Below are 72,089 nucleotides of genomic sequence, written 5' to 3'. Positions count from 1 at the left end.
CTTTCTTCCTTTTGCTCTTTTTTTTGTACTTTGTAATTATGCCAAACTTTTCACCGAGTTTGGCACTTTTGATAAATAAAGAAGAATTTTGCTTAAGTGTTGTGCAAAATACATTATCTTTGCGTTGAATTAGTTAGAGCTTCGGGCATACTTTCATCCGATAGCTTCTGATTCTGGGCATAAATTCTTCCGAAATCAAATCTTTACTATGAGGGTTTCATAAGAGAGGACCCTCTTATTTTTACGATGTTCTTGAAGAGGACGTCTCCTGTTCATTCTGGCACAAGCATTTGAAGTTTTTTGTTAACTTTCAAATGATAAAATCAACTCATCGTTTGGACAAGAAACAACATAACTATAAAATGACTTTATTTTATTTCTTTTATCTTTAAAAGTACATAAGCATTCATTTTCTAAAGGATAAAAGAATCTATCAATACATGTGGCTAACTTGTACAACTTATTTTTACGGGACTGGTCATGCAGTCCCCGGTCCCGATGAGACAATATTGTTCCGGGTTCTCCCAGTTTTCGATTTTCATGGCATTTTGTTGCCCTATGTTATACTCTTCCCCATAGTGTTCAAATTCAAAGTATGCGGATTGGAACACTGGAAGTCTTGCTTCGTTGTTGGAAACACTTCGTGAACAGTTAAATAGTATTTGGTTCGATGGAGAGTTTAGTTTCCCATTAGGAACTTGCCATCGAACCAAAGATTATTTAACCATCCCATAGTTGTTTATCATTTCACTGCCTTATAATTTAAAGATATTAATCTTGCCGATGTCGCTCCTTTCATAGTATGCTTTTCATTGGTGCCTCGTTAAAAACCTTGCCAAAAAAACTCGATTGGGACAAAAACTGGTCGGAGGGAAAAAGAGTGTAGCACATACTTTCAGTATTGATAAGATCCATCAGCTGTAATACCTTTTGAGGCGAGTCACGTTCCAATTGTTGGGAAATTTGAGTCCATCTTGCGTTTCCTATATCTTTCCATTATTTGCTTTTGAGCCACCATCCTCACATATGCGAGGTCCTTGTGTTCATCGAGAAAATCCAGCTTCACCAGCAACACCTCATTCTTTGCTTCTTCGTTTGCTTGGAAAAACCAAAACGTTGGCTCCCCTACTTCCACTAGTATCAGAGCCTCTACGGCATATACGATTGAGGAATGCATCTTTCCCGTGCTCGATTTTGTCGTTGTCCGGTATGTCCATAACACACCCGGTAACTCTTCGGGCCATTTGACTTTAGCAGCCTCTAACCTCTTTTTGAGGTTTGGATAATTACCTTAGTTGACTCCGCCTGCCCATTAGCGCTCAGATGATACGGTGAGGATGTAATCCTCTTGATTTTCATATCTTCCATAAATTTTATGACTTTTGAACCTACGAATTGTGGTTTTTTGTAGCAAGCAATCTCCTTTCGGTATTCCGAATTGGTAGATTATGTGGTCCCATAGGAAGTCGACAACTTAGCACTCATCGATCTTTTGGTAAGGACCTACTTCAACCTATTTAGTGAAGTAATTTGTTAAAATTAAAAGAATCTTACCTTTGCGAGACCCGGTGGTAGTGGACCAACTATATCCATCCCACATTTCATGAATGGCCACGATGACAGTATCAAATGCAAGAGTTCCGTCAATTCGTGTACCAATTGTGCATAGCGCTAACATTTGTCGCATTTCTGAACAAACATCTTTGCGTCTTGTTAAATCCGGGGAAAATAGCATCCTGCCCTAACCAGCTTTAGTACCAATGAATCTGCTTTGGAATGGTTCATGCAAATTCCTTCATGTACTTCTCTCATCATGTAGTCCGCCTTCAAGGCTCCCAAACATCGGGCCAATGGACCATGGTACGATCTTCGGTATAATTTACCATCTATGAGGCAATAATGAGCCGCTTTGGTGCATAGTGCCCGGGACGCCTTCGGGTCTTCGGGCAATTTGCCATGCCGAAGATATTCGACGAACTCATTCCTCCAGTCCCAGACTAGGTTGGTTAAATTGACTTCAAAATAACCATCTACATCCAATACCGAATGTGGAAGTTGAACGACAGTACCAGAGTCAGATCCTTTCATCTTCGTAGACGACCCCAAATTAGCCAATGCATCCACTTCCACGTTCTCTTCTCTCGGAATGTGTATGATCGATCATTCCCTGAACCGTGCAAGCAATGCTTGAACCTTGTTCACATGCTGTTCCATTCGTTCTTCCTTTGTATCAAAAATCCCGTAAACTTGGTTTACTACAACCTGGGAATCACATTTGATCTCAATGACCTCGGAGCCAAGTCCCGGCTAGTTCAAGTCCTGCAACTAAAGCCTCATACTCTGCTTCATTGTTAATTAATGGGATAGTCTTAAGGGCCTGTCTTAGGGTTTCTCCTGAGGGCGTGACAAGAACTACCCCGAGACCGGACCCTTTTACATTGGAAGCTCCATTCGTAAATAAGGTCCAAACTCTTGATGTCGTTTCCGACACCAACACTGCCTCCTTAGCAGCCAGGGGCATTAACCCGGGCCTGAAATTGACCATAAAGTCGGCGAAAACATACGACTTGATCGCAGTCCTGGGTTTGTACTCAATGTCCAACTCACTTATTTCGACTGCCTATATAGCCAAATGATCTGACAATTCAGGCTTGTGAAGAACATTCCTCAAGGGAAAGGTTGTCACAATGGCTATCGGGTGGCACTGGCAATAAGGCCTAAGCTTTCGATAGGCGACTATGAGAGCTAAGGCCAAATTTTCGAGGTGCGGGTAGCGAGTCTCCGTCCCTGAAAATATTTTACTAGCATAATAGACAGGAAATTGCATATATTCTTCTTCTCGGACTAAAACTGCACTTAGCGCTACATTCAAGACTGCTAGATATATTAGCAACTGTTTGCCTTTCCCCAGTTTTGACAATAACGGGGGGATTGATAGGTATCTTTTCAGGTCTTTCAAGGCCTGTTGGCATTCCGGAGTCCATTCGAAATTGTTCTTCTTTTTGAGAAGTGAGAAGAAGTGATTGCATTTTTCTGAGGATCTTGAGATGAACATGCTTAATTCGGTCAACCTTTCAATTAACCTCTATACCTTCTTTATGCTTGTTAGCTGGTCCGGTATGTCTTCGATGGCTTTGATTTTATTAGGATTTACCTCGATCCCTCTTTGCGAGACCAAGAACTCCAATAATTTCCCGGAGCCAACCCTGAACGCATATTTTTCTGGATTGAGTTTTATGTTATGTTTCCTCAAGATGTTGAAGGTTTCTTAGAGGTGTTTCAAATGATCACCTGCACTCAAAAACTTTACTAACATGTCATCGATATATACTTCCATTATTTTACCTTTTTGTTTATCAAACACTTATTAACGAGCCTTTGTAAGTGGCTCCGGCGTTCTTAAGCCCAAATGACATTACATTAAAACAATATGTGCCAAAGTTTGTTATGAACGAAGTTTTTCCCTAAACTTCCGAGTTCATCTTGATTTGATTGTACCTGGAGTAAGCATCAAGGAAACTCATCAACTCGTGCCCGGCCTTAGCATCAATCATTTGATCAATATTTGGCAATGGGAACGAGTCTTTAGGGCGCGCCTTATTTAAGTTCTTATAGTCTACGCACATTCTAAACTTGCTATTCTTCTTTGAAACTACAACTACATTAGCTAACCATTCTGGATATTCTACCTTCCGTATTGGATTGATGTCAAGTAGCCAAGTTATCTCTTCTTTAACAAACCTGTTTCTAACCTCAGCTATTGGGCGTTTCTTTTGCCTTATCGTTGGGAATTTTGGATCCAAGCTCAAATTTTGCAAAGCCACCTCCAATGGGATACCTGTCATATCCGAGTGCGACCAAGCAAAGTAATAGACGTTAGATTTGAGGAAATTAATAAATCCTAACCTGAGTTGGGGATTGAGTCTTGTTCCAAAGTGAAACTTCCTTTCCAAGAATTCTTCGAATAAACCCACTTGCTCGAGCTCTTCTGCATGGGATTTGGTTGCATCTTTCTCCTCTGGTACCTGAAAGTATCTCGAAACCTGGTGGGATTCCGACAATTCCTCACCTTTATCATCTTCATTTAGAAAGGGATAAAGCGTTGGTTCCTGTAATTGCTATTTGCCGAGCTCCTTCCCTTTGCTGCTGTAAATCGACACTGCGTTCATCTGTCTTTCTGCCAATTGATCTCCTCTTATCTGCTTGATTCCTTCTAGGGTCGGGAATTTCAATAGTTAATGATATATTGAGGGCACAACCTTTATCTCATGTATATACAACCTTCTGAGGATTATGTTGTAACCCATGTCACCGTCTACTACTTCGAATAAGGTGGTCTTGGTTACCCTTTCGGCGTTTGTGGGCAACATGATCTCTCATCGGGTTGTCACACTTGCCAAGTTAATCCCAGTGAGGAGCTTTGTTGTCGGAATGATGCTTCCGCTTAACTTTGCTTGTTCCAGCACTCTCCATTGAATGATGTTGTTTGAGCTTCCCGTGTTAACAAAAACACGTTTAATCTTGAAATCTAAGACACTGAGAGAAATTACCAAGGCGTCATTATGTGGCAGAAGAATTCCGTTGGTGTCTTCCTCCGTGAAGGTGATGTCATCTTCTGCGACTTCCCGGAGTCTCTTGATGTGGGTCACTGATATCTTTATTTTCTTGGTCGCCGAGAAGGTTACACTATTAATTTTATTCCCCCCGAAAATCATGTTGATAGTCAACTGAGGTGAGTCTTCTTCTATCTTCAAAGGCTCCGTATTATCTCGGCTACGGCCGTAATTGTTCTTGGCTCAGCCGCTCAAGGACTCCCTGAGATGGCCGTTCTTTAATAACGTTGCCACCTCTTCACGCAGATATCGGCAGTCCCCAGTTCTGTGGCCGTGAGTCCTATGATATTCGCACTATAAGTTAGGATCCCTCTGGCCGGGGTCGGATCTGATTGGCTTCGGGAATCGTGCCTCCTTGATATTCCTCTTTGCTGGTACCAACTCCACTACACTAATGTTGAAGTTGTATTCCGATAACCTGGGATATGTGGAATCTCGGGCCCCTATACCTCTTTTTCTTGCAACGACCTATTATTCCGACCACAGTCAGGTCTTCTCTCAGAAGAAAACCTATCCAAGGACAGGAACCCTTTGCTGCCGCATCCTTCGGTTCTCTCGTATGGAAGGAAATGACCTTTAGAAGATCGTTGATCCGCATCAAAATCGCTTTTGGACTTATCATGGTTCTTCTCTCGGTCCTGTCCCTTGGTTGATGTCGGGAATCTTAGCTGATCGTCTTCTATCCTTATTTTTGACTCATAATGGTGATGGACATTTTCCCATGTGGTCGATTGGAATTCAAGTAAGCTTTCCTTCAGCTTTCGAGAGGCATTGGAACTCCTCGGATTTAAACCCTTTGTGAACGCCTCTGCTGCCCACTCGTCAGGTATAACCGGTAGCAACATCCTTTCTTTCTGGAATCTGATCACTAACTCCCGCAGCAATTCAGATTCACCTTGCACAATCCTAAATATGTCCGCCTTTCTGGCTTGGACCTTTTTGGTCCCGACATGGGCCTTAGTGAATGAATCTGCAAGCATCTTGAAAGCGTCAATTGAATGCTCGGGTAAGAGCAAATACCATGTAGGGCCCCTTTTGTGAGGGTTTCACCAAATTTCTTCAGTAGGACCGGTTCGATTTCATGTTGAACCAAATTGTTCCCTTTCACAGTCGTGGTATAAGTTGTGATGTGCTCCTGTAGATTCGAAGTCCCATCATATTTTGGTATGTCCGGCATCTTTAACCTCTTCAGAATTAACTCTGGCGTTGTGCTCATCTTCAATGGAAATTGAGTGTATTACTTCGAATCATTGCCTTTCATAATTGGTTGTGCGCCCGGAATCTGATCCATCGGGCATGAAACTCTTCCGCGTTTTGATCCATCCATTTGTTCATTTCTTTCATAAATCTCATCAGCTCGGTTTTAAAGGGGTCATTCCCTTTATCGTTACAGATCCTCTACCGGTCCCTTCGCCACCATCAAAGTAGACCTTACCCCTTTGGGTGTTGTTATCAACTCTTTGAGCCGTTTGATTTGTAGGAATATCGGGAGGAACCGGGCACCTTCCGTTTGCATTGTTGAAGCGCCTGACAATGCTTGTTTCAACTCTTTCATCACCCTATCTTGTGTTGAGAGATGGCTCATAATGGCTTTCTACTGCTCCCTCAAGATTTTCAATGTTTCCATGACATGTTCCTCCTCCGCGTCATCGGGAGTTGTCTCCCGCACATGCTTGGGATACTACCCTTCACGAACCAGGGTTGCTTCGTCCCCTTCGTTACGGGTGTCACTGACTGAATCTTCATGTTGAGGCAAATTTTTGTGTCCCTCAACGTCGCACGTGATGTTGATATCATTAGCTTCCATTTTCGATTTTTTGCTAAGGAAAAAATCAAACAAGTTAGTTACAAACGTAAGGATCGAAGCAATTACGCATCTGTATAAGCCCCACGGTGGGCACCAAATTGTTGACCCGTAAAACGGTACAGTTAAATTTGTTACGTAGTTTATAGACAAGTGAACTGATTTGATCCAAAAATGATAATGAAATAAGATTAAAAATAAGACTTAGCAATTGAAATTAAATAAGATGACAAGCCTGGCTCCTAGAGCAGTATATCCGGGGACAGAAATGAGAGCAATATAAAAGAGCAAATAAAGTTGTTTAATTGAGAGCGAAAATAAAATACAGCATATGTTTTGCCGAGAATTTCGTGTCATATAATGGGTGCTGAACCTGCTATCTATAACTTTATATAGGGAAACAAGATCCTAGGATCAAGCCCCACTTAAATGATTATAAATGAGTCATTGATGAATATGTAACAGTAGACCATGAATGCAAATATTCTCTACAACGGTTATCCATTCAATGTTGGAGAATATTCTTCACTGAATACTATCCAATGACAAATATTCTATCTGCTCCCTTTGAGGTTTATCTGATGTCAATTGCAATTGTTGTTCCCGGTACTGGTTGTTACTTGATTTGCCTTTTACCTCTCTTTGGTTCCACATGTCATGCTATCATTCGATCATTTATTGGAAACTAATTTTACGATATACAGTATTTGCTTTATCGATTGACTAAAATAGTGGGGGTTATATATAATATTATTTTTCTCTATCTTATTTTCTATTTTTTTTAATATTCCTTCTTTAATTAAAAAAAGAATTGGCTATACGACATCTCTTCAAGTGCGTCAAGCAAATCATGCATGTACTTGAAAATATGCACCACAACAACAAGGGGCGGAGACATCCTTATAAAATATGAGTTGGACAGAAACTAATATTTGGCTTAAAGTATACATGTGTTATAAAATTTATTAAATATATACAAAAATTAAATTTAGAATCTAATTTCTAACACTTGAGATCATTCTTCTAAAGTTAGACCTATAAAGTTCAAATTCTGCCTCTGACAACAACCTAAATTCACTACTTTTTATTTAAAAAATTCCCCTAAAATAATTCACTTTTATTAGAACCTAGTGTTATACAAAATTCCCTTTGAGATTAATTTAACTAGTTATTATCACAATCTGAAGTTTTCATGATCCATAATTGGAGGGTCATGACCAGCACCCATCAAATCCTAGTCTCTTGGATTTTATTCCTTTGAGTTATTGAATTCTAAATTAATAATTTACACATTAATAAATATATTTTTAAGATGAGGAACCCTTATTACTTTCTTTATTATATCGGGAATTTTTTTCTCTTGGTCCGCTAACTCCATAAAGGGCTGGTGGGTGGGGGTAGAGCCTCTAGCGCCAATGTCGATGAATCAAAGGTGTTTGTTTATGTTATGAAATAGGAAGAGCAAAAATAAAACCGCTATCGCTTGTCCTATCATCCGCGATGAGCTTCTTTCATTCGTCAGTATGGGGTAGGGAGAGTCCTTTGATCGTATGCTTGGCATTACTATAGTCGCACCAGTCTTCCTTCATTTTTAGTGCACATGAAACAGAATCCCTAATAGAGACTACCCACACGATGATCAAAACTCTTCCTTCTCTGCTTCACTGTCAATTGATTACAAGTCTTTGAGCAAAGTCATTGAATTCTGTCGAATCCGTACCTTTACTCTACCTTCGCCCCTATAAAAACATAATAAGGTTCTAGATGGCCCACTAATGTTAATCACCTGCAAATAGGACATTGGACAGCATCGTGCCATAATGATGTCAATATATATCTTATTTAGTCGTGCTTCTAAAATTAACTTATTTTGAAAAGGTTTAAAAGTACTTTTGGTCAAAAACAGTTTGTATTTGGCTAATCAATTTGAAAAATACTTTTGAGCAATAATTAGTGTTTGACCAAGCTTTTAAAAAGTGCTTCTAAGTGTATTTTTCTCTAAAGTACTTTTGGGAGAAGCTGTTTTTTCTGCTTCTCAAAATCTGCTTATGCTTTTACTCATAAGTATTTTTTTTAAAGTCAAACACCTTACCTTTGAAAAAATTTCTTTTCGTTAGAAAAAATACTTTGGGCCAAAAAGAAGCATGTCCAAGCAAGCTATAAGTAGCGTAATAACATATAAAGTAAGAAGAGAAAATGAAATCAATTTATCAACAGGATTCCCTTGATAATCCTCGAATGGTAATTATAATTTTTTTACTACTATGACACTTCTTGGTTTCAGGATAACAATTAAGGGTCCCCTTCTTTGAGCTTGACCTAACAACAAGAGTGTTTTCATGGGAAAGCATGAGTGTTGCCAAGCTAAGGTGCATGAGCTAGCACCAAGGCAAAAGGAAAAACGGGCAAGTGATGGCCAAGGCTTTGAGGGAGGCAAGACATCTTGGCAAAGGCTTAACAATGAGATCCGAGTTGAGGGTGACACGATGGCATGGCATAGACATCAAGGCATGTGGCAGTGCTTCCAAGGCAAGGAGAAAACGAAGCGGGCAAAGGTAGGCTAAGTTCAATGAAGGCATGTGCGCAAGGCACACTTGTCATGACATTGGGTCCCGGCAAAGGACCATGTGCGTAGGCATTAGCAAGGGCTAAATGCGGCTGAAATGCACCTGAGAACAAGGCATTGACGCCTGATTCAAGACAAGACATGCACATGGGCAGCAAGTTCCAGCATTGACAAAGTCAAAGGCGGTAATAAGGCACATGTTGTGCACATAACAACGGTTGGCTTTTGTTCAAATCTAGCGAGAAGTTGCTAGAACGTTTTTGTAGCCATGTTTACATTATATTAGCATGATCTAACATGATCCTAGTAGTTGGGGGATATCAACTACACTAGGCTAAAATAGTGGGCTGTGTGGAACAAGTGCTTGAGCCTAAGTGCAACAAATGTAAAGGCAAAGGGCTGTCACATACTCTATAAATGTGCAACACCCTTATGCTTGTAAAAATATGTGGGAGTACATGTTAGAGTTAGGAAAGAGTTCTTAAGTCTGTTTTCAAGAGTGAAAATGTCTAAGGTCCAGAGTGATCTTTTGTACACGGCTGTATTTTGAGTTTGAGTTTCTTTATATGCTCGAGTTAAATACAAAGTTGGGAAAAGAGTTTTCTGTATATTGTGCCTTGTTTTCTTGTTTATTTTCTGTTGCCTTCACTTAAATTCGTTGCCTAAATCATTCCTAAGCTTACTATGTTGAAAGCTGCCTAAAAATATTCTAAGTCCAAAGTTGCTGTAACTTGGCTATGTGTTGTGAGAAGGTTGAAGTTGGGCGTAAGGCCTGGCTGCCGCACATGCTGGTTTTGGGGGAGAAAATCCGGCTGGTGACAACAGGTATTAGAGCGGAGCAGGTTCGTGACAGAGACACGATAGGCAGTGGCAGATTTTGTTGTCTTGTTCGAAAACATGGCCGGTGGTAATAATGAACTGGGGGAAAGGCTAGCGAAACTAGAGGCATTGATTGGAAATGTCCTTGAAGGTGACGAATTTCAGACCCTCGTGACAAGGCTTCCCTACCTTGAGACGTAATTGGCAAGGCTAAGACAAGAGAATGCGGATTTTAAAAGTGAGGCAGTGGTGCTACGACGTGTTGTGGGCGAGGATGCTCCTTAATGTGGTACTGATCGTCTCAATGTAAAAGTTCCTGAACCTAAGGCATTTGGTGGTGGAAGGAGTGCACGTGAATTGGAGAATTTTCTTTGGGATATAGAGGAGTACTTTCATGCAATTCGTGTGCAAAATGAGAAGGAAAACGTAACCTTGAATAACATGTATTTGAGCGAAGATGCTAAGTTGTGGTGGCGCACTCGTGTGGCTGAAGATGAAAGGATGGGCAGACCAAAGATTGAGTCGTGGGAGTGGCTTAAAAAGGAGTTGAAGGATCGGTTCCTTCTTAGCAATACATCTTGGATTTCTAGGGACAAACTGAAAAGGTTGAGGAAAACCGGATCAGTGAGGGCATATGTCAAGGAATTTACTTTTTTTATGCTAAGCATAAAAAATATGTCGGAAGAAGACAAATTGCACAACTTCATGAGCGGGCTACAACAGTGGGCACAATTGGAGTTGCTTAGGAAGAATATTCAAAACCTCGCAAGTGTTGTGGCAGCGGCCGGTGCATTGGGTGATTTTTACTTGGGTGAAGAGACTTCTACTTCAAATTCCAACGACAGAAAGAAGGACAATGCAAAGGAGTGGAAGAAATGTGAGAATAACAATGCTAATAAAGACAAGAGGAAGGGAAAGCAAGAGGCTGGAACTTCAAAGAGGAAGGAGAAGGGCAGCAAATTCAGTGGCTGTTTCATATGTGATGGGCCACACTGAGCAAGGGACTGTACAAAGAAGGCAGTGTTCAATGCTATGACTGTCGCAGTTAAGAGGGCTGCATTGGAGGCAATGACCAGCGAAAGATAAATGGTTGGGGTCAATGCAATTGTGGCTGATGAGAAATGAGGCCAAAAGGCTTTGCTTGTCAACCTCTTAGGACTCATAAATTGAGTTAACCTCGACGAGGACGTCGAGTTTCAAAGGTTGCGGGTAGTTTGCTAGGGGTCCGCTTCTTTGAGCTTGACCTGACAACAAGAGTATTGTCATGGGTAAGCATGAATGTTGCCAAGCTAAGGTGCACGAGCTAGCACCAAGGCAAAAGGAAAAATAGCAAGTGATGGCCAAGGCTTTGAGTAAAGGTGACAAATGGGCCGGGTTGACCCGTTTCCGGACCGGCCCGGACCGATTTGGTAGTTAGGGGGCCGGGTGGGCTGAGTTAGGGAGGTTGGCCCGTATAAAAAAAAATTTTGATTAACCGGACCGGTCTAAACTAGTGTAATAAATTTTCTGTTGAACCGGTTAACCGGACCGGACCGGCCTGGTTCAACGGCTATTTTTGATTTTTTTTTTGTTTTTAAAATCGAATTTGACCGTTGGCAGCGGTTAGCTTCAAATTTGACCGTTGCCCAACGGAATGATTGCAAGAATGGCCCTTTTTTGGGCAATTTTTTAATAAAAATAACACTTTTAGTAATTACTAATTTAGCCCTTTAAAAAACTATAAATATACCCCTCTCTTCTTCATTTCTTCACTCATTTATCATTTCTCAAACTCAAATCTCAATTGTCATTCTCTCATTCTTCATCTAAATTGCAATCAAGTATTTGGCTCTCATTTTTTGGAATTTAATTTATCGTATTATTTGAAGTTTGATGTTTGAACTTTGAACAATTAACGTTTCTTCGCGGTAACATTGGAGTTGCGAAAATCATCAAGTGTTCAACTTATTTCAAAATTCGGTGCACTCCCTCCAACTCTTTCTCTTATTTACTATTTTATTTGCATATTTAATTTTTATTAGTAGTTAAATTTTCACAATATGTTTAATGCTGCAAAAAGAGTTTGTAATAAGGTTGCTAATCGGGATAATCGGAGAAATAGAAAAAGAGGTACTACTTCAACATCTAGTAGTAATTTAAATGACTCTACACATGTTTCTGAAACATCATCTAATAATAATATAGATTATGAATAATTAGAGGAATATTTCGATATAGAAGATAATAAATTAGAAATTAAAGATGAGACACCACTTACACCTAGTAGTGTTGGAGTTGGTAGCAGGGGTGGTGGTCGTGGCACTAGTAGTAGACCACCTGTGGCCCCGACTACTAATCGGAGGAAAAGAAGTAAAGTTTGAAAATATTTTGACGAAATAGAGAATTCCGATAGAGTTAGATGCAAGCTTTGTAAAGATGATTTTAAACATAATACTGGAGGAAGTTTAGGGGGGGACTGGAACACTTAGTAGATATTTAAAAATTACTCATCCTATAGAATGGGGCTATGATGTAGATGAAAATCAAGGAACTCTAAACCCTAGTACTGGAGGACTTATGAAATATGATAAAATGAAGGATCGTGAGGAGTTAGAAAAAATGATTGCTTTGGGTTGTCTACCTTTTTCTTTTGCTTCTTCATCATATCTAACTATGTATATTCAAAGGATTTATAATCCCTTATTTAAAAGTATACCTAGAAGTACTTGTAGATCTGATATCTTTAGACTTCATGGACAATATCATACATACATACGTTATTTGTTTGACCACCTTCCTTGTAGAGTTTCTCTAACTTCTGATATTGGCTATGCTATAAATGGAAATGGTTATTTGACAATTACATGTCATTGGATAGATAATAATTATTGTATGCAAAAACATGTTATCGCTTTTAAATATGATGAAGATCAAAGTCATACTGTTATTTATATAAGTACTACTATTTGCGAAATTGTTGAATTTTATAATCTTAATAAAAAAAATATTGTATATGTCTTTTGATAATGCTTCTAACAATATTGCCGCTATTTAAATATTAAGACTGCATTTGAAACTACCACTAGACAAAAATTTTCATGTTAGGTGTGCATGGCATGTTTATAATTTAATCGTTAAAAGTGGCCTTGATTTATTTTTGACTGAGATTACTCATGTTAGAAGAGCAGTGAGTGTTATTCAAGGAAATAATAGACAATCTAGAATTAGGGAATTTAAGACTAAGTGTACGGAACATAACCTTAAACCCAGATTCATGCCAGATGAAATTGTTACCAGATAGAATTATACATACTTATTTTTAAAATGTTGCTACAAATATAGATTGCCAATAACTGAAGTTGCTAATGCGCATTGTACTGATCCAAACCGTATGTTAACAACCAATACTTGGGAGGCCATTAATGATGTTGTTCAATTTTTACATAAATTTTATACAGCTACCGTTGTGAGCATATTACCCTACTGTAACTATGACTTTAGTTCATATAGCTGAAATTTTTTTTCTACTCTCTGAATTTAAGAAAAAAGAAAAATATAAGGATGTTGTTGAAAAAATGCAAGCCAAATTCAAAAAATATTTCTTTCCAATTCCTCCGATTTACTTAATTGGTGCTGTTTTAAATCCTTCTATAAAGATGTATAATTGTCACAAATTAATCAATGCTTTATATAGTTATATGGAGATTGGACCAACTGAAACCCCAGATATATATTGTTGTATGAACAAGCTAAATGATTATTTACAATAATTATATAATTATTATGCAAATATAATTGATGATGATGCTATTAATGTAGGCAATGTTAATCCCACTATGCATTGTACTACTTCTACTGCATCTCCTAATATGGATGAAGATGAAAGTCTTGATGGTTATATATTTGGGCTACGTTTCCTTCAACTCAAACCAGTAGCAGGAACATTGATGAACTTCAATTCTACTTGCAAAAGCAATGAGAGCCTCATAATAAGAAATTTTCACCTTTGGGATGGTGGCATGAGAATGCAAAGCAATTTCCTGTTCTTTACGCTATGGCTCGGGACGTGCTGAATGTGCCAATTTCAACTGTTGCATCAGAGAGTGCATTTAGTAAAGCAAGACAACAACTAGGAGACACCCGTCACTCATTGAGATGCAATGCTTTGGAAGTTTTAGTATATTTCAGAGATTGGATTAGATCGGAACGAAGAAATCAGAGACGTGAAGATGTTGATAAGCCAGAAGACGAGGAACTTGGAGATATATTAACACATGGTCACCCATCTGCATTTAACACTCCAGAAGATGGCCAAGAAGTTCATATTGATTATGAGAAACTTACTAAGGCAATGCAAAACCTTTGAAGTTCTAAATTTATATTTAATAATTAAACTTTAAATTTACTCTTTTTTCATTAATTTAGTTGTTGCTAAATGTAAACTTTAATTTGCAAGTTTGAAATAAAAAAAGAACTTGCAAATTATAAGTTCAATTGTTTTTCATCTTCACTGTATTTATATTATCTTAAATTCTTAATGAAATATTCAAATATAAGAATTTTAAAGTCCTTGCATCTTTTATTCAAACACTCTTTTTATAAGATTATTTTTTTATTTTATATTTTTACTTTAGTTATACAAAATATATAAAAAGAAAGAAAAAATTACACAAATCCAACCCGACCCGGACCGGTAGGCCCGGAACCATTCCGGTTCCATTTTTGACCGGATGGAGCCGGACCCGTTAATCCCAGTTTGTCGAACCCGTAACCCGGCTCGGATTGGTGACCGGTTGGTCACTTTTTTTCTCGACCCGGACCGGTCCGGCCCACTCGTTTGACACCTTTAGTTTTGAGCGAGACAAGACAGCTTGGCAAAGGCTTAACAATGAGATACGGGGTGAGGGTGACACTATGGAATGGCAAAGGCATCAAGACATGTGGCATTGATGCCAAAGCAAGGAGAAAACGAAGTGGGCAAAGGTAGGCTAAGTGCATGAAAGCATGCGCGCAAGGCAAACTTATCATGACATTGGGGCGCGGCAAATGGCCATGTGCGTAGGCATTGGCAAGGTCTAAATGCGGTTGCAATGCACATGAGAATAAGGCATTGGCACCTGATTCAATTCTAGGATTGACCAAGTCAAAGGCGGTAACAAGGTTAATGTTGTGCACATGACGGCGGTTGGCTTTTGTTCAAATCTAGCGGGCAACTGCTAGAAGATTTTTGTCTCCATATTTACATTATATTAGCATGATATAACATGATCCTAGTAGTGGGGGAATGTTAACTACACTAGGTTAAAATAGTGGGCTGCGTGGGATAAGTGTTTGAGCCTAAGTGCAACAAGTGTAAAGGCAAAGTGTTGTCACATGTCCTATAAATATGCAACACCCTTATACTTATAAAAATGTGTGGGAGTACATGTTAGAGTAAGAAAAGAGTTCCTAAGTCTATTTTTAAGAGTAAAAATGCTTAAGGTCAAGAGTGATCTTTTGTACACGGCTGTACTTTGAGTTTGAGTTTCTTTTTATTTTTGAGTTGAATACAAAGTTGGGAAAAGAGTTTCCTGTATATGATCCCTTGTGTTCTTGTTTATTTTCTGTTGCCTTCACTTAAATTCGTTGTCTAAATTATTCCTAAGCTTACTACGCTGAAAGCTGCCTAAAAATATTCTAAGTCCAAAGTTGTTGTAATCTGGCTAAGTGTTGTGAGAAGGCTGAAGTTAGGAGTCAGGTCTGGCTGCCGCACAGGCTGGTTTTGGCGGATAAAAATCAGGCCCGTGACAGTAATCATGATGTATTTTGTGCCTTTCTCTTTTTACTCATTAATAAATATTTATCATTAGTTTGTATTAAAGCGTGTGTATATATGGATAGTAAATATATTGTATGTTTAGGACTAAGAGAGTTTTTGTTTTTCATATTTGGTAGGACTAGTTTTCCTTATTTGTTAAAACTAGGGTTTATTACTTGACTTGTATATATTCTTTTGAATGAATAGAAGAAGGTAAGTCTTTATCTTCCACACTTGGCCAGCATTTGCTTGTGCGTTTCGAATGGTATAAGAGACAAGGTCGAGCCAAAGCATAAGGAACTCGGAGTGATGTACAAATGGCAGGAGACAATGGTAAATGCATCGCCGCTTCTGGCAAGAGAAGTGGTGGTGACAAAACAAACAAGACCATTTCTCCTCGTGATATAATATCTAATGACAATCCTAGGATTTTGATAGCGCAGGTGGCTCTGAAGGGAGAAAACTATTATAAATGTGCAATGTCCATGAGGACCGCCTTGAGGGCGAGGAAAAAGTTTGGATTTATTGACGGAACAATCAGGATACTTGATGAGAAGACTCCAAATCTTGAAGATTGGTGGACCATCAACTCGTTGTTGGTTTATTGGATTCAGAATGCTATTGAGCCTACTTTGCGTTCGTCTATACCACACATAGCAGTTGCTGAAGATTTATGGACTAGTATTAAAGAACATTTCTCGATCTCTTATGGTCCAAGAATATAGAAGGTGAAGGCCCATCTTGCAGAGTGCAAACTAAAGGGCATGACAATAGTTAATTATGTGGAAAATTGACAAAATTCTGGGAAGAACTTACTAATTTGGATCAAATTCCAACTTGCATATATGGCAAGGGCACATGCGATCTAGGTGCAATCTGGAAAGAAAACGAAAGAGGAGAAGGTGCACCTTTTTCTTATGGGGTTAGAAAGACGGTGTATGGAACAGTAAGGTCGAACTTGCTCGCTTAAGATCTGTTGCCAACTTTGTATCGAGTTTACTCGAAGTTGGTACAAGATAAACGTGTGAAGATGATGGCTCGAGAGACAAATGAATTTGGCGATGCTATGGACTTTATTGTACAAGGGATGTACTCCTATAGAGGTCGAAATAAAGTGAAGGATAGAAATACGTGCTTCTACTGCAAGCGAACTAGACATGATTTAGAAAGTTGCTTCTAGATTGTTGGGTATCCATAATGATGGGGAGATAGACCACGTGGTGCTGGTAAATCAGGTGGACGGGGTAGAGGACAAGAACAACATTAGAGGGGCGGAATGAATGGAGACTATAGACATGGCTCTGCATATCACACAAATACTGCACATGCCACAAGAGGTGGCATCTCCGCAGCTATGATGGGGGTAAAAAAGGCTGGGCCTCTGGGGTTGAGCAATGACCCAGTGATAGACGTTGATTTTTATGTTGAATAACCAACAGATAAGTTCAAATGAAAAGATGACCGGTAAGCAAAATTATATGTCTTGGATCGTCGACACAGGAGCGACAAGTATGAGAAAGTATTTTCTTGAATGTACGATTATTTTTCAAACTTCATGTACAAGAATACCCCGACAGAATGGGAGAGTGGAAAGAAAGTATCATCATATCTTGAATGTAGCCCAGTCCTTGCGCTTTCAAGGTGACTTGACGATTGATTGTTAGGGGGAATGTGTTTTGACGGTTAGTCACTTGATTAATTGAACTCCATCTTCAATCTCACATGGAAAGACACCTTATGAATTATTATATGGTCGAGTGCTTGAGTATGGACATCTTCGCGTATTTGGCTCGCTATGTTATGCTCGAAGTTGAGGGAGAAAAAGTGATATTTTTCGAGTAGAAGTCGTAGGTGTGTTTTCGTGGGATATCCCTATGGAAAGAAGGGTTTCAAGGTACAAAGAAGAAAGAATATCTTGTTTCACGAGATGTTAATTCTATATCACTGAATTCCCTTTTGTTTCATCAACAGATGACACTAGCATGAACGAAAATAAAGAAATACATGTGGAGGAACTAGGAGAGGATGGGGAGTCTGAAGCGAGGAGGGAAAGTGAATCGGTCCAAGACGTGAACACGAGCTTGACGTGGAGGATCACCATGAAGCCGAGATAAAGAAAAGTGTTCACCAGGAGGTAGGGCTCGAAATTGAGGAAGATGAAATAATAGAGGAGCAGTTGGGACGCAGACACCTCTAAAAACACACGCCGCCCGATTCCGTGACTATGTTACCAGTGTTATCGAGAAATTGAATCCATCTTTTTCTTCATCCACTTCAGAGCATCACTCAGGTATGCCTTACACTTTAACATAATATGTGAATTGCAATAAAAATTTTGTACAATAAAAGGCTTTCCTTGCAGCAATCATTGCAGCACATGAACCAACTCATTTCTCTAAGGCCATGAAAGATGGAAAGTGGAGAGAAGAAATGAGATTAGAAATATATACACTAGAGAACAACGGAACATGGGTAATATAGGATCTGCCTCATAAAAAAAGGCTCTTGGTTGCATGTGGATTTACAAGATAAAGTACAACTCTAATGGAAGAATTGAGCGATACAAGGCCCGACCAATTATTCTCGAAAATCATCAAATACAGGGGATCAACTATAATGAAACCTTTTCTCTAGTGGAAACTATGGTGACTTTTCGCACATGTCTAGTTGTAGTAACAAATTGGGAGTTATATCAAATAGACATACATAATTCCTTTATGCATGGGCTTATTTAGGAGGAGATGTACATGAAATTGCCTTATAGGTTTCGGTTTGCAAGTTTAGAAAAAGCGTGCAGACTTCGGAAGTCCCTTTGCGGGTTAAAGCAAGCGCTGATGTGTTGGTTTGCTAAGTTGTCACCTGCCTTCGAGGACTATGGGTTCATACTGTGATTACTTTATTTTACTCTAAAAAGGTGAAGTTCGAGTAGATGTTCTTGTGTATGTTGATGATCTGATTGTATATGGCATGAGCCCGAGGCTATCTGCGAGTTCAAAACATATTTTGGCAAATGCTTTCATATGAAGAATTTGGATAGATTAAAATATTTTTTGGGAGTGGAAGTCTCCAAAAATTCGGAAGGCATCTTCTTGAGTATGCCTTGAATACTATCTTGGAGGTTGGGTTATTAGATGCTAAGCCTGTGGGAATATCGTTAGAACAAAACCATTTGCTGGCATTGGCGGATGGACAAGCCTTGATGACCTTGAGCACTATCGTCGTTTGATATATTGACTTATTTATATGCTCTTCACCCAAAACTGTCCTACAATATTCATATTTTGTCTCAATTCATGCAGCAACCAAAAGAAGAGCATTGGGATGCAACTCTACAGGTTGTTCATTACTTGAAAGGGAATTCGGGATAAGATATTTTGTTGAGAAGCAAATATTATCTACGTCTCTATGGATGGTGTAACTTGACTTGACGCTCGTTCACATGCTGATTTTTCTCGTTAGGTGATCAACCATACCTTGGAAGACTAAATAGCAACATATCCTCTCTCGATCATCTGCAGAGGCTGAATATCATTCTATGGCAATAACAATTTGTGAGGTAAAATGGTTGAAGGAAATTTTATCTAATTTGGGAGTGACTTGCAGTTCCTCTATTCTCCTTTATTATGACAATCAAGTAGCATACATAGCTAAGAGTCCAGTCTTTCATGAAAGAATCAAACACATTAAAGTAGACTGTCATTTCATTCGCGATGAGATTGACAATGGGTCATTTGTACTAGCTTTACGCCTTCATATGAGCAATTGGCAGATATCTTTATGAAGGTATTAGGAAAATCTTAGTTTGTTCTCTCTTGTACAAGTTGGGCATTTGTAATTCGCTTGCGCCAACTTGAGGGGGGTATTAAAGCGTGTGTATATATGGATAGTAAATATATTGTATGTTTAGGACTCGGAGAGTTTTTTTTCCCCCCTATTTGTTAGGACTAGTTTTCCGTATTGTTAAGATTTTGGTCTACTACTTGACTTGTATATATTCTTGTGAATCAATATAAGAAACCTTTCTCTTCTACACTTGGCTACCGTTTGCTTGCGTGTTTGGCAGTTTGCTCATTAGCCATGTAATAATCAGGATAATTTGATGTAGTTTGCTCCTTAACCATGAAATACAAGTAGCATAAATCTCCAGGCACTACCATGTAATCATCAGAGGTAGAAGATAACAAAACACAAAACGGGTCGCGGACAAGATGTCCACAAAACGGGTTGCAAACTTTAGTGATATTTGGTGATTTCTTCGGCGGCAGCATAGTCTATCTCTCCCAACGAATAAATAGTGTTCTTTTCAATAAACTTGTTCTCGTTAGAGGACAATAGTGTGGGGATCATTAATTTAACGCAAGAAATAGAATGCATCTTTTAAAGAATTCTTGGATTGAAAAACAAGTTTTCATGTTTATTCTAAAGTTTATGTTTAATTCATAGATGTAGTGTTTTAATAACTAGTTCCCTATCTAGGAGTTATTGTAACGACCCCATCGGTCATTTTGCTTTCTAGATCCCCATTCCTCTAAGACTCCCCGTATGTGATTTTAGTATTTTATGACTTGCGGGGATGGTTGGTTCGGATTTGAAAGGGGTTCGGGTTGAAATTGGAACACTTAGTTACTTAATAGTGGCTTATAATAGTTAATTTTGACTTGAGTCAATGTTTTGAGTAAATGATTTCGGAACCGAAATTTGATGGTCCCAATAGGTTCGTATGATATTTTTGGACTTGGGCGCGTGTTCGAATCGGGTTTCGGATGACCCAAGAGTATTTTACCGCTTAATGTTGGAAATTGGCACATTGAAGGTTTTCATGTCCCTTAAGTTTGATTTGGAGTAGATTTTGGTGTTAACGAGGTCTGTTTGAGATTCTGAGACTAGGAATAGTTTCGTATGGTAATTTATGACTTGTACACAAAATTTGGCGTCATTACGAGTTGATTTGATAGGAATCGGACGTGCAGAAGTATTTCTAGAAGTTCTTGAGTTTCATGATTTAATTCATGTGTTTTGGCGTCCGATTCGTGATTCTAGATATTATTTTGGTGTTTTGATCATGGGAGAGAGTTCGTAGAAGTTTTTAGACCTGTGTGGATGTTTGGTGTGGAGCCTCGGGGGCTCAGGTGAGTTTCGAGCACGTTCGGAGTGGTGAAAGAACTTCAGTTTTTCTGATTTTCTGGGCTAGTGCTGCAGGTCTCGCAAATGCGAAGTTTTGTTCGCATTTGCAAACTCGCATTTGCGAGGAGCCATTCACATTTGCGAAGTTGCGGAAGCACTGAGGGTTTCATATTTGCGAAGATTCTGTTGCTTTTGCGAACTACCCCTTTTCGTATTTGCAAAGTTTTTGGTCGCATTTGCGACCATGGCAGTTATGTCGCATTTGCGAACATGATGTCGCAAATGCGACATCTGCGACTGGTGCAAGGGCTTTTTATTACGGGACTTAGCTTTATTTTCCTCATTTCCCACCTAGTCTTAGGAGATTTTGAGAGCATTTTGTGGAGGGATTTCATCAATATCAAGAGGTAAGTGATCCCTATCAATCTTTAGCTAAATACGCTAATCATAGGTAGATTTAACACAGAAAAATTGTGAAATTAATGGGATTTTGTGAAGAAACTAGGGTTTAGGTAAAATTAGGATTTGATCATGGTTTTGGTGGTGGAAATTGAAATAAATTATATATTTGAGTTCGGGAGGTCATGGGCAACAATTATCTTTAAAGGTTTTCAGAATCCGGGCACGTAGGCCCGGGGGTGAATTTTAGGAATCTTTCAATTTAGGTTGGGTAATACTCTAATAGCTAAATTATGAACTTGTGAGTGTATATTGATTAATTTATATAATATTTGGCTAGCTTCGGATTGTTCGGTACCAATTTGAGGCTTTAGAGTGAATTTGTGGGCCGGAAAGTGAGCTTTGGGATGAGGTAAGTCTCTTGCCTAATCTTGTAAGAAGGAATTTACGCCATAGGTGTTTTCAATTACTATTTGCTTCTAATTGTGGGTGCTACACACACACGAAGTGACGAGAGTCCCTACGTAGCTACAAATCATGTTTAAGTCCGGGTAGTTTTAGGACCCTATTATTAAATACTTGTATTGTTTGCACTCTACTTGTTAATTTAAGTGCTTAAATTATATTGAATCTTGATAAAGGATTGGTAAAAGACCAAACTTCACTCACTTTAGGTTTTGGCGAGTTACTTGACCGTTGATAGAAATTGTGCCTCCTTGTGTATTAGTCTTGTGATAACCGTTAAATCGGATATTCGTAGAGTATTCTCTCTTCTCGTGGAGCGGGCCGAACGCCTCGGTAGTATAACGGATGCATCTATGATTCGTGCCAGTCGACCCTAGAAGTGTACACACTATTCTAGATCGGGCAGTACGACCTCGGCATAAATCGTGCGTGATAATGATCGGAGTCCGATTACACTTGATATTACCTTCATGACTTGAGAAATTATAATTTACTTGATGGACCGTATTTGTTGAAGTTATTATGTGCTACTTGGAGATTTTAAATTGATTTTTTGTTAAAGAATCACTTATTTTCTGTTTGATATTGTGTTATTATTATTATTGATATATTCCATGCCGATTTAGGATTTTTGTACTTTATTTATTGGCCCATAGTAAGTGACGATGTCGACCCCTCGTCACTACTTCTTCGAAGTTAGGCTAGATACTTACTGGGTACATGTTGTTTATGTACTCACGCTACACTTCTGCACTAATCGTGCAGGATCTGAGGCAGGTGCATAGTTGAGATGCTCTCTATGTCCATTTCTGCACTTCTGCACTTCTGCAACGCTACTGCACTTCTGCAACGCTACCCCGAGGCATAGTTGAGATGCTCTCTATGTCCATTATGCAGCACTCACAGTCTCTCTTTTGTATTTATCTTCTGTCTATATTATTCCGTACAGTAGCATATGTAGTTTTGTATATTCTACTAGTTGCTCATATACTTATGACACCGAATTTTGGGAACATTCTAGTAGACACTTTATGATTTTGAGTATTAGATTCACTATATTTATTCTCTCATCGGTTTATGCTTTACTTTACTATAATTTTTCACTAATTACTTTCTCAATAAATAAAAAAAATCAACTACTTTGAAATTATTAAAAAGAACAAATACATGTCTAGTTCACTGTTGGCTTGTCCAGCGGCATTGTTGGGCGCCATTACGGCCTATAGGAAAAATTGGGTCGTGATAATTTGGTATCAGAGCACTAGGTTCACGTAGGTCTCATAAGTCATGAGCATGCTTAATAGAGTCTTGCAAATCAGTGCGGAGACGTCCGTACTTATCTTTGAGAGGCTATAGGGTGTTAGGAAACTTCTCTTTCTTCATCTCCTATCGTGCAGTCGATGTTGTGCTAAGTATCTTTATCTTATTCTCTCACAGATGGTGAGAACACATGCGGCAGATGTACCCGGCCGTGGAGGAGCCTCTCCCCCTGTTGTTAGAGGCCGAGGGAGGGCTCCAGCTCCTACCAGAGAATGGGGCGTCCTAGAGTTGCTCCAGTTGTGCCACCAGTGGATCCAATGAAGGATCCTGTTATTGACGAGCAGGGCCAGGTACCTACAGCTGAGCCGGCCCTAGCAGATTTCATATCCGCACCAAGATTTCAGGAGGTCATGGGCCTGCGGTTCATCGATTCTATGACGCAAGCTGGTTTATTTCCAGCAGATCCATCCACATCTCAGGCGGGAGGGGGAGCATAGACCCGTACCGCTCAGGCTCCAGGGCTTGCAACTACCGTATATCAGACCCTGGGTGCACTACTCGTGGGTGCAGCTCAGCCAGTTGCAGCGGCTATACCAGAGCCCAGACCAGCGCGATCGGTAAGCCGCAGAAGCTATTGGATAAATGGACCAGGCTATATTCTCCTGGATTTAGCGGTGAGCGACATGAGGACCCCAGGACTTTATTTATCATTGTAGGGACATACTGCACAAAATGAGGATATTGGAGTCCCACGGGATGGACTTTACCACTTTTCAACTGGAGGGCAGGGCCCGTAGATGTCGGCAGCCCTATCTTCTCAGCAGACCAGCAGGTTCTCCTCCCTTGACTTGGGACCAGTTCACACATCTTTTTCTGGAGAGAAATATCCCACTCTCTCAAAGGGAAGAGTTACCGGGTCAGTTCGAGCGGCTCCAACAGGGACAAATGTCTGTGACCGACTATGAGGAGAGATTCTCAGAGTTGTCTCACCATGAACTTATAATACTCACCATTGATATAGAGAGAGTGCGGAGGTTTATTGCAGGTTGGCACTATGGTATCCAGGTCACTATGGCTTGAGAAGTTGAGATGAGGACTCCTTACGAGCAGGTTGTGGAGATAGCTCAAAGGATCGAGGGTATTCGTTAGCAGGGTAGAGAGCAGACACCGAGGGACAAGCGGTTTTGATATTCTGGAGGGTTCAGTAGTGCTTCGTCTGGGGTCAGAGGTCAGATTGTGAGGGGCCAGTCTAGCAGGCCCATGTATCCAGCACCGCCGCCTTCTCGTGGTGCTCCAGTGCGTCCCTATTTCAGCGCCATTCCAGAGAGCTCCTACCGTCCACCGGCTATTCAGGTTTCCTCTTGTGAGAGTTCAAGTCCCCAGAGCCAGATTCAGGGTCAGTTATCTTCCGCATCGAGAGGTTGTTTCGAGTGCGGGGATCTTGGTCATGTGAGGAGATTGTGCCCCAGGCTTCGGGGCAAGGCAGTACAGCAGGGTCATAAGCCTATGATTACCGCACGTGCTGCCGTCCAGCCACCAGAGGCGGAGGGCAGGTGGGTAGGGGCCTCCCTAGAGGTGGAGGCAAGTCAGGTGGCGCTCCAGCTAGGTTTTATGCCTTTCCAACCAGACCAAATACAGTAGGCTCAGATGTCATGATCACATATATTATTTTTGTCTGCGATACTATTTGATCCAGGGTCTACGTATTCATATGTTTCATCTCTATTTGCTCATTTTCTGGGTGTTCCTCGTGAGTCCTTGGGTACTCCTGTATTTGTGTCCATGCCAGTGGGCGATTCTGTTATTGTGGATTGGATTTACCTGTCCTGTATCGTGACTTTGTGTGGTTATGAGACTAGAGCGTATCTTCTGTTGCTCGATATGACCGACTTTGAGATCAGTGCATCTAGTCGTGTTATCTCTTTCTTGAAGTATCGACACATGGTCGAGAAGGGTTGTTTGGCTTTTCTAGCTTATGTTTGGGATACTGTTGCTGAGACTCCGATGATTGATTAAGTGCTCGCGGTGCAGGAGTTCTCCTATGTGTTTCCTTCAGATCTACCAGGCATGCCACCAGATCGTGATATCGATTTCTATTTTGATTTGGCTCCAGGTACCCAGCCTATCTCTATTCCACCGTACTGCATGGCTCTGAAAGAGTTGAGGGAGTTGAAAGAAGAACTTGATGAGTTTCTAGAAAAGGGGTTTGTCAGACCGAGTGTGTCGCCTTGGGGTGCACCGGTGTTGTTCATGAAGAATAAGGATGTGACTATGCTAATGTGCATTGATTACCTCCAGTTGTACAAAGTTACCATTAAGTACAAGTACCCGTTGCCGCATATTAATGATTTGTTTGACCAGTTGCAGGGTGCCAGGGTGTTCTCTAAGACCGACTTGAGATCGGGGTATCATCAGCTGAAGATTCATGATTCGGATGTTCTGAAGTCGGCTTTCCTGACTAGATATGGCCACTATGAGTTTCTGGTGATGTCCTTCGGCTTGACCAATGCCCCGGCGGCATTTATGGACGTGATGAATCGGGTGTTCAAGCCATATATTGACTCATTTTTCATTGTCTTCATTGATGACATATTGATCTACTCGCGTAGCATGGAGGAGCACTGATCACGCCCAACTATGCCTTGTAAAAAGGACTAAGCGGTCGCTGCAAATATAATCCGGTTCAAGAGTTTTATGAATAATCAGAGGAATTTATTTAGCTAAGGAAAAATGACAATAAAATTAGCAATAATCAAGACTAAAGTTGAATTCAAGAGTAAAAGGATCTAGGGCTATTGATTTTTCTAATTTCTGGATTAATTCTTAACTCTTAACTATAATCTCGCCGTAATACTCTATGAGGATTATGAGTTCCGGGCTACCGTAATTATCTCTCGATCAATTACGATAATTTACTATAAGCATTCTCTCGAACTACTCTAGTTAACAATTTATGCAACTCAGAATTATCCCACCAAAGCTTCGTTATTTCTAACCCCACTTTTAAATACAAGTCATTAATCTCTTAACTTACCCAAAAGTAGTGTTGTTCAACAACAATCTAACCAAGTGTTCTTTCTCAAGCAACACAAGGTAACTAGCCACGATTAATCAAGGGCCCTTTCAATTAACCACAATACAATACGTAGTTGAACAATCATAGAACAAACACGGCTCAATTATAACAAAATAGAGTCAAGACTTCATCCAACAATTGGTTCCATCAACCCTAGATAATAGATTTAGCTACTCATACTAATGGAAAACAAATCACTAAAATAATTCATAATCAACAAATAGAAGTATGAAGAAGAAGATGAAAACTCTTCGGAAATTATCCGTCTTCTCTCCCTTGTTCTTGCCTCTAAAATCTTCTAAAACCAGCTATATCTAACTTCTGGGCGAGTTTAGGCTTCATATAGGTTTAGGTTAGTCGTCTAGAAAATTACATAATTAACCCTGCGTGTTTGGCTTTCGTCCTCCCGTCCGCGGCCGCGGATCTGGACACGAATTTCCACTGCCTCACTGCTTTGAGTTCGCGGGCCAATTCGCGGCCCACTTCACGGCCGCGCACCTGGAGGGGTCGTCCCGCTTGCTTTTCTCGCTCCTTTTAGTTCGGGCTAACCTTTGATTGGCCTTTCATACTCCATGTTGACTCCAAAACACTCGTTAGCTCCCTCCTAGCTTGGAGTAGCTCCTCCAAAGCATCAAATTCTTAATTAGAGCATTTTGTTATCTTTTAGCATTCAAATATCAATAAAGTGCGACTAAATTAGAGTGTAAATAGTGAGGATTATGAGCTCAGACAACTTCCAGGTGCAAGAGTTTTATGAATAATTAGAGAAATTTATTTAGCTAAGGAAAAATGACAATAAAATTAGCAATAATCAAGACTAAAGTTGAATTCAAGGGTAAAAGGATCTAGGGCTATTGATTTCCCCAATTTTCAGATTAATTCTTAACTCTTAACTATAATCTCGCCGTAATACTCTATGAGGATTATGAGTTCCGGGCTACCGTAATTATCTCTCGATCAATTACGATAATTTACTATAAGCATTCTCTCGAACTACTCTAGTTAACAATTTATGCAACTCAGAATTATCCCACCAAAGCTTCGTTATTTCTAACCCCACTTTTAAATTCAAGTCATTAATCTCTTAACTTACCCAAAAGTGGTGTTGTTCAACAACAATCTAACCAAGTGTTCTTTCTCAAGCAACACAAGGTAACTAGCCACGATTAATCAAGGGCCCTTTCAATTAACCACAATACAATACGTAGTTGAACAATCATAGAACAAACACGGCTCAATTATAACAAAATAGAGTCAAGACTTCATCCAACAATAGGTTCCATCAACCCTAGATAATAGATTTAGCTACTCATACTAATGGAAAACAAATCACTAAAATAATTCATAATCAACAAATAGAAGTATGAAGAAGAAGATGAAAACTCTTAGGAAATTATCCGTCTTCTCTCCCTTGTTCTTGCCTCTAAAATCTTCTAAAACCAGCTATATCTGACTTCGGGGTGAGTTTAGGCTTCATATAGGTTTAGGTTAGTCGCCTAGAAAATTACATAATTAACCCTGCGTGTTTGGCTTTCGTCCTCCTGTCCGCGGCCGCGGATCTGGACACGAATTTCCACTGCCTCACTGCTTCGAGTTTGCGGGCCAATTCGCGGCCCACTTCACGGCTGTGCACCTGGAGGGGTCGTCCCGCTTGCTTTTCTCGCTCCTTTTAGACCGGGCTAACCTTTGATTGGCCTTTCACACTCCATATTGACTCCAAAACACTCGTTAGCTCCCTCCTAGCTCGGAGTAGCTCCTCCAAAGCATCAAATTCTTAATTAGAGCATTTTGTTATCTTTTAGCATTCAAATATCAATAAAGTGCGACTAAATTAGAGTGTAAATAGTGTCTAAATTGCATAAATATAGCCTACTATAAACACCCCACACTTAAACCATTGCTCGTCCCCGAGCAATCAAACCACACTCTAAGAGGCCTAACTTCACTGAGCGACTTCCCTACTCGTCACACCAAGAATATTTCACATAAATTGAGGACATTAGTGAGGACATTAGTGCAACATCTACACCTAAAGAGTTGACTCTCTCTAGCCACGTAATGTTCCTAACCGGCTTACTTACTCTAATTCATAGGTCCAGACTTACCTCTCCTTCATGAATCAAGTGTCTGTTCACAACAAAAGAGACTCATTTCACAATCAGTAAAATTCACACACACTGAGGAACTTTAAAAGGAACAGAATTCACTCACCCTCAGAAATGACATTCTTGTGCCATAGAAAACGTACCATAGGCTTGCCCGTAATGTACGACTCTACTAATTGAGCTCACTTAGTCTAGGATCAAGTAGGCCTTTATTTGGATGTAATGTAGGCTGCAGGTTTGGTAGGATATATTTGGATATAATAGTGACTACACCTCCCTAAGTACTTTAATACATTTATTTTACAATCAAGTCTACACCTAAGTTAAACTAATATTTTCATCTTTAACACCACATATACCACCCCACACTTCTTCTTTGAGCACAATCACCTTAAAAGCCGCCAAATAATTATTACCAATAAACATGATACACTATTAACAATATATATATTTTTTTCACAAGTGGCTTTTCCACAAGATATACCTTTCTCCTTATTTTCCTAGTTCCACTCAAAAGCTCCACCAACTACCCCACACTTTATGCTTTATAAATTCATAGTATTTCAAGTACTTACGAGAGGTAAAGGGTTATAAAAGATGGTCAATTCAAACAAGGGGTAGGCCTTGTAATGTGGTTGCTAAGGAAACAGGATTACATGCTCAACGTGGTTAACTATGGTACATAGCAAATATGTGGGTGGAGTATGTATATATATAGTTCAACGAAGAAATGCCTATATCACTTCTCAGACTAAATAAGACTACCATTTCGCTTTGCAGACATATGGGGCAAGTTCTAGGCATTAAATGTCGTGCACAGAATATAACAAGCCTCACACACACATGACACATGACTCATTCCAGATTAGATCATCAAACACTCAGATCAGGGTACTTAAGCTAAATTAAGAACATACATTTTAAGGCCTTCTTATAAGAGTCAACAAATGAGCCTAATCGTCACACTAAAGTAACCGCTTTATTCAAGGCTTTACGAAATTAAGGGATCCTATTCTAATTCTGCCCATAGCCCATAAGTTCCTAACTAAAAATAAAAAGCTAACTACACCCGGTTCAAACAAAACCCTTGAAAAAGAACCGTGGTTTAAAGAAAAACCAAGGGGGAATTGATACACTACTACAAAAGTAAATATTTTTGGTTTTTTTTTCCGACTTTAGTCCCTCAAGAAACCTGTCGAATGATATCCATCATCGGGCCAAGTCAAAATTAATTTATACAAATAAACTACGAAACTATCTACATACAACATACAACAAAGTATCCCCCACCCCACACTTAAAAAAGATGGCATGTCCCCATGTCATACAAAGTAAAGTAATGCGAGGTAAAGGAACTTCCCTGGTGGATTAGTCTTGATTGGAGATAGTGCCAGGGTCGAGATGATATGCTCTCCCCAGCGCACGCAGCCAGCCCATGATTTTCTTTTCTGACTTCGCATTTTGGGTGGCCAAAGTATCAATTTTAGCCCCCAACTCCATGACGGAAGTGCACAGTCCTGCCATGTCTTGTTCTAAGGCTGTCATCCGTGTAATCCGTCTGACCTGGGATGGTCCTTCAGCTGTCGCAGCTTGTTCTTGTGGGGGTGAGGCAGGTTCAACCTCCTCCTACCCTTCATCTCCCTCTTTCGACGCATTAGAATTGTCACTATGAGTTACCCCTGGTGCCACCGGGTCTTTCCCGATGGTCACTTTGTCTGCCCGAAACTTTGCTTCTTTCTTTACCATGCCATCCGCATTTGGGTTCTCAGGCACCCTTGCTGCCCGGCACAATCTAGTGATCAGAGAGGGGAAAAAGAACCCATACTTCTTCTGTGGTGAACGGACGAACATCTCAGACTGAATAACCTTGGCCACATCAAAGTCGTGGCCATTCACGAAGCACCAGATCAAGGCAGATCTCGGACCATTTACCTCCGTGGTGTTGTGGGACGGCAGCAAGCGACTGTTGATGATGTACAACCAGTACTTTCCTTCAAAAGTGAGTGAGGTAGAGTGTAGCTTCGATCCGCTGTACAACCCACACTACCTCTTTGTCTGGTGCACAAATAGTTCTGAAAAACCTGTTCCATATGATGGGTTCTCTCTTGTAAGTATCATAGAAATCCTCATCCCCATTGAATTCATGCAATCGATACACTCTCTTGATGGCTTCTATCGAGGCATCCACCCTCGTTTGTTGCATGGTGCATATTCTATCCTCATGTTCGGGGCAGTTGGCATAGAACTCCCAGACAAGCATCAAGTTACCCTCCTCCGGCTCTCTGAAAAAGCTGTCCAATCTGCACCTGATCAACTCCCGATACATATTAGGGCACTCATCCTGGAGGGACGCCCTGTCAATACCCCTTTCCGGTACAAATTTTTTTATGGCCTTCAAATTGAAATGATCTTGGGTAGCTCTGGAGGCAAACCTGGTACGATCAAACTGAGCTGCACTGGCCGGTGCCCGTCCCCAAGATGAGCCTCCATGACCACTTGATGAGGCCCCGGTAGCGCGTCTCTTCCTTGAAGGTTGCATATTACCTACACAATAAATACTACTATCAGTGGAGAGCGGAATATGTGACCCAATGGCGGTTACTCAGACTTCACTCGCACAATTGGTCACAATTTATATTCGACACTCATTAAGGAAATTAAACAAACAGGTAGTGTGCATATGTCCCCCAAGTCACCCAAAGACCCAATTAGACTCCCATTCCTCACAAACCCAACAATGGCTTCCCCCAAATCAACCAATTCAAATAGCTTCCATATACCACATATAAACCACAATCCAAATCCCAGACAAAAGCACCCATGATTTTACTACCCTATACATACAATAGCAAGGAAAAAGATTGAAAACAAAAAAATATCATGTACTTACTTGGAAATCTTGAGTAGAACAGAGGTTGGAGATTGGTTGAGTGGAGAAGAGAAGGAAGGAGAAGAGTCTTGTGTTGAAAGGAAAATATGGGGGGAGGGAGGGGAGGCGTTTTAGTTGTGGGGTGAAGGAGAAGGGTTTGGGGACTTGAAGTTAGTAAGGAAAGAAGAGAAGTGGGGGTAGTGAGCATTTAATTTAGGGAAAATAAAAAAAATATTTGACTAAATATTAAAAACAAACCTACCTGGACACACCCCATATCCGGGCCCAGATCCGCGGTCCAATTCGCGGTCGCGGATTCTGGGCAGAGGGGGACCAAAAATCCGCGCCCCAATCAGCGGTCTAATTCGCGGCCGCGGACGGGGGACAAAACACAGGCCAAAATTCGCGGCCATATCCGCGGTCCAATTCGCGGCCGCGGATCTCCGTCTCCAGCCAATTTTTGTCTTTGCCGCATTTTTACCTATTCTCGGGTTAATTTTGACCCCCAAATCCTTCCGATGCGCATAATTTTTGCCCTTCACACTAGTAGATCGGTCAAAGTCGTTCAAAATCAATTACAACAACCAAAGTAAGAAACATAATGGGTTGCCTCCCAAAAAGTGCCTAAGTTAACATTGCGGCACGACGATTTACAACAAACCATGGGTTGCCTCCTAGGAAGCGCCTAATTTAACGTCGCGGAATGACGTAGGCTTTCATTATCACTCCTCGTTCGCGTACTGTGTCTCTTCCAAAGTTATCACCACTTTATCCCCTTTCTCTTCGACCATTCCAAAGTAATGTTTCAACCTTTGCCCATTTACCGTGAACTTGTTTGTCCCATCTTCGGATTCAATCTCTATAGCTCCACTTGAGAACACTTGCACCACTCTAAAGGGTCCTGACCATCAGGACTTTAACTTACCCGGAAACAATCTCAATCTCGAGTTGTATAACAACACTAGATCTCCGGGCTTAAAGTTCCCATCTAAGATGTGCTTATCATGGATCATTTTCATCTTTTCTTTGTATAATCTAGCATTCTCAAATGCATGGAACCTGAATTCATTCAGCTCATGTAACTCAGTGACTCTGCTGGTGCATGCGGTCTCTATATCCAGATTCAACTGCCGCAGTACCCAAAGTGCTTTATGTTCGAGCTCTACCGGAAGGTGGCATGCCTTTCCAAACACCAACTTGTACGGTGACATACCAATTGGAGTTTTGAATATTGTGCGGTACGCCCATAATGCATCATCCAGCTTCTTCGCCCAATCAGTCCTTGTTGCATTCACTGTCTTTGTCAGGACACTTTTAATTTCCCTATTGGACACTTCAACTTGCCCGCTCGTCTGTGGGTGGTACGGTGTGGCTACTTTGTGGCGAACTGCATACTTTTCCAACAGACGTGCGAATGCTCTATTGTAAAAATGGGTTCCACCATCACTGATTATAGTTCTCGAGGTGCCAAAACGTGTGAAGATGTTTTCCTTTAGGAAACTTGTTACCCCTTTTGCATCATTGGTCGGGAGAGCCACCGCTTCGACCCACTTGGAGACATAGTCAATCGCTACCAATATATATTTGTTACCATACGAGCTGACGAACGGCCCATAAAGTCGATTCCCCACATGTCAAAAACTTTCACCTCTTGAATTGTGGTCATCGGCATCTCGTGACGGCGAGATTTGTTGCCTGTCCTTTGGCATTCATCGCAAATTTTAACCCAAGAATGGCCATCCTTGAACATGGTAGGCCAATACAATCCCGATTCCAACACTTTTGTTGTTGTCTGGAGTCCTCCAAACTGTCCACCATAAGGTGAAGTATGGCAAGCCTGCAAAACAGAAGGTTGATCTTGCTCGGGGATACACCTCCGGATCATGTTATCTACACGTATTTTAAACAATAGAGGTTCGTCCCAATAATAGGCTCAACAATTGCGGAAGAACTTTATTTTTTTGAATTGAGGAGAGTTCATAAGGTACAATACCGCTTGCTAAATAGTAAGTAATATCAGCATACCATGGCGTCTCCTCTATTGTCACAGTAAGTAACTGTTCATTCGGGAATGTCTCTATTATGTCTTCAACCTCCATTCTCTTTTCAGCTCCTTTCAATCTTGAGAGGTGGTCTGTCACTTGATTGCCCATCCCCTTTCTATCATGGATTTCCAGATCAAATTCTTGTAGCAAAAGAACCCAGCGAATCAAGTGTGGCTTTGACTCCTTCTTTGCAATCAAGTACCTAATTGTTGTATGGTCAGTATAAATAATAACTTTTGAACTAATTAAGTACGACCTGAATTTGTCGAAGGCAAACACTACAACCAACAGTTCCTTTTCCGTTACAGTCTAATTGAGTTGTGCACCGCTGAGCGTCCTGCTTGCATAGTAAATCGGGTGCATCATCTTGTCTTTGCATTGCCCCAAGACTGCTCCTATAGCATAATCACTGGCGTCGCACATGAGCTGGAACGGTTGCTCCCAGTTGGTGCCACTATGATGGGTGCAATCACCAATCTCTTCTTCAGCTCCTTAAAAACCAACCTGCAATCATTAGAAAATACAAAAGGGCTGATCCTTTTCAAGACATAAGGGGTTAGCAATTTTGGAAAAATCCTTAATGAATCGCCTATAGAACCCGGCGTGCCTAAGGAAACTTCTCACTGCCTTTACCGAAGTGGGAGGTGGAAGCTTCTCAATCATATCAACCTTGGCATGGTCGACTTCAATGCCCTTGCTGGACACTCGATGCCCCAATACTATTCCTTCTTGTACCATAAATATGGCACTTTTCCCAATTCAGCACCAGATTTGTCTCCACACATCTTTTGAGCACTCTTCTTATATTGTGAAGAAAATCTTCGAATGAATCCCCCACCACGGAGAGATCATCCATAAACACCTCCATAATATCCTCCACCATGTCAGTGAAAATGGCTAACATGCACCGCTGGAATATAGCCAGTGCATTGCAAAGTCCAAAGGGCATTCTCCGAAAGGCAAAGATGCCATATGGACAAGTGAAGGATATTTTTTCTCTGTCTTCCGGGGCTATTGAGATCTGGTTATACCCTGAGTATCCATCTAAGAAACAGAAGTGGGACCACCTAGCTAACATGTCCAATATTTAGTCAATGAAAGGCAAGGGGAAATGGTCCTTTCGAGTGGCTGTGTTCAATTTCCGATAGTCCATGCAAATCTGCCACCCCGTGACTGTACGAGTCGAGATCAACTCATTATTCTCATTTTGTACGACCGTCATTCCTCCCTTTTTCGGCACACATTGGACAGGGCTGAACTAGTTGCTGTCAGATACCCGCATCCAGCCAGCCACTTGATCACTTCCTTCTTTACTACTTCCTTTATATTCGGGTTCAGCCGTCGTTGATCTTCCCATAAAGGTTTGTGCCCCTCTTCCAGAAGAATCTTGTGCATGCAAAAGGCTGGACTGATACCCTTTATGTCTGCCATGGTCCAACTAATGGCAGTCTTACATTGTTGCAATACATGCAATAGTTGCTCTATATACACAACTAGCAAACCATATGATATAATAACAGGCAAAGTAGAATTAGGCCCCAAGAAAGCGTACCTGAGGTGGGCTGGAAGCGGTTTCAAGTCCAACTGTGGTGGCTCCTCTATTGATGGTTTTGTAGGTGGTGTTGCTCTCTCTTCTAAATGTAGGGGCTCGAACTGAGGTTCCCTTTTCCAGAATCCTTGACCTTCGAGAGCCATGACCCACTCTGCCAACCCTTCACCGTCCATCTCTTCCAAATTTATCAAGCAGGCTTCTAGTGGATCCTTGACATTAAGGGTCTCATCCTCTTCTTGCAGTATCACATCCACGACCTCCACTAGTGAGCAGTTTGCAAAGTCACTGGGTTTCCTCATGGATTGTTGAATGTTGAATATTATTTCTTCATTGTTCAACCTCATTTTCAACTCTCCAGTCTCACAATCAATTAATGCTCTCCCAGTGGCTAAGAATGGCCTTCCCAGAATGATGGGTATCTCTTCATCCACATGACAGTCAAGAATAACAAAGTCTGCAGAAAGTACAAATTTCCCCACTTGCACAAGCACATCATCAAGAATTCCTGTCGGTCTTTTGACTGTGCGATCAGCTAGTTGCAGTAACATTGAGGTCGGTCTAGCTCTGACAATGTCCAGTTTTGTATAGATTGCCAAGGGCATCAATTTTATGCTGGCTCCCAAGTCACACAATGCTTTAGAAAAAACATAACTCCCAATAGTGCATGGGATAGTGAAGCTACCTGGATCAGACACCTTTTGGGCCATAGGTCTTGTCACTACTGCGCTGCAGGTCTGTGTCAGAGTTACAGTGGACAGGTCCTGGAAGTCAAATTTCTGCGACATCAGGTCCTTCATCATTTTTGCATACCCTGGCATTTCCCTCAAAGCATCCATTAGTGGAATATTCAATTGAATATGTCGAAGCATTTCCATGAATTTTCTGTATTGATCATCTTTCTTTTGTTTTGCCAATATTTGAGGGAATGGTGCAGGAGTCAACCTCTGTCCACTACTTGATGTCTTTTCTTTGTTGGAAGCTTCTGGCTCAAGAGGTGCCACCTGTTCTGAGACTTGTTCACCTTCCTTCGCCTTACCCTTGTCAACTTATGCCTGTTCAACTACCACCTCGGTGAGCTCTGCTGACCCATCTACCTATAATGTAACTGGAGTAGTTGGCGTAGTCTCTCTCCTAGATTGAACAACTGCTTACTCTCTGTCTAAATCTCTTCCATTCTTGAGACTCACTGCCATTAGCTGATTTGGATTTTGCTCCTTTGGGTTAATATTTGTATCTGCAGGCAATGTTCCTTGGGGGCGATTTTTAAAGGCCATAGACAACTGTCCCAGTTGAGTTTCAATTCCTTTGATTGCTGAATCATGTGCTGCTAACTTTTCTTTCATCTTACCATTTGTTCCAATGAGTTGTTGCAGCATACCCCTGATTTCTACCATGTTGTTATCGTGTTGTTGATGAGGTGGTTGGTAGGACAACTGTTGCTGGTGCTGCTGATTATAGCCCTGCTGCCTTTGATAAGGCACAACTTGACCTTGTGGTCGTGCGCCTCCAGAATTGGGGTTGTGTTGTGGCAGGTTGGGTCTGTACTGCTGGTTTGGTACTGGTCCCCATTGTTGCCCATATTGCCTCTGACCTCCAAAATTATTGACATAATTCATGTCTTCTATGAAGCCCTAGTTGTCATTCTCTCCACTCCACGAGCACACATATGACTGGTTTATGCAAGGAGTGCACAATGCTCCATTTGTTGTATCAACAATGTGCACTTGTTTTGTACCCATCTCATCAATTTTCTTAGTCAGTATGCTCATCTGAGTCATGAGAGTGGCTATGTTCTCTGCATGGGAATTGTTTGGGTCAAGAGCAATAGAATGCACTATTGGTGTAAGTGTCGTACCTCTAGCCATCCAGCCTGAATTTTGAGCCATCTTGTCAAGAAGAATCTTGCACTCTGTGAATGTCTTGCTCAAAAATGCACCCCCAGCTGAAGCATCTACATTGGCCTTCAAACTGTCTGTTAAACCCATGTAGAATCTCTGTCCCAGCATCTGATCTAGAATGCCATGGTGTGGACACTTCACTAGCATACCCTTGAACCTCTCCCAGGTTTCTTGCAAGGTCTCAGTTGGTTTCTGCCTGAACTGCAATATCTCATCAATCTGCCTTGCAGTCTTGTTGGGAGGATAAAACTTGTTTAAGAACTGTTTGACTAATTCTTCCTAAGTGGCAAAAGAATTTATTGGGAGCAAATTCAGCCAAGTTTGAGCCTCTCCAGTCATAGAGAATGGAAACAGTAATAGCTTGATGGCTTCAGGAGTCACATTCGATTGTCTTTGGGTCACAAATATTGATAGGAAATACTTCAGATGTTGTTGTAGGTCTTCAATATATGACCCGGAGAACAGTCCCTTATTTTGCAACAGATGCAGCATGTTGTTGGTGATCTAGAATGTCTCCACTTGTATATGAGGTACAACAATGGTGGTGGCTAGGTTATCAGCAGTTCGTTGTGCCCAATCATAAAGAGCAGCTTCTGGCACAAGAGGTGCCACCACTCCATTGTTTGGGTCCACATGATTATTTTGACTGTTTCTGTTGACATCGTCCGCGTTGTCCATTTCAATTTCGAGTGTGTGTTTTTGTTGTGACTGTTTGTTCTTCTTGTTGGCTCGATTTAATGCCTTGAATGCTTTATCGGGGTCTGAGAGTCCTTCAAAAAGTTCACCAGTCCTGGAAGATCTTCTTGGCATACACCTGAGTCACAGGAGAATTCAAACGTGAGAATTTCAATGGAAAGGTTTAAACACAGTAAGAAATTGATCTAAACTAAGAATCCTAGCAATTATTCTAAGTTGTAATAAATAACACCATTAATTCCCCGGCAACAGCGCCATAATTTGATCACGCCCAACTATGCCTTGTAAAAAGGACTAAGTGGTCGCTGCAAATATAACCCGGTTCAAGTCCGAAGTCGAATCCCACAGGGAACTAACCTATTTATTAAAACTTTAAATAATGCTAATGATAAGCTCAGACAACTTACGGATGCAAGAGTTTTATGAATAATCAGAGGAATTTATTTAGCTAAGGAAAAATGACAATAAAATTAGCAATAATCAAGACTAAAGTTGAATTCAAGGGTAAAAGGATCTAGGGCTATTTATCCCCAATTGCCAGAATAATTCTTAACTCTTTAGCTATAATCTCGCCATAATACTCTATGAGGATTATGAGTTCCGGGCTACCCTAATTATCTCTCGATAAATTACGATAATTTACTATAAGCATTCTCTCGAACTACTCTAGTTAATAATTTATGCAACTCAGAATTATCCCACCAAAGCTTCGTTATTTCTAACCCCACTTTTAAATTCAAGTCATTAATCTCTTAACTTACCTAAAAGTGGTGTTGTTCAACAACAATCTAACCAAGTATTCTTTCTCAAGCAACACAAGGTAACTAGCCACGATTAATCAAGGGCCCTTTCAATTAACCACAATACAATACGTAGTTGAACAATCATAGAACAAACACGGCTCAATTATAACAAAATAGAGTCAAGACTTCATCCAACAATTGGTTCCATCAACCCTAGATAATAGATTTAGCTACTCATACTAATGGAAAACAAATCACTAAAATAATTCATAATCAACAAATAGAAGTATGAAGAAGAAGATGAAAACTCTTAGGAAATTATCCGTCTTCTCTCCCTTGTTCTTGCCTCTAAAATCTTCTAAAACCAGCTATATCAGACTTCTGGGTGAGTTTAGGCTTCATATAGGTTTAGGTTAGTCGCCTAGAAAATTACATAATTAACCCTGCATGTTTGGCTTTCGTCCGCCCGTCCGCGGCCGCGGATCTGGACGCGAATTTCCACTGCCTCACTTCCTTGAGTTCGCGGGCCAATTCGCCACCCACTTCACGGCCGCGCACCTGGAGGGGTCTTCTCGCTTGCTTTTCTCGCTCCTTTTCGAGCGGGCTAGCCTTCGATTGGACTTTCACACTCCATGTTGACTCCAAAACACTCGTTAGCTCCCTCCTAGCTCGGAGTAGCTCCTGCAAAGCATCAAATTTTAATTAGAGCATTTTGTTATCTTTTATCATTCAAATATCAATAAAGTGAGGCTAAGTTAGAGTCTAAATAGTGTCTAAATTGCATAAATATAGCCTATTATCAAGCACGAGCAGCATTTGAGAGTTGTGCTTCAGACTTTGCAGGAATATAAGTTATATGCTAAGTCCTCCAAGTGCGAGTTCTGGTTAGATTCTTTAGCATTCTTGGGGCATGTTGTATCAGACGAGGGTATTAAGGTAGATCCTAGGAAGATCGAGGCAGTTGAGTGTTGACCTCATCCTACCACAGCGACCGGGATCAGGAGCTTCTTGGGGTTAGCAGGTTATTATCGCCAGTTTATGGAGGGGTTCTCATCTATTGCAACACCTTTGACTAGATTTACCCAGAAGGGTGCTCCGTTCCTATGGTATGATGATTACGAGGCGAGCTTTCAGAAGCTCAAGACCACATTGACTACATCACCGGTGTTAGTGTTGCCTTCTGATTCAAGGGTGTATACTGTGTATTACGATGCTTCACGCGTTGGCCTGGGTTGTGTATTGATGCAGGAGGGGCGAGTTATTGCATATGCTTCACGTCAGCTGAAGACCTACGAGAAGAATTACCCTGTACACGATTTGGTGTTGGCCACGATAGTTCATGCTCTCAAGATGTGGAGGCATTATCTTTATGGGGTATCCTGTGAGGTTTACACTGATCATCACAGCTTGCAACATTTTTTCAAGCAGAGGGATCTCAATTTGAGGCAGCGTAGGTGGCTTGAGTTACTAAAGGACTATGATATTACCATCCTTTATAATCCATGCCAGGTGAATGTGGTTGCGGATGCCTTGAGCAGGAAGGCCGGGAGTATGGGTAGTTTGGCCTTCATTTCAGCAGAGGAGAGGCCATTGGCTTTGGACATTCAGTCCTTGGCTAACAGACTGGCGAGGTTGGATATTTTGAGCCCAGTCGAGTTCTTGCATGCGTCATTACTCAGTCTTCATTATTCGAGCAGATCAAGGCTCGTTAGTATGACAATCCGCACTTGATGGTTCTTAGGGAGATGGTACTATAGGGTGGTGCCAAGGAGGTACTATCGGTGAGGACGGTGTTCTGCGACTCTAGGGTCGTCTATGTGTTCCTATGCTGATGGATTGAGGGAGAAGATTCTAGAGGAGGCACACAGTTCTCGGTATTCTATTCATCCAGGTGCTACGAAGTTATATCGCGACCTGAGGCAGCATTATTGGTGGCGGTGGATGAAGAAGGATATAGTTGAGTTTGTAGCGAGGGGCCTAAATTGCCAGCAGGTTAAGTATGAGCACCAGAGGCCAGGTGGCCTACTTCAGCAGATGGTTGTACCTGAGTGAAAATAGGAGCACATCAATATGGACTTCGTAGTTGGGTTGCCGCGGACTTTAAGGAAGTTTGATGCATTTTGGGTCATTGTCGACAGGTTGACCAAGTCGGCACACATTATTCCGGTTGTGACTACGTATTCTTCAAAGAGATTGGCCCAGATTTACATTCAGGAGATTGTTCAGTTGCATGGTGTGCCTGTTTCCATCATTTCAGATAGATTCCCTCAGTTCACTTCGCACTTTTGGAGAGTAGTTCAGAATGAGTTGGGTACCCAAGTAGAGCTCAGCATAGCCTTTCATCCGCAGACCGACGGGCATTCAGAGCGGACAGTTCAAATCTTGGAGGATATCTCAGAGCATGCGTGATTGACTTCGGAGGATAGTGGGATAAATTCTTTCCTTTGGCCGAGTTGTGTGATAACAACAATTATCAGTCCAGCAATGAGATGGCTCCATTTGAGGCCTTGTATGGTCGACGATGTCGTTCGCCCATTGGATGGTTTGAGCCTGGCGAGGCTAGGTTATATGGTACTGATTTAGGGAAAGATGCCTTGGAGAAGGTGAAGTTAATTCAGGAGTGACGCACAGCACAGTCGAGACAGAAGAGTTATGCGGATCAGAAGGCGCATGATTTATCATTTATGGTGGGCGAGAAGGCTCTCTTGAAAGTCTCACCGATGAAGGGAATCATGAGGTTCAGGAAGAAGGGCAAGTTGAGCCCAAGGTTTATAGGTCCATTTGAGGTGTTGAGGCAAGTTGAGGAGGTTGCTTATTAGCTTGCTTTGCCTCCAAGACTATCGGGAGTTCATCCGATTTTTTATGTGTCTATGCTCCAGAAGTATCATGCCGATAGGTCGCATGTGTTAGACTACAGCACAGTTCAGCTAGATGAGAGCCTAGGTTCTGAGGAGGAGCCAGTTGCCATTGTTGACAGGCCGGTTCACCAGTTGAGGTCTAAGAAGATTTCTGCGGTAAAGGTTCAGTGGAGGGGTCAACCTCCATAGGTGTTTTAAATTACCCCATAAGTATTTTAAATTACCATTTTCTTCTAATTGTGGGTGCTACGCACGCACGAAGCGACGAGAGTCCGTGCGTAGCTACAAATCATGCTTATGTCCGGGTAGTTTTAGGATCCTATCATGAAATACTTGTATTGTTTGAACTCTACTTGTTAATTTAAGTGCTTAAATTATATTGAAACTTGATAAAGGATTTCTAAAGACCCAACTTCACTCTCTTTAAGTTTTGGCGAGTTACTTGACCGTTGATAGAAATTATGCCTCCTTGTGTATTAGTCTTGTGATAACCGTTAAATCGGATATTCGTAGAGTATTCTCTCTTCTTGTGGAGCGGGACAAACGTCTCGGCAGTATAATAGATGCATCTATGATTCGTTCCGGTCGACCCTCGGCAGTGTACACACTATTCTGGTTCGGACCGTACGACCTCCGCATAAATCGCACGTGATAATACTCGGAGTCCGATTACACTTGATATTACCTTCATGACTTGAGAAATTATAATTTATTTGATGGCCCGTATTTGTTGGAGTTAGTATGTGCTACTTGGAGATTTTAAATTGATTTTTAGTTAAAGAATCACTTATTTTCTGTTTGTTACTGTGTTATTATTATTATTGATGTATTCTATGTCTATTTAGGATTTCTGTACTTTATTTATTGCTCTGTAGTAAGTGTCGATGTTGACCCCTCGTCGCTACTTCTTCGAGGTTAGACTAGATACTTACTGGGTACATGTTATTTATGTACTCACACTACACTTCTGCACTAATCGTGTAGGATCTGAGGTAGGTACATCTGGCAGTTATTCAGGTGCGCAACCCCGTTACCCCGAGGCATAGTGGTGAGATGCTCTCTATGTCTGTTCTACAGCACTCGCAGTTTCTCTTTTGTATTTATTTTCTATCTATCTTATCCCAGACAGTAGCATAAGTAATTTTGTATATTCTACTAGTTGCTCATACACTTGTGACACTAGGTTTTGGGAACATTCTAATAGATACTTTATGATTTTGAGTATTAGATTCACTACATTTATTCTCTCATCGGTTTATGCTTTACTTTACTATAATTTTTCACTAATCACTTTTTCAATAAATTAAAAAAAAATTAACTACTTTGAAATTATTAAAAAGAATAAATACATGTCTAGTTCACTATTGGCTTGTCCAGCGATGACGTTGGGCGTCATCACGGCCTATAGGGGAAATTGGGTCGTGAAACCTATCATGTACCCTTAGCCATTGATTATTCTTGAATATTTCCCGATTTTTCCTCCATTGATTTAATTTATTCAATCTTGGTTTATATTGTGTCTATTTGGTGAACAAATGGAATCCCGATGTAAGACAGAGTCAACCTGATCAGAACCAAATTTAAATATGATTTATATTGAATTGCGTATGATTAACCGATTAAGCTAATTTGTGAATTAGAATCGGGAGATATCCTTTCGCCCTATGTGAATTAGAATCCGGCCTAGTCAAACAATGTCAAAAATGGACGGAATATTTCTTGATTGTTACTTCGTTGATTTATTTAAGGAGTACTCCGTGAGTGCTATGTGATAAGAAGACACTTAAGAAAATTAGTGATAAGCTTTATAGAACGGTTGAAAAATAATAGAACAATTGAAAGATGAAAATATTGCATGTGCTGGGCCTCTTTAACCAGTCATATCTACACGATGAAGGCCATGGAAGTGTCAATATTAAGATAGAAGTGCAGACATAAAATATGAATAATAATATGATCCCGTCTTGTTGCAGAATACATTTATTCCTCGTCAATTGTGTAAGTATTTCCAAAAGGTTACGATTGTTTACCCTTAAAATTAGATAATAATTAAACTTAAAATGCGATTTTAAGGACACGTAATTTCAGTTAATACCAATTGATAAATGTGAGGATGAATAATAGAAATTAACAATAAAGTAAAGCAAACCAATGTTAGAAGGGAACTCAGCCCTCGAGTTTGGGCACCCTCGAACTAATTGATGTAAGAATAATTAAAGTGTAACAAACTGATGAACAATAGTGCGAACGACAAAGAGAATTATATTGCTTTTATGCCTCTCAACAGTGTCTTACAAATAATAGAACCCCCCTTTATATAGTAGAGGAATTCCACTTATGGTATAATTCTAATTACAAAAGGAAATCCTATGTTAGCTAATTAACCGTTTCTGATTTGATCCGTTCCGAGATTTACGCCTTGATCCTCGACCAGCCACCGAGATTTACGCCGTGATCCTCGACCAGTCATGGATATCTCGCCTCTCTGTTATTATGCAATCTTCGATCCTGGCCGATGTTTGTCTCATTTGGCTTCAATCGCTACTAACCTTGATCTCGACAGGTACCTTGGTTCTGAACTCGGTACCTTGTCCTTGTGATTTAGTCTGTTCCGTTACGAGGCCGTCCTTCGATGCAATCTCCCGGTCTCGGTCAAATAGTAAAATCGGGTAGGCCCGATTTTAACCGTATACAAATAGTCCCCTCGTTTTTTGGAGTGCAATGACAAGAAACGAATTGAGCCCTCGATTTTCTATCTTGACATGTCATGACGTCATCCTCGTGACGTAAGCGACATAAGTGACTGAAACGTCCCGTCTGTATAGTTACCTAGGCATTAAATGCGCGTCAGTCGATGGTTGGCCACCGCCAATTTTATATTTCTAATCTCCAAAGCTTTTTACATCTTCTAAGTTCTTCATCTGCAAATCTGGGATTTTCACTGCTAACTTCTTCTTAGAACACCAAATCTTATCATCTCCATCTATTTTTAACTTCAAATCCAAATGGCGAAAACGACAAAAACTGTTCCTAAAAAAGAAAACGCTTTTTCATCGCGGCTGGCCGGCGACAAAACACCAGTGGAGCCACGACCTGAGGAGTGTGTTCCTGCGGGGAGGGGGGGTCCTCACTTATGATTTTAAGACCGATAAAGCCTCGTCGATTCCCGGCCGATACGAGCCAGTATCGAGGTATATATGCTCGATAACTGAGGGATACCTTAAGCAGGTAAGTAAAGATTGCAACTGGGAGGAGAAAGAAGTGGTGATCCCGACCCCCGAAGAAGATATCACCACCCATGCGGAAGGTTTTTTAAGTGTTTACACTTACCCTTTCATGCTGGGGCCCCTCAACCCCGTTGTCGTTGATTTTTGCCGTCAATATCAAATAACCCTAGGCCAAATCCATCCTTCCTTTTGGTGAATTATTATTCTGCTCTGATTCTTGGTGAGCAAAGTCGAGGGGATGCCTTTTACCCTCGACCAACTCATCAAGTTGTACAGCCCCTGCCTCTATCGAGACGGGTTAATAAAACTCCAACTCCTGGCTACCAAAGTGTTATTCTTGAGCATAGACGAGGACAAGGACCGAGGGTGGATGGGCTGGTTCGTTCGAGTGAGGACTTCCGACCTAATCCCGGCCAAGAAGATGCCATTTCCCGAGAAATGGAATATGAAGCGTAAGTATAATCCCACTGTTAGCTCCTATTTATTGTTTTTCTCCATCGTTTCTATCTCATCGATATTGTTTTCCGTGATGTAGCAGTCACTTGGATGCCCTGTGCAATTCTTAACCTCAAGAGTTGGGTTCAGGACCTTGCCTCGACCTCTACGTATGCCGAGCGCTCATGGCGTGATTTATCAAAGGGCCGATGGGAGGCCAAAACTCATGGTAAGCCCCTTTCCCACGTCTTTGATGATTTTGTTAAAGAATTTCTTTTAATTTCCTTTCATACAGGCCTTGGAAAAGATGCTGTTATGAGGCCTCTATCTGGTGAGGAGGAGACTTCGATCCCGGCACCGAAACCGGCGAAGGATAAAAGGAGGAAAAAGATCTCACCCTCCGAGGATCTAGAACCTAAGAAGATGGCGGCTTGTAAGCCGAAGAAGAACATCATCCTTCTGACCGAAGACTCCGTTCGGCATCTAAGGGAGTAAGACGAATAAGAGGAAGAAGACGACTTCGAGCTGGTGGCCCGAGTGGGATTGAGCAACGAGGCCCCAAAGGCCGCTGAATCGGTGAAGGTTGCAGAGACTCTATCTCGAGATGAGGGGGTATCGGGGAGAGACTTGGGCAAAGTCCCCGAGTCATCGAGGATCGAAGATGCCTCCCACCATACTGAGCCAACGGTGGATACGGCTGTTGAGGCCCCTCAAGATGGAGAGAACATTCCAAGTGATCTACTTGGGGTAATAGAAATTGGAGGCTCCCCGCTACTCCCCTCGTTTTCTGAGGAGATGATTCAAGAGGTTTGGGCCTTGAAGACCCTCTCCATCGAAGGAGCCCACGGAAGGGGGGACCCCTTCCGTGATTACTTTACTGGGGTCAAAGATGCTACCGGCCTGAGTGAATTGGAGGTCTCGAGGAAGGACTCGGGAGAGGCATCGAGCCTTTTCAACGAAGCGCAGCAAGCTCTGAATCGAGTAAGCCTTAACTACCCTTATTAGTATTACCCTTGTGTTCATTTTTTTCTTTCTGTCTAACTTCTTTTCTTCTTTCTGCGTAGGCCTCAGCGCTATATCGGGAAGCATTTTATTGGTCTCGAGCCGAGCTAAGTCGGTACGAGGCTGACATCCAAAGGCTTACTGAGGAGAGGAATTCCCTCAACCTTCTCGGTAAGCAAAAATAAGAACAGATCAAGGACCTCCGATCCGAGTTGGACACGGCTCACAAAAGCTCATGGGCTCGATTCAGGAACGGTGGCTAACATTTCAATCTCACAGCTGCATCAGAAGGTCGAGAGGATCGAGGAGGTCAACATGATGTAGGCGGAGTCCTTGGGGTGGAAAGAAGGTATGGACCACTTTTCTCCAGAAAAAGAGACTGCTCGAGCCCAATTATCATCGGTCGAAAGTCAGCTTCAAGGTATTAAGGAGAAGAGCTCGGCTCAGGCAAAGAAAATAGAGGAGTTCGAAATTCAGTTGGCTTTCGAACTTGCCAAGGCCAAATCTGAAGCCGAAAAGGCAAAGGCCGAGGCAGATGGGATCGTGGCCGTCTACCGGGCCGATGCTGAAGCCGCTCAAGTTCAAGAAAGAGAGGCTGCCGAGACCGCTCAAACTCCAACATATTGGATTGCTGAGCTCGCCAAATGCCAATCTTGGAGGAAAACTCTCGAGGAGATCCACGCTCGAGGTTTTGATCTTACTGACGAGATAGTAAAGGCTAGAGAGAACGAAGCTGAAGCTAGAGCGCTGGCCTCTTCCGATGATGATGATGATGATGGCAACAAGAGCGGCTCAGAGAATCGGGAGGACCTCGATGGAGAAGAAGCTGCCCCCGGAGAAAATTAGGAACCTTAGGATTTTTCACTTTTGATCTTTTGTATAGGATCCTAATCAGACCTTGTATATATTCTCATATATAAAAAGATCTCTTTCCTTTCCAACTTGTCTTTATTTCATTTTCTGCCTTGTGAAAATTTTATTTCATTCATGCCTTATGAAAAGTTTGTTCATAAGTTCGAGGCTTAGGCAATTTGATCGAAACCGGACTAGTATAGTTTTTATAATCGTGTGAGTACTTGCTCGAACTCGGAGTAGGGTGACCCTTAGGTTTTAATTGAATGAGGATGATTTCTCGAACTCAAAATAAAATGGCCCTTCAGGCTTTTGAATTAGGCTGATACGGTCGTAGTAAAAAGAATGGCTTTCTCCCCCTTTTCGGCTTGAAATGTTTATTGTTTAATCATATAAAATCTGTTGTGCCTTAGCATGAAATAAGGGATTTGCTCGAGAGTTCGAACGGTTCCGTGCCCATTAGGGTTTTCAAGGGTCGATATTATCGAGACCCTTTGTTTCGTAATGCATTGGCATAAAATAAAGACTTTGTTCGAAAGTTCGAAGGACTTTGTACCCATTAGGGTTTTCGAGGGTCGATATTATCGAGACCCTTAGTAATTCAGCCGAGGGTAGCCTTTTTAACCAGTTTATGAAAATATTCGAAGGCCTGTTTTATAACAGGAATCGGACGTCTCTAAATCGTGTTAATTTGGCCGTAGCCTTTAACTTGGGATTCGCCTTTTGGGCTTGTTCCCCTGTTATACTACGAACTTGTTCAAAGTATCAATCCCCGAGTAGAGTAGCCATGACCTATAAAATCGAGGGTTGCCTTTTTTAAGGTCTTACGATCTCGATGTTTTAGTAATTCGATCATGTCGATTTTTTGAATGGTAGTCCCCGAGTGCGGGGTCAATTGTTCGAACTTTAATTGTGACCGGCCCTTAAGTCAGTTTCCACAACAGATCACAAACATGGCATTGTAAAGTAAAAATTTCTCTAATGCATGAAATATCTGGCAAGGAAAATACTTTTTTCAATAGATTAACATGCGTACATGTTTTCCATTCGGGCTTGAGTAATTTATATAAGCATGGTTCGTTCGACCGTTTGACCCTTACAAAATTTTCCTATCGAGACCCTGTCGGCATGAAGTATTTCCCTTGTAGCTATCCGAGGGTGATGCCCCCAGTATTCGAGGTTGATTGTAAAGGAGCCTCGGATACTGTTGAATTGCTCTAAGTTAGCACGGACAATGGTTGCCTCGTTAAAATCCTAGCCGAAAAAACCCATTTGGGACAAAAATCGGTCTAAGGAAAAAAGAGTGCAACACGTGTTTTCACACCTAAGGACTTTGTGTTTGAATAATCCTTTGATGACTTCGATCAAACACCTAAGGACTTTGTGTTTGAAGAATCCTTTGATGACTTCGATCAAACACCTGCAAATGGTCAGTATAAAATATAAACGAAAATGGAGAAGGTCGTACCTTAGCAGTAATATCGTTTGAGGAGTGATATGTTCCAATTGTTGGGTAACTGTTCGTCATTCATCGTGCCAAGTTTGTAGGATTCCTTTCCAATGATATCGAGGACCTGATATGGTCCCTCCCAGTTCGGGCCAAGTTTTCCTTCGTTTGGGTCTCGAGTATTGAGGGTGACCTTCCTCAGAACCAAGTCCCCGATTATGAAGTGTCGAAGATTGTTTCTTCGATTGTAGTATCTTTTGATCCGCTGTTTCTGTGCGGCCATTCGAACGAGGGCGGCTTCCCGTTTTTCATCTAGCCAGTTCGAGGCTTTATTCATAGCCTCGTGATTTGACTCTTCTGTTGCATATCGAAACCTGATGTTAGGTTCCCAGACTTCAACCGGGATCAGAGCTTCGATGCCATATACTAAAGAAAATGGTGTTCCCCGTGTACTGGATTTTGACGTTGTTCGATACGCCCAAAGGACTTCGGGCAATATTTCTCTCCATTTTCCCTTAACATCGTTCAATCTTTTCTTTAGATTTTGAATGATGGTTTTGTTTGTCGATTCGGTCTATCCGTTCCCACTAGGATGATATAGCATTGATAGGATCCTCTTTATTTGTTGATCTTCGAGAAATTTTGTCACTTTATCGCCGACGAATTGCATTCCATTGTCGCATACGATCTTGGCAGGCATCCCGAATCGGCATATAATGTGGTCCCAGATGAAGTCTATGACTTCTTTCTCTCTAATTTTCTCAAAAGCCTGTGCTTCAACGCACTTAGAGAAATAGTCAGTCATAAGAAAAATAAATTTAGCTTTACCTGGAGCCGATGGCAGAGGGCCGACGATATCCATTCCCCACTTCATGAATGGCCATGGGGATTAGACTGAGTGGAGTTGCTCTCCGGGCTGGTGAACCATCGGCGCGTACCTTTGACTTTTGTCGCACTTGCGAACAAACTTTTTTGTATCCTTTTCCATATCGGCCCAATAGTATCCTGCTCTTATGACTTTGTGAACCAATGATTCGGCACCGGAATGATTTCTGTAGGTGTCCTCGTGGATTTCTCGTAGGATGTAGTCGGTATCTCCTGGTCTCAAACATATTGCCAATGGTCCATCGAACATCCTTCTATATAGTGTTCCATCTTCTGCCAATGTGAATCATGTGGCCTTCGTACGTAGAGTCCTCAATTTTTTAGGATCCGTTGGAAGCTTCCCGCTTTTTAGGTACTCGATATATTTGTTCCTCCAATCCCAGGTCAGACTTGTGGAGTTGATTTCGGCGTGGCCTTCATCGATTACTGACCTTGAAAGTTGTACAATAGTCCCCAAGCTAATCCCGCCGTCTTCGACTAATGACCCCAAATTTGCAAGGGCATCGGCCTCGCTGTTTTGTTCTCGAGGCACATGCTATAAGGTCCATTCTTTAAACCGATGTAGAGTCATCTGTAATTTGTCCAAGTACCTCTGCATTCGATCTTCTCGAACCTCGAAAGTTCTGTTGACTTGGTTTACCACGAGCAGGGAGTCACATTTGGCCTCGATGACTTCTTCTCCCAAACCTTTAGCTAGCTTGAGACCTGCAATCATGGCCTCATACTCGGCCTCATTATTAGTTCTTGGAAGTTTTGATAGCTTGTCTAATTGTATTACCCATGGCCGGCTTCAAAATGATGCCTAGCCCGGACCCCTTCACGTTTGAAGCACTGTCTGTGAAGAGGGTCCACGCCCCCGATGATGTACCCGACTTTAATAACAGTTCCTTTTCGACCTCGGGTACGAGGGCTGGCGTAAAGTTGGCCACGAAGTCCGCTAAGATTTGAGACTTGATGGCTGTTTGGGGTCGATACTCGATATCGTACCCACTTATCTCGACGGCCCATTTGGCCAATCGGCCCAAAAGTTCGGGCTTATGCAAAATATTGCAAAGGGGATAAGTAGTCACCACACAGATCGGGTGACACTGAAAATATGGTTTTAATTTTCTAGAGGCGCTTATTAGGGCAAGCGCTAACCTTTTAAAATGTGGGTACTGGGTTTCGACCTCACCTAAAGTTCGACTAACATAGTAAACAGGAAATTGTGTACCTTGTTCTTCTCGAACTAGGACCCCACTTACCTCGATTTCCAAAACCGCTAAGTACAAATAGAGTTGCTCGTCCGCTTTTGGAGTATGAAGCAGTGGCGGGCTCGAGAGGTACCCCTTTAATTCTTTCAAATCTTGTTGGCATTCCGGCGTCCATGCAAAATTGTTCTTATTTTTGAGCAGTGAGAAGAACCCGTGACTTCTATCTGAAGACCTCGAGATGAATCGTCCTAGGGAGGCTATTCGCCCTATTAATCTTTGTACGACCTTAACATTGTCCACGACTGTGATATCTTCGATTGCCTTGATCTTATCGAGTTTGATTTCAATACCCCGATTTGATACCATAAAGCCGAGGAACTTGCCCGAGCTGACCCCGAATGCACATTTCTCCGGGTTGAGTTTCATGTCGTATTTCCTTAGTGTATCGAAGGTCTCCTGTAAATGTGTCAAATGGCCCTCTGCTCGCAGGGACTTAACTAGCATATCGTCAATATAAACTTCCATTGACTTACCTACTTGTTCTTCGAACATTCGATTTACTCAACGTTGATAAGTGGCACCAGCATCTTTCAATCCAAACGGCATTACATTATAACAATAGGTGTCGTACTTAGTGATGAACGAAGTCTTTTCCTGATCTTCCGGGTTCATTTATATTTGATTGTACGCGGAGTAGGCATCGAGAAAACTAAGGATCTCGTGGCCGGTAGTGGCATCGATCATGAGACCGATATTCGACAGAGGAAAAGAGTCTTTAGGACATACTTTGTTTAAATCTTTATAGTCTATGCACACTCTAAGTTTATTTCCCTTTTTAGGGACTACAACTACGTTTGCTAATCATTCGGGATATTTTACCTCCCAAATGGATCCTATTTTGAGAAGTTTGGTTACCTCGTCCTCGATGAATGCATGTTTTACTTCAGACTGGGGCCTTCTCTTTTGTTTTACCGGGCAGAACTTTGGGTCCAAGCTTAGTCGATGTGTAGTGATTTCCGGAGGGATCCCTGTCATATCTAGGTGGGACCAAGCAATACAATCTATATTATTAATAAGAAATTTAATGAGTTTTCTCCTGAGCTAGGGAGTTAATCTCATACCCAGGTATACCTTTCGTTCGGGTAGATGCTCTATCAGTATGACTTGCTCTAGCTCTTCGACTGTCGATTTGGTGGAGTCGGAATCATCGGTGATTATTGAGGATCGAGGGATCCAGTAATTACCGTCCTCATTCGTTCCCTGCTTCTCCGACTGAGTCGAGGCTGGTGGCTGTGGTTGCTATTTAGCTTCCTGTTTTCCTTTGGACTTCGATCCTTTTGATGAAAGCGTCGATACCGGTGTTACTTCATCGATTGCGAACATCTCTTTGGCAGCATGTTGTTCCCCATACACCGTTTTTACTCCATCCGATATTGGAAACTTCGGCATTTGGTGAAGGGTTGAGGGGACCGCCCTCATGTTGTGAATCCAGGGTCTTCCGAGCGGTGCATTGTATCTCATATTGCCCTCGATCACATGGAACTTTGTTTCTTGAATAGTTCAAGCTACATTTACCGGTAGGATGATTTCACCTTTAGTTGTTTCGCTTGCAATGTTAAAGCCATTGAGAATCTGAGCTGCGGGTACGATCTGATCTTGTAGGCCGAGCTGCTCCACGACCCTCGATCGAATAATATTGGCCGAACTTTCTGGATCAATTAAAACACGTTTAACCTGAATTTTATTCATAAGGATAGAGATTACCAAAGCATCATTGTGGGGTTGTGAGATCCCTTCTGCTTCCTCATCATTGAATGATAAAGCGTCTTGTGGCACATAGTCTCGAGTTCATTTTTCTCTGGTGATTGATACTTTAGTGCATTTGAACACGGGCCCTTGTAGAATATCGACCCCACCAACGATCATGTGAATCACATGCTGTGGTTCTACCTGCTCGTTTTTCCTGTTTATATCTCTGTCTCTAAAATGGTTGTTAGCTTGGTCGCTCAAGAATTCTCGAAGGTGACCCTCGTTGAATAGACGGGCCACCTCCTCCCTTAGTTGTCTGCAGTCTTCGGTTTTATGACCATGTGTACCATGGTATTTGCATATTTGATTGGGGTTCCTCTGGGATGGATCGGTTTGTAGGGGTATGGGCCATCTAGTATCTTTGATTCTGCCAATGGCTGACACAATACCTGATGTGTCGATGCTGAAGTTATATTTTGATAATCATGGTGCTTCTGTGGGATTGTCATGGTTATCGAAGCCACTTTTGCTCATGAGCCCTCGAGAGCTTTGTCTTCGATCGTTCCTTCGATCATTTTGGATGGGATTGTGTCCTGGGCTGCTATTTCTACGATCTGCGTTGTATGGTTGATACAGATCTCTGCTCGACCGGGGTTCTCTATCGATATCGCTTTGAGTTCTGCCGACGGGCCTGTTTGGATAAGCAAAACCGGAGGGGGTCCCCAATTGATCATCCTTGACCCTGATCTTTGACTGGTACCCATTATGTATATCGGCCCAGGTTACCGCTGGATATTCAATTAAATTATGCTTTAGCTGTCTTGATGCCACCAAACTTCGTTCATTCAAACCTTGAGTAAAGGCTTGAATAGCCCAATCGTCTGTGACCAGTGGTAGTTCCATGTGTTCCATCTGGAACCGAGATACGAATTCTATCAACATTTCGTTGTCTTTTTGTTTCACCTTGAAGAGGTCCGATTTTCTAGTCGCAACCTTTATCGCTCCAGCATGTGCCTTTACGAAGGAGTCTGCAAGCATGGCGAAGGAATCGATGGAATTAAGCGGCAAATTGTGGTACCATACCATTGCTCCTTTCGACAAGGTTTCTCTAAATTTCTTCTGTAGAACAGATTCAATCTCATCATCTTCTAAGTCATTTCCTTTTATTGCGCATGTATAAGAAGTAACATGTTCATTAGGGTCGGTGGTCCCATTGTACTTAGGAATTTCTTGCATTCGGAATTTCTTTGGAATGGATTTCGGAGCCGCACTTGGAGGGAAAGGCTTCTGTACAAATTTCTTTGAATCCATACCCTTTAGAATCGGCGGTGCCCCCGGTATTTGATCAACTCGGGAGTTGTATGTCTCCACTTTCTTGTCATTTGCCTCAATTTTCTTTTCTCCTGATTCAATCCATTTAGTGAGCTCCTCGAGCATTTTTATAATGGCGGGGTCAATCCCCAATTCATTAGCGTTCGATGTTTCTGGCACAGGCTCGGTCCTGTGAACGACTTCAGGTTCGATCTTACTCGGTGTTCGGGGCTGATTTTGTAGTTGTGCTATAATGGCTTGTTGAGCATGTAACATTTTGAATATCAATTGGAGGCTAACTCCACCATCTTCTCCAACCTGCGTACCTCGACCACCTGATCGAACTTCCCTGCGTATGCTACCTTCGGGATCAACGCCCAAATTTGCGTTTAGGGCGACATGTGAGCTCACATCGACGGGATTTGCAATTGGTGCTTCCTCGAGGTCAGCCTGAGACACCTCGATCCCTAGGGCGGCTATATTGTCATTTTACCCGTGAAATCTGAGGCCGTTGTCACCATGCGTAGGCGCTGCTTGTGAGTTTGATATGTTTATCCTGAAAACAAAGATTCTTACGAGAACAAGTGTAAAGCAGTGTGTGTTATTGGAAACAGTATTAAGCAATCACTATTATCCTTAGCCCCACGGTGGGCGCCAAACTGTTTACCCTTAAATTGGATAACAATTAAACTTATAATGCGATTTTAAGGACACGTGATTTCGCCTAATACTAATTGATAAATGTGAGGATGAATAATAGAAATTAACAATAAAGTAAAGCAAACCAATGTTAGAATGGAACTCAGCCCTCGAGTTTGGGCACCATCGAACTGATTGATGCAAGAACAATTAAAGTGTAACAAGCTGATGAACAATAGTGCGAATGAGAAAGAGAATTATATTGCTTTTATGCCTGTCAACAGTGTCTTACAAATGATTAGAACCCCTTTATATAGTAGAGGAATTCTACTTATGGTATAATTCTAATTACAGAAGAAAATCCTATGATTAGCTAATTAACCGTTTCTGATTTGATCCGTTCCGAGATTTATGCCCTGATCCACGACCAGTCACCGAGATTTACGCTGTGATCCTCGACCAGTCACGAATATCTCGCCTCTTTGTTATTATGCTATCTTCGATCCTGGTCGATGTCTGTCTCATTTGGCTTTGATCGCTACTAACCTCGATCTCGACAGGTACCTCGGTTCTGAACTCGGTACCTTGTCCTCGTGATTTAGTCTATTTTGTTACGAGGCCGTCCTTCGATGCAATCTCCCGGTCTCGGTCAAATAATAAAATCGGGTGGGCCCGGTTTTAACCGTATACAATGATATAACGGGTAATTCCAACCATTATTTTAAGGTTTTTAAATTGAATGCTCATATTATTCCACAAGTCCAATACAAATTGCAAGTTGAAATAGGAATTAAATATAGAGAAATGACCTAGCTAAGTTGTGTCTCATACGAACAAAACTCTGAAACTCCATCTACTTTCTTCATTCTCCATACAAGTTGCCATGGAAATTCAAATAGATTTCGTTCTTTCCACTTTCCTTCTCCTCTTATCCTTATGTTTCATTATCAAGGAGTACAAAAGATATAACAACAGTAAGCAAAATTTGCCTCCGGGGCCAAGGAAGCTCCCATTGATAGGGAACTTGCACCAATTGCTCTGCCTCGGATCATCCGAGTTCCAACCACATGTTGCTCTGCGTAATTTAGCCGATAAGTACGGGCCTTTGATGCACTTAAAGCTCGGTCAACGTTTGGCAGTTGTAGTATCATCAGCAGAAGTTGCCAAAGAGTTGTTGTCAACACATGACCTCACCTTTGCTAACAGGCCCCAACTTCTGGTCGGGAAAATAGTGTGGTACGATTTTTCTAACATTGTGTTTGCTCAATACGGTGATTTCTGGAGACAGATGCGCAAAATTTGCAACTCAGAACTCCTCGGGCAGAGGAAGATCCAGTCATTTTTTCCTATGATGTTTGACGAGGTGAGCAGTCTTGTTATGTCAATACAGGAACACGACATAGGAACACCGATAAACTTGAGTAAAAGACTAAGTTTAATGCAATTTGCCATCACTTGTAAAGCCGCTGTTGGTAGGACTTATTCAGATCAGGAGACTTTGTTAATGGTTATGAGAGAAGTAGTGACATCCGCGGACATGTTCAGTCCCGAGGATCTTTTCCCTTCTATGAAAATACTTCAATTAATTGGTGGATTAAAGAAAAAACTAACTAAAATGCATCAGAAGGCAGATCATGTCGTTGAAGAAATTATTCGTGAACATGAAATTAAAAGAGGAACGTCTGTCAAGCCAATAGAGGAAGATATCGTCGATGTACTTCTGAGGCTTAAAGAGAGCCAAGATTTTCCAATTCCTATCACTAGGAATAATATCAAAGCGGTAATCTTCGTAAGTAGAATCTTCTCTTCTTGGTTTTCTAATGCTACTTTGTTCTGATTCTTCTCTTTTTTTTCTTTTTACATGTGAACTGAAATATCTTAAATTGGAACAGTTAGTATATCCTTTGATATGATCCAGTATTTACTTCTTTGCTTTCGCATCTATAACAACTTTTTATGTTAGCCATCAATTGTGAGGTGTTGGGTTTTGGGGGGGGGGGGAGGGGGGAGGATTATGGTAAACAGGGCAAGTGATTTTGTAAATTTCCTGCAGTATTTCGAGAATACCCTTTTGTTTCACACTATTTCCTTATTACACAATTAATTTCAAATAGATTGATATACTTTTATATTTGAATATAATTTAAATTAAAATCTTTTAATTTACCGTTGATAAAAAGTATTTATTGCCATCATGACATGTTTAAAAGAGCATGTTCCAAAATTATATAGCTACATAAATATTGTTTATATAGCAGTAGTAACATTGTATAAAATGACATATTTCAAAAGTTGGTATTTCTTTCTTAAACTTTATACTAAGTCACATCACATAATTTGGAATGGAGGTAGTAGTAACTATTTCTAGGTTGTCGGACTTGTTGAACCGCTTCCACTTTGTCTACCTTTTCAAGTTTTCATTATTACTCCGTCCGCCCTATTTTAACTATCGCTTTAGCTCAAAAAATTTATCCCACATTAGTTGTCACTTTAGGATTTCAAGACTAAATTTGTTAATTATTTTCAACTATAGCTTTAATATTAAAGAAGTGGTAACTATTTTTCTCTGCCGCTTATATATATATGATGGTCCTAATAAATTGAATTGATGACTAGCAGGATATGTTTGTTGCTGGAACTACAAGCACAACCACAGTCACAGAATGGGCATTATCAGAGCTGGTAAGGAATCCGAGAATAATGAAGAAAGCACAAGGTGAAGTGAGACAAGTCTTCAAGTTTGGAACAGAAAGAATTGACCAAACTCACATTCAAAAACTCACCTACTTGAGAATGGTGATCAAGGAAACTCTAAGACTTCATCCCCCGGGTCCTCTTTCATTTCCTAGAGAATCGAGGGAGGAGTGCAAGATCAACGGGTATACGATACCAAATAAAACAGTAGTACTAGTGAATCTCTGGGCTATTGGAAGGGATCCAAAATACTGGGAAAATCCTGAAACATTTGAGCCGGAGAGGTTTGAGTGCAGTCCAATTGATATAACTGGAACTCATTTTGAGTACACGCCGTTTGGGGTGGGAAGGAGAATGTGTCCTGGTATGCCATTCGGAATGGCTGGCGTCGAAGTCCCTCTCGCGCTATTACTTTACCATTTTGACTGGAAACTTCCTAATGGGATGAGTCCCGAAGAGATAGACATGGCCGAAAAATTTAGCACTAGTCTTGAAAGAAAAAATGCGCTTTGTTTGGTTCCTTCGCCTTACGTTGGGGCTACGTACTAGGAATTGAGTTTTTGCAACCTGTGAGCTGTGATTTTCGTGTTTTTTTCTCCTTCCTTTTAGACATTTTACTTGAGGAAATCAAACTCTTATGTACGCACTGATGCCTCTGATTAGACGGTCGAAGTTAGCCCATAATATAATGTCGCTTCATTCGTAGAGTCATGGTCGTTGATAGGAAGGTGTGGAGGTCGAGTATTAGGGTTGTAAGTTAGGGGTAGTCGAGCGTTTCTCCTCAATGTGCCGTCTAGTCTGCTAGTGTTTTGTCTAGGACTGCTAGCGGTTTTTGTTATGCTTCACATTTTTGTTGTCTTTCACATTTTGGCATTTCCATTTATTTGCTGTATTTTATGATGTTGATACTATTTTTCTGATTTCTGTCGTTGTTACGAATCTATTGTCTCGAGCCGAGAGTCTCCCGAAAACAGTCTCTTTATCCCTCCGGGATAAGGATAAGGTCTGTGTACACTCTAACCTCCCTAGACTCCACTAGTGGGATTCTACTAGGTTATTATTGTTGTCATTTGTAAAGTCAAATAAAATCGAGGGTTCAATTTCTGTTGCAATTTTACTAGGCAACTTCCTGCTATATTGTAACTCTAACTTTATCTTTCATATAAATCTGGCACACTAGTCTTTGGATAGTTGTGCGTGTATTCATGTAATGAGAAAAAATATTTTAAAATTCACATAAATATTATTAAAAATATGTCTTCAGTTATAAATATAATTAAAGAAAATATTATAAGTTCGTAAAAATGATGAATGTTAATTATGTGTGGTTAATTGTATAACGAAAGAAACATTGCCCCAAAGAAATACTTTTAAACTTTATTAAAATTCTGATACATGATTTTTGTATTTGGTTTAAAAGCCCAAATAGAGTAAATTTTTTTTTGATAAGGTAGTTTTCTCTTTTATTTTGCGTTAGGAGATTTTAGAATTGAAAGCAATTTCATTCTGTCACGCCCTAAGACAACGTGACCAGCACTCGGTACTCTACCCGACCCGAGTGAACCATCCCATAGATTAATACTCAGCATAATAGGAGGATGCATAAGCCTCTTCAAATACAATCATTTTAATATATAAACCAAAACATGAATAATGTCTTTAAGTAAATATTTTCATTCAAAAGAAAGCTTCATAAAGATAAAAGAAAGTTTCATTCATGCATGCCATATGAGTAACTATAGGATTACAACCCAAAAATGAATACTACTATTGTCTATGGAATCTTTATGACACGGAATGACATAGCCAACCAAGGCATAACCCGGTGGCTCAAAATAATAATAATATAATAAAGTCCTCCACGGGTGCGAGGGTGGAGTCTCACCAAAAGTGTCAACATAAAATGTAGAGCTGCCCTATCCACGCGATCCAAGCTGCTCAGGTACAGTCCCTGAAAACAGAAATGGAAATGTGGCCGAAAGGCCTAAGCTCCACATGCTTAAAACAAATCATGAACCGTTCCCCAACAGAAAATAGGACCAGACTTAAGAAGATATAAGATATGCAATAATAATTGATATAAGAAAGAAGTCTGCATATCAATTAACAATTTAGAAAATGAAATAAAATACTATGGTAAAACATATTTCAAAGTCTTCCTTTAGTATTAATCTTTGCAAATCATGTTAGATTTTTCATTTACCGGGAGCACTATACAGTCAACGACACAAAAGAAAGTCAACTAGGTTATGTACCTAGCGGTAAGTATAATATACCCTAGTTTCTAAGGTCGTCTCATCATTGTGTCGCACGAATCGACTCAACCGTGCTAATAAAGCAGCACAATAGTACCCCCTAATGGAAAGTACTCTGCCGTAGTTCACAATCGTAAGGTAGGTTCTACGCCTACACTGATACGTGTAGTTTCATGACCTAATGAGGAAAAGTATCCAAGGTCAATCTCGGTGAACTTAAGTAACTCCCAAAACCTTTACATTTATCAATGACGATATTCATAGCCAAATCAACTATTTGAGAATAGTTAAATCCGAGATATTTCATAACTCATGTATTTTCGTTTCAAAAAACAAAATACTACAAGTGTTATTCCTCATTTATTTAGTTTTAAAATTTGCATACGTTTCAAGAAAATAATATTCATAACACTCAAACCTTTTATGATGCAATAATTGGTACAATCCCAACTCACTCGTCCCCACAAACTAGGACTTACATTTAGAAACTCAATTTAATCGTGCTTCGATATGAGTTTGGAGAAAAGCTCCGAGGGTAATAAGTTTCAACGTACCTCAAATTGCTTCCAACCTTACCCCGAATGATCCAATAATGCCGACGAGGCACGATCTACATATACGAACTCACATAATTTAATAACGTATCACAACAATACCAACTAACCCAACTAAGTGTCTAACACTTTAAGTCCAATTTCATAAGTTTAGCAAAAATCCCCATTTCATCATTTGAAGGTAAATCCTTGAATTTTAACTCCAATTCCTTCATTAAACATATTATGGGATCTATTCATTCCACTAGAAGCTCAAAATAACATCGTTCAGACAAGACCCAACACTATTCATCATCCCAATTAACCCGGCACTCACCATTAATGAAATAGTTATCTCCAATGCATTTCAATATCTTTTTTTTTCACTTAAGTAATCTCATGTAGCTCGGGTTTATTTAAATTACATTCTTAAGTTCGAAATTAGCCCAACCTAAGTATAAAAATTCATGGGCTTCACATTCTCCCCCACTTAGAAACATTCATCCTCGAATGTAAATCCTTGGTCTTATTAAAGCCCTAAAGTGTAATCTCCATGTCTTTCCTTACTCCTAGACTCTTAAGGATTCGAAATTTGACTAGCTTTCTAAATTTCTAAGAATTTCGACAGAGTTTCCTTTGTTTATGAGCCTATCCAAAATTTTCAACCTTACAGCGAGCCACAAGAGCACAATATAAAAGACCCTACACGACTCTACTCATCATAACTACATCAATAAATGCCTTCATGGTTTCATATATCTCCAATTACCATTACATAGCCTCTCCCGACATTACAACAATAAAATTTATTACCATAAGACAAGTCTAACAAGCATGTACAATAGAATAACCAATCAATCACCTGTCCCATGGAAGTAAATTATAATAAACTCTAAACTCAAAATTTCAAAAAGTAGTCATACTTGAAGTCGCGAATAAGTGTGGATATCAGATTTTTCTATCTTCTTCGGCCTCCCAAGTAGCCTCTTCGGCGTCATGATTACTCCATGACACTTTAACTGAAGCTATGTCCTTGGTCCTCAACCTACGGACTTGCCTATCAAGAATGTCAACCGGTTCTTCGTTATAACTTAAACCGTCATTTATTTCTACTACCTCCGGTGAGATGATGTCAGCAGTGTCACGCCCCATTTTCTCGCGAAAGCGGGATTCGACGTGTGACAACTCTTTTAAATGAGTTATTAAAAGAGAAGAGTCGCCACCTAACGGTTTAAGGTGCGTTAGGGCACCTATTTGCATGTAACTCTGTTTTGACTAGTCAACGCTACCAAAGATCGGGTAAGGGCTCAAATTACCTAAAAGAGAAGGTGTTAGGTACTCTTCGAGGTCCACAACTGTGGGTCCCAGCCGAACTTAAAATTATGTGGATTACGCTAAGTGATCAAATAATAAAAGAGAATATAAAGGTCAAAAACTTTTATTACAAAAATCTTAATACGAATATAGAGATACAACTATTCCAATTCTAATAGCAAACATAGAAGGCCCGGTAGACGGCCACGATCGCCTCTGCCTCGACCTTTGGCTTTTCGTCTTCAGACTTGGCCTTAGCAAGTTCGGAAGCCAAACGAACCTCGAGCTCCTCTATTTTTTGTGCCTGAGCTGAGATCTTCTCCTTCATGCCTCGAAGCAGAATTTCGACCGATGACAATTGGGCTCGAGCAACCTCTTTTTCAGCAGCAAAGCGGTCCATACTTTCTTTCCACCCTAAGGTCTCCGCCTTCATCATGTTGACCTCTTCGCGGAACTTCTCGATCTTCTCGAACTTTTGCTGTAGCTGTGAGATTGAAATGTTAGCTACCATTCCTGAATCGAGCCCATGAGCTATTAAGCTGATCTTGGTGAGCCTTGGCCAACTCGGCTCGGAGGTCCTTGATCTCTTCTTTTATTTGCCCACTGAGAAGTTTAAGGGCATTCCTCTCCTCCGTGAGCCCTCAGAGGTGGGCCTCACATCAGCTCAGCTCTGCTCGGGACTTTGAAAATGCCTCCTGATGGAGTGCCAAAGCCTATACGTAAAAAGAAAGTCAAGGCTTGTTGAGCCTCATCAAAGAGACTCGATGCTTCACTCAGGTTGATAGCATCCTCGACCCCGATAAGGTAACCACATAAGGGTTTATCCCTTCCATGGGCCCCGTATACTTTGGGATTCCTTATAGCTTGGGCCTCCTGAATTGCCTCCTCATAAAAAGCAGGGAGAATCGGCAAGTCTCCAATATCTATTTCCCCAAGTAAGCCACTTGGGGCGTTCTCCTTGCTGCGAAGGGCCTCGGAGCTGACCCCTTCAGACATACCCGCCTGTTGCTCATCCGGTGTTCCATGTGTCTATATTCCAAAAATATCATGGTGATCCGTCCCATGTGTTAGATTTCAGCTCAGTCCAATTGGACAAAGATTTGACTTACGAGGAAGAGCCGGTGGCTATTCTAGCCCGGCAGGTCCGACAGTTGAGGTCTAAGAATTATCCTTCAGTTTGGGTGTAATGGAGAGGTCATTCGGTAGAGGAATCTACCTGGGAGTCTGAGTCGGACATGCGGAGTAAATATCCACACCTTTTCTCCAGCTCAGGTACTGTTTCTAACTCCGTTCGAGGACGAACGTTTGTTTTAGAGGTGGAGAATGTGATGACCCAAAATGTCATCTTTAAATTTAATAAGTAATTATGTGTTCTAAGACTTTGAAAAGCACCATTTATCATTCCTCGACTTGCGTGTGCAGTCCGTATAATTTTTTGAAAAGTTTTTATGTGAAAAATGGATTAAAATGTGATAGAGAGCTTTAAAACTCAACTAAGTTGACTTTAATCAACATTTTGAGAAAACAGACTCGGATCAGTATTTTGACAATTTCAGTAGGTCCGTATCGTTATTTGGGACTTGGGCGTATGGCCGGAATCGAATTCCGAGGTCCCTAGTTCGAGATATGGAATTTTGATGAAAAATTAAAAAGCTTGAAAGCTTAATGATTTTTAAGAAATTACTGATGTTGGATTTATTGACCTCGGGTCCGTATTTTGGTTTCGGAGCCTGGTATAGGTCCACTATAATATTTATGACTTGTCTGCCGAATTTGGTAAGAATCAGAGTTGATTTGACGTGATTCGGACGTCCGGTTGTAAAAATATAAGTTTTAAAGTTTTCTTGAAAACCTCCTTTGATTTGGTGTCCGATTCATAGTTCTAGGTGTTATTTTGGCAATTCGATCACGCGAGCAAGTTCGTATGATGTTTTAGAACCTGTGTGCATGTTTGGTTTGGAGCCCCGAGGGCTCGGGTGAGTTTCGGATAGGCTACGGGATGATTTCGTACTTAGGAAATCTAGTTTTCTGCAGACTTCAGGCTTCTGGTGTGTTCTTCTTCGCGTTCGCGAAGGTACTCTTGTGAACGCGAAGAGAAAATTGGACTGGCACGTTTTGTGCTTCGCGTTCGTGACATGGTGACCGTGTTCGCGAAGGCTTGAGGTTCAAATCTTCGCCTTCGCGATAGAAGCCTCGCGTTCGCGAAGGGAAAGAGATTGGCCAGGAAAATTAGCCTTCGCGGGCCCGAAGAGTAAAATTCGACAGCACATAATTATGCTTCGCGAACACGAGGCATTGACCGCGTTCGCGAAGGGTAAAAATCCCAGAAATAGAACTTAAGTTCTGGAAATGGGGTTTCGACCCATTTTCAATTCTTTCCCATTTTTGAGCTCGGGTAAGGCGATATTTGAGCGATTTTCACGGGAAAACATTGGGGTAAGTGTTCCTTATCCTATATTGATTATATTTCATGATTTCATACTCATTTATATCATGAATCCGTGAATTTATGGAAGAAAAATCAGATTTTTATAAGATCTTCCAAAAACAAAAATTTAAGATTTGAAGGTCCATTTGACATCGGAATTGGACAAATTTGGTATGGTTGAACTCGTATCGGAACGAGTGTTCGGATTTCATGAGTTTTTCTGGGATTTGAGACGTGGGTCCCACTGCCAAATATTTTAATGAATTTCGGATTTTATTCCGAAAAATTTGTAAATTCATATTGAATTAATTCCTATGATTAGTATTGAATATATTGAATTGTTTGTGAATAGATTTGAAGCAATTGGAGGCAAATTTAAAAGGAAAAGTTGTGGTTGAATAATTGATTTGAAATTTGCAAAGCGAGGTAAGTGTCGTGGTTAACCTTGACTTGAGGGAATATAACCCTTAATTTATTTGTTATGTGAATTGCATGTGAACGACGTATAGGTGAGTTGACGAGTGTCTATTCGTCGTCAAATTAATTGTTTGCCTGCCTACTTGAAAAATCATAAATTATTTTTAATCATAAATTAATTATTATAATAATTATTTCTCTCTTATTCTTTGTCAAATATTAATTCTTGAATTCCTGCATTAATTGTTACATGTTATTTGAATTATGTGATTTAATTGTTATTTGACATTTAGTATATTAAATATTACACTGCCTATTTTTTCCATGATTTCTATATTGTTGTGATTTAATTGTTGCATTTATTGGGAAAATTTCTTCTATAAGAATTGATTGAAATGGATACATTAGAGGATCGGGTTGCACGCCGCAACAGACTTATTAAAAGTTAATATTGGAGGATCGAGTTGTACGGCGCAATAGACTTATTAAAAAGTCTATATATATATATATATATATATATATATATATATATATATATATATATATATATATATATATATATACTTGATTGAAATAAATATATAACAGGCTTGATTAAAATGAATATATTGGAGGAGCGGGTAGCACGCCGCAACAGAATTGAATGTGAATAAATTGTGAGAGCGGGTTGCACGCTGCAACAGAATTAATAGAAATTATAATTGGTTATGACTGCTGATTTGCCTTCAATTATTATAAATGAATTACATGGTTTATTTCTATTATTGTTGTTGTTACTAATATTGCGTACATGTTAATGTAAGTGAACTGCCTTAGCCTCGTCACTACTTCGTCGAGGTTAGGCTCAGCACTTACCAGTACATGGGGTCGGTTGTACTGATACTACACTCTGCACTTCTTGTGCAGATTTTGGAGTTAGTCTCGGCGGCGTACCATAGACTTACTCGGATTTCAGCTACCAGAGGAGACTTGAGGTATAACTGCATGGCGTCCGCAGTTCTGAAGTCCCCGTCTATTTTACTTTAGCTGTGTGTTTATTCTCAGATAGCTTTATTTTATTCATACCTTATTTGTATTTATTCTAGAAGCTCGTGCACTTGTGACACCAATTCTGGGATGGTATTTAGACACCGTTATTATTATGGATTATTTCAAAATTGCTACCGCATTTGCTTCCTTGTTATTAATAAATTTAAAAATTATTTTAAAAATGGATAATATTATTCTAACGTTGGCTAGCCTAGCAAGTGAAATGTTAGGCGCCATCACGGTCCGAAGGTGGAAATTTCGGGTCGTGACAGATGACAATTGGGCTCGATCAACCTATTTTTCCGCAGCAAAGCGGTCCACACTTTCTTTCCACCCCAAGGTCTCCTCCTTCATCATGTTGACCTCCTCGCGAAACTACTCGATCCTCTCGACCTTCTGTTGCAGATGTGAGATTGAAATGTTAGCCACCGTTCCGGAATTGAGCCCATGAGCTTTTAAGATTTTCATTACCTACTCGATCAGGTCGGTCTGATCTCGGTGAGCCTTGGCCAACTCGGCTCAGACGTCTTTGATCTCCTCTTCTTTTTGCCCACTGAGAAGTTTAAGGGAATTTCTCTTCTCCGTGAGCCCTCGGAGGTCGGCCTCACATCGGCTCAGCTCTGCTCGGGACATTGGAAATGCCTCATAATGGATTGCCAAATCCTATACGGTAAAAGAAAGGAAATTAGACAGGAAGAAGAAGAAATAAACTAAGTATGATATCTAGAAAAAGAGTTGAGACTCACCCGATTCAAGGCTTGTTGAGCCTCATCGAAGACACTCGATGCTTCACTCAGGTCGGTAGCATCCTCAACCCCGATAAAGTAACCACGGAAGGGGTCCTCCCCTCCATGGGCCCTGTCTACTTCGGGAGTCCTTATAGCTTGGGCCTCCCGAATTGCCTCCTTGGAAAACGCAGGGAGAATCGGCAAGTCTTTAATATTTATTGCCCCAAGTGAGCCACTTGGGGCGTCCTCCTTGCGGTGAAGGGCCTCGGAGCCGAACCCTTCAGACATACCCACCTTTTTCTCATCTCGGTGGAAGGCATCTTCGACGACTCGAGAACTTTGCCTGAGTCCTTTTCCAAGACCCCCTCAGCTCGGGGCGGAATCTCCTCAACCACCACCGACTTAGTGGACTTTGGGGCCTCGATGATTTTCTTCACTCGGGCCACCAGTTCCGAGCCATCGTCTTCATCTTCTTCTTCTTCCTCCCTTAGCCGATGTCTTTCTTCGGCATACGAACAGGATTCTTCTTAGGCTTTGGATCCTCGGAGGATGAAGTCCTTTTTCACTTCTTATCCTTCGCCGGCTTCGGAACCGGGGTCGAAGTCTCCTCCTCATCAGACAGGGGACTAATGACCGCATCCTTGCCTAGTCCTATATACGAGAAAATTGAATAAGTAGAAGAAGGTCATCTTAATCAAATCATCAAATACACAAAAAGTGGGCTTACCATGAGTCTTGGCCTCCCATCTGCCCTTTGATAAATCGCTCCATGAGCGCTCTGCGTATGTAGAGGTCGAGGCCAGGTTCCGAACCCAGCTCTCAAGATCGGGAATCGCATGGGGGCATCCAAGCGACCGCTACATCATGGAAAAAGACATCAATGACAAAAGTCAAAGGAATAAATAATACATGGAAGCTAACAGTGAGACGGTGCTTACGATTCATGTTTCATTTCTCAGGAAATGGCATCTTCTCGGCTAGGATTAGGTCGGAAGTCCTCCTGGTCTATGCTAGAGAACATCTCTTTGGTAGCCCGACGTTAGAGTTTTATTAACCATCTCGATAGAGGCGGGGGTTATACAATCTGATAAGGTGATCGAGAGTGAAATGGGAGCCCCTCGACTTTGCTCATGAAGAATCGGAACAGAATAACAATTCACCAAAAGGAAGGATGGATTAGGCCTAGGGTTATTTAATATTGATGGCAAAAATCAACGAGGACGGGGTTGAGTGGGCCCAGTATGAAAGAGTAAGTGTAAACACTTAGAAACCCTTCCACATGGGTGGTGATGTCTTCTTCGGGGGTCGGGATCACCACCTTTTTGCCCTCCCAGTTGCAGTCTTTCTTTACATGCTTAAGGTATCCCTCAGTTATCGAGCATATATACCTCGACATTGGCTCTCATCGACCAGGAATCGACGAGGCTTTATCGATTTTGAAATCGGAGTTTAGCACGCACCCCCCAGGAATACATTCCTCAAGATGGGGTTCCACCAGCATTTTCCCGCCGGCCGGTTGAGAAGATGAAGCAACTTATTTTTGTGGTACCGTTTTCGATGTTTTTGCCATTTTTGTGTGAGTTTGAAGAAGAGGAAGATATTTAGACTTGACGTTTGAGAAAGGATTAACAGCAAAACCTGAATATTTGTAGAAGAGAAGAACTTAAGAGATGTAAAATCTTTGGAGATTAGAAGGAAGCGAAAGTAAAGTTTGAATCAATGAGAAAGGGGTTTATTTATTGGAGTCACGACGACGGTTCAAAGGCACTAGTGGCCAACCACCAACTGACACTCATTAATGACTAGGGGAACTGTACCGACAGGATGTTTTGGTCACTTCCGTCGCTTATGTCACGAAGATGATGTCATGACAGGTCGAGGTAAAAAATCGAAGGCTCAATTCGTTTCTTGTCATTACACTCAAAAAATGAGGGGACTATCTGTATACGGTTAAAACCGGGCCCACCCGATTTTACTATTTGACCAAGATCGGGTGGTTGTATCGAACGACGGCCTTGTAACGGAACAGACTAAATCATGAGGATAAGGTACCGAGTTTAGAATCGAGGTACCTATCAAGATCGAGGCTAGTAGCGATCGAAGCGAAATGAGACAAACACCGAGCAAGATCGAAGATAGCAAAATAACATAAAGGAGAGATATTCGTGACTGGTCGGGAATCATGGCGTAAATATCAGAACAGATCAAATCAGAAGCGGTTAATTAACTAATCATGGGATTTCCTTCTGTAATTACAATTATACCATAAGTGGAATTCCTCTACTATATAAAGGGGGGTTCTAATCATTTGCCAAAAAACGTTGTTTACATATATCAAAGCAATATAATTCTCTTTCTCATTTATACCATTGTTCATCAGCTTGTTATATTTTAATTGTTCTTGCATCAACCAGTTCGAGGGTATCCAAACTCGAGGGCTGAGTTCCATTCTAACACTGGTTTGTTGTACTTTATAGTTCATTTCTGTTACTAATCTTCATATTTATCAATTGGTATTAAGTGAAATCACGTGTCCTTAGAACCATATTATAAGTTTAATTGTTATCCAATTTTAAGGGTAAACAATAATCATTTGCGACTTGTAAGTACAATTTGGATTGAGATCCGATCGAGGGGATTGGACATATTTCAAACAAGAATGTAAGTAAATTTTTTTGAATTGGTATACTAGACAGGCAAATCCAGGATTTAAACTCTATGGGTTCAACTTTTAAGATTGTTAACATTGAACCCGTTATACTTTTAAGGTTATGAGTTCAAGTCTATTATTTTTTCAATTTGACTGAATTGTTACACATAAATTTCTACTTCGCGTATAATATTATGGGTTCAATTGAATCCGTAACTACCACATTACATCCGCTCCTGGTATACCACGATCGCGAAGTTTGTTGACCTGGTAGAGTTGTAGGAAAAGGGAAATTAATCTTGCGATCATGAAAATAAAGTCGAGCAAGGGAAGAGTTGACCGCAAACGTGAAGTAATGATCCGCGATATCAAAGAAGCCCAGGCCCACCGAGTTCTGCAATATTGATGGGACGCGAAAGTGAAAGATTTTTCGCGATAGAAATCTTTCACCGCCTTGCCAGGTAGGGGTGTACATAGGTCGGGTTGGTTCAGATTTTTTAATTACCAAACCAAACCAATGATGTCGAGTTTTTAAATCTATAAACCAAATCAAACCAACAAAGTCGGGTGTCACAACCGAAAACCCACCGTAGGCCATGACGGTACGCAACGCTTCGTTAGGCAAGCCAATAATTAAATCAACACATCATTAGTTAAATCAAAATGCATTTCGAAACAATTGAAAAAATAAGGAGTGAAAAACATTCATTTTTAAAGGAAATATAGATGTTATTATTTTAAATGTTCGAATGATGCCAAAATATAAACCAAGAAATCATAGCAGAATACAACCAAGAGAGAAATCTAAATTCCCAAAACACGGTGTTACAAGTGCATGAACATCTACTAGAACAAATACAATACTACTACAACATCTGTCTGAAATAGAAATAGACAAAATATAGTAAATAACTAGAATACAGACTCCATGTGCTGCGGATCATAACATGAAATGCAGCTCACCACAAAGTCTCCTTAGCAGCTGCGCCTATGTGGCCAAATGACCATCAAATGTACCTGTCTCAGTACCTACACAATCAATATAGAAGTGTAGTATGAGTACGTAAATCAACGTGTACCCAGCAAGTATCTAGCCTAAACCCGAAAAAGTAGTAACGAGGGGTCGACATGGACACCTACTAGTGGTCCAATAAATCAAGTTCAATAAAAGTAGACAGGTATGGAGCATGGCAAGTCAAACAGTAAAGACAGGTGTATGTACATAAAAACTATTCTAAACAGATGTGTAAACACAAAATCCTCGAGTACCAAATATTACCACGAATGAAATGTATGTCAGGTCAATAACGACTAAAATACCACGTCTAAAGTTAGATAAAATCATAGATACGCTGAATCCTTATCGAGGCGAATGACCCGATCCCATAAGAGTAATGGTATGACATCAAACCATGGAGTACGGTCCGATCCCATAAGAATAGTGTACTCTTCCAAGGCGAACGACTCGATACCATAATAATATGTACTCTGCTGAAGTGAACGACCCAATCCCATAGGAATATGTACTTTGCCGAGGCGAACTGGCCGATCCTATAAGGGTGTGTTACATGATACTGCCGAGGCGAATGGCCCGATCCCATAAGAGTGTAGTACATAATACTTCCGAGGCGAATGACCCAGTCCCATAAGTGTGTATTACATAATACCACCAAGGCAAACGACCCGATCCCAAAAGAGTATTGCTGAGGAGTTCAGCCCGATCCCATCAGAATATGAAACTTTGACGGGTTGATGGCCCCACTCATGAATATACATGTGAGTTATAAAATTCAAAAAACAATTCGGACAAATATGCACAATGCGGAAGAATCCATAAAAAGGAAGTATAATGTCCACCACAAATCAAATAGCTCGTCAAGTATCTAAAATAGCGAGTCTGATACTTACGCAAGTCTAGTCTCAGGACAAAAATATAATTAAGGCATTTAAACAGGCAAGAATAACTCAAATAGTACAATAAAGCATTGTGTGAGTCTAAGTTTACCTAGACATAATTAGGATTTCTAGCATACGCACGAACAGTCGTAACCTCATACATGCATATATCCCATAACACACAGCACATAACAAACATAGCACCTATGGGATAAATCCCCCCTCACAAGGTTAGACAAGATACTTACTTCGCTCCAAAATTCGATAACCAGCTCCAACGACTCTCTAATACCTCAAGCCAATGCCAAACGATCCGAAATTAACCAAAGAACATTCAAATCAAGCAAACCATACTCAAGAACCTATAATTTATCATTTAGAAGCAATTCTCAACCCTGCACGAAAAGTCAACAAAAGTTAATCCCGGGACCGCGCGTCCGAATTTCAAAAATTATCGAAAATAAATGTTACCCATAACTTATATAGTATATATCCAGAAAAGAATCTAATTTCATCCATGAATTTACCCTCAAATCAAGGATTTACCATTTTTCAACTTTGGGGCTCAAAATCCCAATTTCTACAATTCAAACACGGATAAAAATAATAACCAACAGAAATAATTATGGAAAAATATCAAAATAAAGGTTATATATATTTACCCCCTTATTGAGGCGAGAACAAGTCTGCAAAAAAACCTCAAATAGAGCTCTATAACTCAAGATATGCTTAAAATACTAAAATGCTCGGTTTGCCAAGTTAAAACACTGCCCAGGTAATTTTTGTTCTTTGCCTTCGCGGGACACATTTTCGTTCGTGAAGAGTAATTTTTTGCATTGACCGGTCAATACAGAATTACTTCTATCACGACCCAAACTGATGGGCCATGACGAGTGCCCAAGTCCTACCTATCGAACACCCCTAAGTATACGTCTAAGATATAAATATGAAATAGGAGTATGTCATGGATAACATCTTTCAATAAACCACTGAATCATGTGAATAACATACGTGAGGAAATATGCCCAAAGGGCATATATATATATATATATATATATATATATACATACATACAGAATATGGTAGGGCGAGCCGACAAGGCTGCTATGGAAAACTATATATCAAAATAAAAGCCGACAAGGCCACATACTATCCAACTATACATGACTGTCTGCGGACCTCAATAGAGTGTACAACTATAAAAAGGATGGGACTGGGCACCGTCATACCCATATATGTATACAAAAATATCGTACCAAAACTCAATAGCGGCTCTGGATCAAATTGAGCACACCAACTCTCGCTGAATAAGGATCCAAAGAAGGGGGACCGTCAGCCTGTCTACCTGCACCTGCGAGCATGAGACACAGGCCCTAAACATAGGGGTGTCAGTACGAGTAATGTACCGAGTATGTCAGGCATAAAAATCAGTATATAAAAGACATGAAAGAAACATGGAGCAAAAGACTCAACCTGTAAGTGTGAATAGCTCTATGAATCATGAAAATATTTATAATGCCATGCATATGCGTATAAATGTCATATCATGCATATGTATATGTGTACATAATATCATCAAGCCTCTGAGGGCATCCCATCATATCATCTCGGCCTTGGTGAGCAAAATCATCATAGCATGTTGTTACCTATACACCGTTTTTACTCCATCCGGTGTTGGGAACTTCAGCATTTGGTGAAGGGGTGAGGGGACCGCCCTCATGTTGTGAATCCAGGGTCTTCCGAGTAGTGCGTTGTATCTCATATCGCCCTCAATCACATGGAACTTTGTTTCTTGAATAGTTCCGACTACATTTACTAGTAGGATTATTTCACCTTTAGTTGTTTCACTTGCCATGTTGAAGCCATTGAGAATCCGAGCTGTGGGTACGATCTGATCTTGTAGGCCGAGCTGCTCCATGACCCTCGATCGAATAATATTGGCCGAGCTTCCTGGATCAATTAAAATACATTTAACCTGAATTTTATTCATAAGGATAGAGATTACCAAAGCATCATTGTGGGGTTGTGAGACCCCTTCTGCTTCCTCATCATTGACTGATAAAGTGCCTTCTGGCACATAGTCTCGAGTTCGTTTTTCCCTGGTGATTGATACTTTAGTGCGTTTGAACACGGAACCTTGTGGAATATCGACTCCACCAACGATCATGTGAATCACGTGTTGTGGTTCTTCCTGCTCGTTTTTCCAGTTTGCATCCCTGTCTCTAAAATGGTTTTTAGCTCGGTCGCTCAAGAATTCTTGAAGGTAACCCTTATTGAATAGATGGGCCACCTCCTCCCTTAGTTGTCTGCAGTCTTCGGTTCTATGACCATGTGTACCATGGTATTTGCATATTTTATTGGGGTTTCTTTGGGATGGATCGGTTTGTAGGGGTTTGGGCCATCTAGTATCTTTGATTCTCCCAATGGCTGACACAATACCTAATGCGTCGATGCTGAAGTTATATTCTGATAATCGTGGTGCTTCTATGGGATCGACATGTTTATCGAAGCCACTTTTGCTCATAATCCCTCGAGAGCTCTGTCCGCAATCGTTCATTCGGTCATTTCGGATGGGATTGCGTCCTGGGCCACTGTTTCTACGATCTAGGTTGTATGGTTGATACCGATCTCTGTTCGACCGGGGTTCTCTGTCGATATCCATTTGAGTTCTGTCGAGGGGCCTATTTGGATAAACGTAACCGAAAGGGGTCCACAATTGATCATCATCGACCCTGAT

At 40.9% G+C, this 72,089-nt stretch overlaps 4 protein-coding genes and 1 non-coding gene across 6 annotated transcripts; 4 read left to right on the top strand and 1 right to left on the bottom strand.

Annotated features, from left to right (window-relative positions):
• The first annotated feature begins 9,880 nt into the window (after window positions 1-9,880).
• On the top strand, window positions 9,881-10,798 carry LOC138897755 (uncharacterized). The gene is made up of 2 exons (XM_070183766.1): window positions 9,881-9,953; window positions 10,116-10,798. Exons 1-2 carry the CDS (start codon window positions 9,881-9,883, stop codon window positions 10,796-10,798), a joined length of 756 nt encoding a protein of 251 aa, XP_070039867.1.
• A 23,341-nt stretch (window positions 10,799-34,139) lies between these two features.
• On the bottom strand, window positions 34,140-35,309 carry LOC138897754 (uncharacterized). The gene has a single exon (XM_070183765.1). The coding sequence runs from the start codon at window positions 35,307-35,309 to the stop codon at window positions 34,140-34,142; it is 1,170 nt and encodes a 389-aa protein (XP_070039866.1).
• A 1,180-nt stretch (window positions 35,310-36,489) lies between these two features.
• On the top strand, window positions 36,490-36,596 carry LOC117275743 (small nucleolar RNA R71). Its single transcript, XR_004505944.1, has one exon. It is a non-coding gene; the product is annotated as a small nucleolar RNA R71 (small nucleolar RNA).
• A 9,087-nt stretch (window positions 36,597-45,683) lies between these two features.
• On the top strand, window positions 45,684-46,178 carry LOC138897753 (uncharacterized). Its single transcript, XM_070183764.1, has one exon. It carries the CDS (start codon window positions 45,684-45,686, stop codon window positions 46,176-46,178), a length of 495 nt encoding a protein of 164 aa, XP_070039865.1.
• An 8,263-nt stretch (window positions 46,179-54,441) lies between these two features.
• On the top strand, window positions 54,442-56,985 carry LOC104092052 (premnaspirodiene oxygenase-like). Of its 2 annotated transcripts, none has more exons than XM_009597540.3 (2): window positions 54,442-55,188; window positions 56,028-56,985. In XM_009597540.3, exons 1-2 carry the CDS (start codon window positions 54,517-54,519, stop codon window positions 56,649-56,651), a joined length of 1,296 nt encoding a protein of 431 aa, XP_009595835.2. In that variant the 5' UTR covers window positions 54,442-54,516; the 3' UTR covers window positions 56,652-56,985. The 2 variants fall into 2 exon arrangements, with proteins under 2 accessions (XP_009595835.2, XP_009595834.2); XM_009597539.3 differs by having other exon boundaries at window positions 54,443-55,197.
• Window positions 56,986-72,089: the final 15,104 nt, after the last annotated feature.

This window comes from Nicotiana tomentosiformis, chromosome 8 (genome assembly GCF_000390325.3).
Source record: "Nicotiana tomentosiformis chromosome 8, ASM39032v3, whole genome shotgun sequence".
Classification (NCBI taxonomy): Eukaryota; Viridiplantae; Streptophyta; class Magnoliopsida; order Solanales; family Solanaceae; genus Nicotiana; species Nicotiana tomentosiformis.
The sequence above is the reverse complement of the archived record's forward strand: the minus strand, read 5'-3'. Positions and strand labels throughout refer to the sequence as shown.

Excerpts from the sequence above, each read along its gene's own strand:
- LOC138897755 (XM_070183766.1), top strand. The coding sequence starts at position 9,881 with ATGGCCGGTGGTAATAATGAACTGGGGGAAAGGCTAGCGAAACTAGAG. Across the intron at positions 9,954-10,115 it reads GATTGGAAATGTCCTTGAAG|TTCCTGAACCTAAGGCATTT; the intron begins GTGACGAATTTC and ends TCAATGTAAAAG.
- LOC138897754 (XM_070183765.1), bottom strand. The coding sequence starts at position 35,309 with ATGGATGCTTTGAGGGAAATGCCAGGGTATGCAAAAATGATGAAGGAC.
- LOC138897753 (XM_070183764.1), top strand. The coding sequence starts at position 45,684 with ATGGACCACTTTTCTCCAGAAAAAGAGACTGCTCGAGCCCAATTATCA.
- LOC104092052 (XM_009597539.3), top strand. The coding sequence starts at position 54,517 with ATGCACTTAAAGCTCGGTCAACGTTTGGCAGTTGTAGTATCATCAGCA. Across the intron at positions 55,198-56,027 it reads ATATCAAAGCGGTAATCTTC|GATATGTTTGTTGCTGGAAC; the intron begins GTAAGTAGAATC and ends GATGACTAGCAG.